Source organism: Mesoplodon densirostris, chromosome 2, assembly GCF_025265405.1.
Source record: "Mesoplodon densirostris isolate mMesDen1 chromosome 2, mMesDen1 primary haplotype, whole genome shotgun sequence".
In the NCBI taxonomy this organism is placed as follows: domain Eukaryota; kingdom Metazoa; phylum Chordata; class Mammalia; order Artiodactyla; family Ziphiidae; genus Mesoplodon; species Mesoplodon densirostris.
In genome coordinates, this window is record NC_082662.1 from 141,291,289 (window position 1) to 141,343,385 (window position 52,097).

At 37.6% G+C, this 52,097-nt stretch overlaps 1 protein-coding gene and 1 pseudogene across 1 annotated transcript; both read right to left on the reverse strand.

Annotated features, from left to right (window-relative positions):
- Positions 1–4,975: 4,975 nt before the first annotated feature.
- On the reverse strand, positions 4,976–47,927 carry LOC132476362 (C4b-binding protein alpha chain-like). Its single transcript, XM_060078266.1, is given in 12 exon segments — positions 4,976–5,182; positions 5,729–5,904; positions 6,927–7,097; positions 14,750–14,938; positions 16,041–16,241; positions 17,876–18,058; positions 24,502–24,696; positions 24,868–24,953; positions 37,598–37,697; positions 38,392–38,577; positions 39,552–39,706; positions 47,896–47,927. Coding segments are annotated over 12 exon segments (1,881 nt in total).
- LOC132483170 (nicotinamide/nicotinic acid mononucleotide adenylyltransferase 1-like) lies at positions 12,809–13,608 on the reverse strand (annotated as a pseudogene).
- Positions 47,928–52,097: the final 4,170 nt, after the last annotated feature.

Sequence of the window (52,097 nt, forward strand, 5' to 3'; positions counted from 1 at the left end):
AAACTTCCAGAGTAGGGGGGAGAAAATCAGGTCAGAAGTCAGGATGTCCTCTGACTTCTCAATAGCTGTACTGGAAGTAATAAGACAATGGAGAGATCCCTTTAAAATGAGAGGGAAAATTATTTTTAACCCAGCCTTCTACACACAGCCAAACTATCAATCAAGTGTGAAAATGAAGACAGTTTCAAACATGCCAAGACCCAAATTTTTACTTCCTATGCATCATTTCTCGGGCAGTTCCCAAAGGATGGGCTTTAGTAAAGTGAAAATTCAAGGAAGAGGAAAACATGGATCCACGAACCAGAGAAAGTAACAAAACTGAGTCTGCAGGTGTGAGAGCATCCACCATGTGCTGAAGTGTGTAGCAGACCATTAAGCATCCTGTCCATGTCACTAGGGCCCTACCACTTCAGCACAGTCTGGACAACTTCCAGATGCCAGTTCTGCTTCCTTTTGCCTAGGCTTTTCCAGAAGTATTTAAAGCCACTCTGATTTTCGCTTAGCAGGAAAAATGGATGTAAGTAACACCTCCCAGAAGCAGCTCTCAATTAACAACTGATGGAAGTTGGTATCAATACCCCAACTCCCTCACCTTTGGGTGATTATCCTGAGGTGTGAGTTCAACATCTTTACCAGTTTCCTCTGGTGTTAGGCTCCTGTAATCTTAACTGGCTTGATAACATACTTTTATTGGCTGTCTTTCCCTCCCTGTCTCACTGCCCTGCTCATCTCCTGGTGTTTCCTGCATCTTCCAAACAAACTACTTACACTTTAATTCTTGTTTCAGGGTCTGCTCCTGGTGGAACCTAAACTAAGGCCAAGTGGGAGAGTGGAGGGCTCTGAGAGAGGGTCTATTGGGATTAGAAGGGAGTTGATAAGCACCTGATGTCTCTGAACATTGGAACAATCTTGGTAGACTGAAAAACCTCTTGGAGCATTTAGGAGGAATTGGAAATAGGAAATGTAGAAAACTAAGCAAGCAAGCAGACAACTTCACTAAAAAGGGCACTATCAACTCAGGACAGAACAAAAGAAAGTTGTAAAGAGAGGAATATGCTCACAGAACACTACTTCATTTAGTTCAGTCACACAACGTGTAACTGAAATTGTGCAATAACTACACGGGGAGAAGGAAGAAATGCAGATGATTAAATTAGAAGATGATTGAATCTTTGTTTGTATTCAATAGACAAATGGACAATTCATTAAAAAGTAGAAAAAACAAGTTAGGTAAAAATATAGTGATAAATACCAGGAAAAAAAATGTTACAAGAAGTGACAGGGCTTCCCTGGTGGCGCAGTGGTTGGGAGTCCGCCTGCCGATGCAGGGGACACGGGTTCGTGCCCCGGTCCGGGAAGATCCCACATGCCGAGGAGCAGCTAAGCCCGTGAGCCATGGCCGCTGAGCCTGTGCGTCCGGAGCCTGTGCTCCACAACGGGAGAGGCCACAACAGTGAGAGGCCCGCGTAACGCAAAAAAAAAAAAAAAAGTTTCACTTGTAATGTGGTTTACAATTTATAATTTTATATAATTTATAATTTTATATAATTTATAGCTTTAATTTAAATTTATAATTATAATTTTATATAAAAATTAAAACTTTAAGTGTGAAATTTAAAATGAAAAAAGAAAAATGTAATGGAGTTGCACTGTTTATACCCACCTTTATTGTTTCAATATTTGTTTATGTGTACACGCATTTATTTTAGATATTTTGAGAGGCATTTAAATAAAAGAATAAAGTAAAGAATGGAGAAATAATTCATATCAGTGTGAATTATAGTCTCTGTACTCCTCCTTTATACTCACAGAGAATGGCAAGGAAGGAAACATAAAGGATTGACATTTAAAAACCTCAACTATTTCTGCTTTACAGCTAAAGAATGAAGCTTGAGGTAGAATTCTTTATCTGAGCACATAAATAATACCAAAATATAAGCATACTTAGCTATTCAATTCTAATCCACTAATAAAATGATGTGGAAGTAAGAATCAGATAGTAGAAATCTTAATTTCATTTATTAAAATGAGAAAAATTATTCTTTTCCAACCTATCCCAATATCCAAACCAATTTCTCTGTATCAGTAAAACATTCTTAAGCACAGCAACAAAAATCTACCAAGGATTTCTATGTATATAATATATTTAAAAACATCAACTATCTTTATCTAATAATCAGTGAACTCATTGGTGAGTACAATTGCAAGCAGTGTTCAATGATACTATACAGTATGAAATAGAAATTACGTTTTTATTCAATTGTAGAGAAGATATGTACTATAGTAAAAAAAAATGAAATAATGTGATATAAATAATAAATGATATAAATTATAATGAAATAGGAAATTAATTCAATCAGCACATAACAAAATAAAATAAATAAGCAAAGACATGGTTTTCAAGTTATTACAGTACTTAATGAATGAAGGCTTTTCTGAGTGAGGTTTGTTGGCAAAGGAGGGAGATGGGAGCATATAATCACTCCTGCTGGTGGGAGAAGATGAGTGAGAATTAGTAAAAGCCAGTGAGTGAAACAACAATTGCCAGATATTTATCCACATCTAATCCCAAGGAACTGGCCAGCGTCTTCTCCTCCAGTCCTCACTGATGCTGGAAGTAGAGAGAACCATTGCAGGAAGACACAGACATAAACAGAATGGACATCTCTTTGGGTTTCCTTTGCTTGCAATTATACAGCTCCTGCTAACATGAGACTATGCTGGCAACTCAATTTTTTTTCAAATAAATACATCTGCCCTACCGCCTCCTCATAAGGCAATGGCAGTTATTTTTACATATGTTCTAAACTTTAAATTTTTGGTATAAAATATCCAGGTCCCTTTTCTTCCTCTCACACAAACCCTCAATGAGCACCAAATTGAACAAGTTTCTCTCTTGCAGATTCTTCTAATAAAGCTTTCTTAAGCCTTCTCATCTCACTCACATTCCTAACAGAATATTCCACTTTCTTAGATCATATTTTTGATGATGAATGTGAAGATAATTATAATACACAAGGTATTTGGACAATGAGAGCAGATGATGATGCAATCCTATTCACAAAGTGTCTGAAGAACCCCTGAGGCTCATACTACATCCTCACATCCCAAACCAAAAAAAGGAGGAATAATATTTGTTACAGGGGATTGGTGAATTTTAACTGTTTTGTAGTCAGTGTGAGCAAATATCTGATTTGTTAGAATTCATATAACAAGAAATACCAGAATTGGAAAAGAGCCCAATGGAGGATGAAGAACTAAACTGCTCACTGTGAAAAAATGAAGGGAATTGTGTTAAGGGCTACAAAATCCAACTGTTGCAGGAGTCTAATAAAGGCAAATGAGAGATTTGAGTAGGGAAAAAAGCATAGAGTGGAACAACATGTCCACAGAGAAAAAGCAACTGGAGAAGACATCATCTGTGCTCTCCCCACATCCCTGCTCTGGAGGTTCCCACAAGCGTCCCCACAGAGCCATTGGCTACCCGTGTGTCTCTGCCTTGATGCCTTATTGCCGGCCCCACCGGCCCGCAGTGGGGTCAGATGTGATTGGGCGTCAGTGCTGCTAGAGCAAGTCTTTACCAATGAGAGGAGGTTACTGTTGAATAAATACCCCAGCTCATTCTCCTTAGAAAGACAACTTGGAATTGTGTTCCCCATGCTCCCAGAAGGCAGTCAGCATGACTGAGCTTCTGCTTGCAACAGCAATGACCTCTTGAGGCTGTCCTCACTCCCCCATCTTACTACCCAACTCAATCATAGTGCTTTCTGGGGCGCCTCCCAAGGAAAGTAGTTCCCCACTTGTCTCAGGAGAAACCCAAAATAAACATCAACCAAAAGAAATTCTGAGTAAAAGGACCAGACAAATGGCTTTTAAGACCATGGTTATGGTAACTCACTTAGCAGTATTTCTATATGAAGATGAATGAGCATATTATACATAGAGTGAAATACAGTATTGGAATTAAAAAATAGTGAATAAAAAAAGACCATGGACAGCTACCTTCTATATTAAGTAGGTTACTATAACAATTCAAACCTATCTAAGGTTTAGTGAAAGCCTGATACACACCCTTGTCTCATTGGAGTATATTTGGGGGAATTAAACTAAAGAGGTCACTGTTCCCCCATAGAGTTCTGTGTATAAAGGAGATAGAACAACCAAAGGAACTGAGATATGAATGAGAGAGAGATTTTAGAGGATGCAAGTGTTGGAGGAAGTCTCCGAACACCCCAAGACATAAATGTGATTAATATGGGGTTTCTCCTCATGTGGGGGGTAGTTGCTTGAGCCATTTTACTTTCTATTAAAGAAAATAAGGACCATATCAGAACAAGAACTTGGGAGCACAAAGGTGGCTGCCAGGTGGGCTTCCACTCATCAGGCTTTCAGAGTCTGTTCCTGAGGATGGAATCAGGAGATCAGACACAGACATGAATCCCCTTCTTACAAGCCAAAAGCCAAAAGGGAGCATTAGTGAGGCAGAGGTCAAGTGCATGGGGGTTTAGAAAAGGGCGTGACTGCTTCAAATGGGGGACAACAGACAAGCCTTTTGGGGTGTGTTGATGTTTAATCTAAATACTGAACACCTGAGTGACTTGTACATGTGAACTGTGGAGTAAAGGCAATCCAGGGAAATGTATCGGTGTGAACCCACGTTCATATGCCCAAGGTCCCTACAGTAAAATAAATATATCAACTTTATGTATGGGTTTTTTCATAGACCTCATTTCACAGAGTCCTAATGACCACGAAGACAAAATACTGTTGGATATGTAAATTTTTTAATTGATAAAATGTGTACTCTGTGTCCAGAAAAGCAAAAACATGAATCAGAAAATGATCAATAATTCTACAGTCTCAAAGCACTAAATATTAACCAATTATCCTTTCTAGATAATTATTACCACAATTGATGGTGTAAAAGAGATGGTAAGGGTGACTAACTGAAGTCATCCATATTGGATTTAAGGCATCAAGGCACATTTTCCTCCTCTTCGTGGGAAACATTACAGTGAACACTCTGAGTGGCTTGCTTTGCCTCATCTTTCTGAAGCTCCAGTTTTTGAATCTCCAGGTACAGCTTATACACCTCCAGGGCCAATCTCACCTCCTCTGGGGTTGGGAGACACTGCATGAGTTTCTTGCCTTTGACCACATGCTCACAGCCTTCAGGGTACTCCTAAAGGAGAAATATGTGATGAGTGTGCTTAAAAGGCTTCTCTTCCAATTGTTAGGGGGCATAGTTCATGCTGACAAAGGCAGGACTACAGATTCAGGACCAAGACCCACCCAGAACTGGTGGATGAGCAGGAAAACAAGAAAACACCTTGGACCCCACCATCGTCTTCCTCAGAGGACTATAACTCTGCTCTGAGACAGCCTTCCAGAAAGCCTCTGTGGGAACAGAGACTATTTCTGCTGACCATTCAGAAATGGGACAACAGTATACCATATCCCCTAGAAAAGTAAAGTTAAGGAGTCCGTACTCCCAGGTATCTGAGACCCTCCACTCCAAAGGGGCTCCGTTTTCCCTGTTCTCAAGTGAGAGCAGGAAAACTTGCCACTCTTTTCTGACCAGAGGGCTTCAAGGCAAAATTGAGAGTTCCTTTGCATGAATGAATCTTGACAAGTCAAATGTCACCTTTACTGGCAGGACAGTGCCTTGAGGAAGACACCCATTTTAGGGTTTGATAGATTGTAAACTTCCTTGAATTGTGCCACTTACCCACTCACACTTGGGCACCTCCGGGTACCATGTTCTGTTTTCTGAACAAGTGATACTTTGGGAACCAACCAAACCATAGCCAGAGTCACACTGGACAGTGACATTTTCAGGTTCAACATATCTATCCTTATCCACAGATAACCTTCCATGTTCTATCTCTGGTTTCAGACACAAAGCTGAAATGGAAACATAATTTTAAGCAATCTATAGATCTAAGAAAAAGATATGAGTCTACGGTACTAAGAATGAACTATATTGAAGTGCTGCTAATTGTTTTACCTTTTCTTTCATCTTAAGAACAAAAATAATTTTCATTAACATACTTATTGAGCATTGGCTACGTATTAGACTTGGGCTAGTACTTTATGTGATTATCTTATTTAAGTCTCACTATTTTATCTAGGAGAAAGTGAGATATAGAAAAGTTAAGTAACTTGCCCAAGGACATAACAATTTTAAATAGCATGACAGAATATAAAAAGGGCATGTGACCCCAAATCCTCATCTATCAAATCAACTATCTCTCATATCTTGATCCCTGTAAGATGCTGGATACAAAATTTTCCAACTCGCCTATTATCCTCCTGTGTGCAATGGAGACAATGGTGGCAAATAATCCCTGCAGTTGTTGATGACAAAGTGATATTAAACTTGTGTGCATGTAACCATCAGACCCGATCTTGACCCCTCTTGCCCCCACACAGCTGGCACACTAGGAGTCCCCCACCCACAACATGCCTACATCCTGGGCTAGTGGTGCCCTGCACTGGCTCTGATGGAAATACCTGTGACCTCACCACGATGCTTGCAATTATCCCATGGGAGTCGACATTCATGCTAGACCAACTTTCCATGACAATTTTGCTATGGGCCACAACTACACTCAGATAAGATGTACCACCCGTAGAATATTTCTGGAAGTATACAAGAAACAAAGAATAGGGGCTGCCTCACAGAGGCTGAATTTTGCACCTGGGAGAAAGAAGTAGGGGAGATTAATGTTTCTGTTGTGCCCTCTGTACTTTCTGCTTTGGGTACCATCAGAATATAGTAAGTATTTTAAATACATCAAATTGAATCAAATATTTTTTTTGCTGCCTCTGGCAGAGAAGAAACTGTGCTCTCAAGCCTTTCAGGACAGCCGCCCCCCCCCCCCCCCCGCCCCACCCAACAAAGCTGAAGAGGGAGCTGGAGTTACCTTTACATTGAGGGGCTGCAGGTGACCAGCCTGAAGAAGTGCAGGAGAGTTTGTTCCTTCCAACCAGGGTGTACCCTTCATCACATTCATAGGTAGCAGCACCACTTATAAATCCAAGGAATAAATTTAGTTTATGATGTCCGTGGGCAATGACAGGAGGAGAATTGCAATCTTGATGGGAGACATAAAAGTCAAAGAGGGTCAGCGTGTCGAATGCTTATATCAACACTTCCCAGAATCTGTGTGGTTGGTAGGAGGCTTCCCTCTGTCCTTCTCTCTTCTCTGCCCATCTGCTCACAGAGCCAAACCCAGGACCTATGCTGCCCTTCTGTAGGCCTGAGGCTGGGGAACCTTAGAAAGGCTCCAATGGAATGACAAGCACTTAAGATTTGTTTCATTTTATTGACAATTCACTAAACTTGACACTATTTAGGAGCCATTTTGGCATGAAGGCTGAATTCGGCCCGAAGTCTCATGGTACTAGTGGTGCACTCCACTGATTTCAGGCTAAATGCAGAGATGTACACCTGAGAGAGACTGTAAAGATGCGAAGCAAATCCATAATCTCTGACTCATTGCTCCAATCAAACCTGTCCATCCAAACCCCCAAGAATATACTTACTGTCTTCTAAAATGTTTTATAAAAGAGCTCATAGAAAGAATAAAAAAGGTGGCTTGCAGGTTGGAATAATAGACGTGGCATGGTGCTGAGTACCTCTTTGAAAGGGAATGCTGTCAGGATCCACAAACAGTGCGTGAGAAATTTAAATCAAACAGGCCATCAGGAAAGTCAGGTACAATATTAAACGGACAGGCTATAGTATCTACAAGTACTATCCTAAGATGCCTCCTTGAGGCATAGAAAACATGATGCTGACAACGAGATTCAAATGCTGGAGTTGCCATGGCACGTGGTAGAAAGAGAGATTAAGTGACTCAGAAAAGAGAGCATGCTGGAGTGGATGTACCACACACATGCTGGAAACCCCTCCAAATGATTATGTTCCCCGGGAAAGCCTGGACGATACAGGTACCAAGGTCAGAAGGAATATCCTAACAAGAAGAGCACCCATATCAAAGGCCAGGGCTGATGATGTGAAGAACATTAAAGAACAAGTTTCACTCTTAGCAATTGGAGTCTGAGAGGTGCTTATATGCTTCAGAAGCTAAGTAAATGTAATCATCATAATGAGTGGCAAGCTAGAGAGACAACCAGAGGTGCCTAAGAGTTAGGAATATGGTTAATAGAACATGGCATTCATAAGGGTGAAAATAGACGAGCAGCCAACCAGATACTACTCAGTTTGTACCATCGAAAGAAATTAAGGATGGATGATCAGGAGGCTGTTGGCATTTGGTTCAATAAAAAGTTACAATCCCTTGTTCAGTTTCTGGACCTGTGCCAGTTGTCAGGTCTGGAGATCATCGACTAAAGAAAAAAGACAGTTTCCAGAAGTAAAGATACTACAACACCTTGGGAAGTATACACAGTAATGAGTGCCCCAGTCTTCTAAGAGGACCTATGTCTATTTACATAGGTAACTGTGCACAGGTGAGAGGTGCACAGTAATCCAAGGATTATTGAGCATAGAGCTTGTGTTGACATGGATACCTGGAAACATCATGGCCCCCCTATTAAGCCATTTGGTGGCCTTTTCCATTATCTTTGAAAGTATAAACAGGATAGACAAAATGGGTCATTGGTACAACCTCCACATTGGTCCTTGGCCTATGGGGTTAGAGCTGTCTAATCCAAGAAGGCCAAGGACAAGACATTGATACTACTTATACCCTCCCCCTGGAGGCAAAGAAGGTAAGTTTTTTAAAATATCATGTACCAAAGGGTAGGGAAGAAGGAGGAATTTGTGCCACTCTTAAAGAACTAAAGATGCAGGAGGGGTCATCATATCCCCATGTACTTCACCAGTCTGTCTACTACAAAACTCAGGATTCTGGAGAATTCCAGTAGACTACTGAAAACCCAACAGCATTTTAGCCCCTATTGCAGCCACTGTACCAGATGTGGTATCTTTGCTAGAGCAGATTAATATGTCTTCGAGTACGTGAGGCCACTGATTCAGCAGAGACCTTCTTTTCCACCCCAGAAAAGAGGGTCACAAACAGTTTGCATACACATGGAAGGTTCAAGATCAAATATCTGCATTTTAAGACCTTGGCTATGATAACTCACCTGTCCCTGTCATAATAGAGTCTGAAGATATCATGACCATGTGGACATCCACAGAATATCATATTGATACAGAACATCAATGGCATCATGTTAATTCTACTGAATAAGCAAGAAGTAGATGGCATGATGATGTTCCAGAATATGGAAGGTAGAGAAGGAAGAAAAGAAGTAAGCTCAGAAAGGCAGGTTCACTAGATGTGGGCAGGTTTTATACTGTAGGTAAAGGCATATGGACTAGAAGAAAGAGAAGAAAAAAGAATTTTTAAAAATAAATAAATAAATAAAAAGAAATAAAAGGTAATAATTGAACTGTCTAGCTTATCTTTTAGATGTGGGCTATTTTCATTGCTTCAGAAAAAAGAAGGAAACCAGGAAGTTCAAAAGAATGGGAACAAACAGTGGGGGAAAAAGAGAAAGTTGGACTGAGGGGGCAGTATTTTTTAACAAACTTATCCACACTAAAAATCATTCAGGGTATATGAACTTTTTTACCTAATGTGGGGTTTTTTTTGTTTGTTTTGTTTCATTTTTCCAACTGAATGAGGCTGTAGTAAAGGACTTTCACTGCACGTTCATTTGTTGCGTTCAAAGTATACAAACAATGTTAAGGGTTAAAAAGTACAACGCATAAAAAACATCAGCATCAAACAAAACACCAGCTTTACACATTTCCTAAATTCTAAATTTACATTATAAAAGCAAATTATGAAAAAGGCATGGGAGGGAGTAAACAATGGCATACTTCCTCTTTCTCAATGGAAGTCACAACAGTTACTACTATTTATCACCCTGTGAAGTTCATTGTTCTAATTTCCATTATCCAAAGAGGGAGCCCGTCCTTAAGGATACTCAAAACCCTGTTATGCTGTGGTATTAGCAGCACCCTTGATACTGGGACAAAAGCCAAGCAGTTTGTTCTATGTTCAAATTGTTGATCCATAAACAGCACAATAATAGGGTCATTTCACTATTACCAGGTTTCCTGGGAGGGTGCCCACATGCCTCAACCAGTGGGTTCCGAGATCAATATACTCACAGCTGATCAGGGTATAGGAACTTCTAGGTAAAAAGGCAGAATAAGAGATTCTAGCATTGGAGCCTTTCTGCAGTTCACACACACTTCAGATGAACTAAGAGTCGATTTCCAAGAGAAGGAATCAAACTTAAATTTGATCATTTCATCTGCTTCTAGATTGTTCTTTAGTACTGCTCCAACTCTTAACCTCCAAAAAGCTATGGGAAGAATGACACTCATCTCTAAGATCTGATTTTCTATCCTTTCATTCATTTAGCAGATAGAGACTGAAACCTACTGGGTGCCGGGCTTTTCACCCCCTCCCTGTCTTTAAGAAGTCAGCAATTGGCTTTAGTGAGAATATGTCAAGAGCTATAGAATTTGCACCAGCTTTATTTAACATTCCCCTTTTTAAAACTGTGGATTCAGGGCTTCCCTGGTGGCGCAGTGGTTGGGAGTCTGCCTGCCAATGCAGGGAACACAGGTTTGTGCCCTGTTCAGGGAAGATCCCACATGCCGCGGAGCGGCTGGGCCCCTGGGCCATGGCCGCTTGGCCTGCGTGTCCGGAGCCTGTGCTCCGCAACGGGAGAGGCCGCAGCGGTGAGAGGCCCGCATACCGCAAAAACAAACAAACAAACAAAACACTGTGGATTCAGATCTGACTATACGACTGCACAGTTATAAGTTTTTTTTTTTCTTCTGCATGAAATTGAGCAGGACCCTGTAGGGCTCCTGGGTATAGAAGCCTTTCTGTACCCCATTTCTTGTAGGGAACAGACCTTCAATCTCCATGACCTTCCCTGAGTTCCAAAGGGCAGATTGGAACAGGTGCTAATCCGAGAAGGGAAGGGATGCAAAGACAAGGGAGTGGCAGCCTTCCTCAGGGTCCTGGTCTGCCTCATGGCATACACATAACAATGTCCTTAAACTCTTTAAGATGTCAGCATTCTTAATACCAGAGAAAGACCACCTGAGGCTACATTAAAGGAACCTGAGAAACTCATCAAGATTACCTGAGACCAGATTAGAGGAGTGGAGGCCCTGCACACACCCTAATTTTATCAGCAAACCCACCCTTGAACCATTGCTATAAAACTCCTCATCAAATCCTCCTGGGTTGGGACACACAATTTTGAGAGGTACGAGTCTGCTGTGCCCCCCTTTGCCTGGCAAAGCAATAAAGCTATTCTTTTCTCCAAGATTCTATTTGACACTGGTACACAGAGGCTGAGCTTTCGGCATCATGCAGAGTTATAAGTCCTTCAACTAGAATGGTGTAGATATGGAATACAAATTGCAAAAAGGGAAATTATTCTATTTTCATTAGAAATTTAACCATAGTCCTATTTCTATCACAGAATGATTTTCATGAACTATAAAACTGGTCTATAAAAAGCTATTTCTGGTCTTTTTGCTTTACCCATTGATAAAACTTTCACAAAATTTTAATCAGTAGCAAACCATATAGCAAGCTTGTGTTTTTAACATGAAGCTGTGAATTTAATTATTATTTGAGAATTCTACTTTGTGAAAGTCTGTACAAAAGAACAAGGAGAGAAAAGTATAAGAAAACAGACCCTTTTTCTGCTTAAATTCACAAATGGCAGATTTACAGTGGGTTGGGATAGAAACAGTGGGCTTTATAAGAACTCAGAGTTTTAGAATGAGATCACAGAGTTCTTCCACAATCCATTCATCAGTGCCAAAAAACCTGAGCTGAAGAAACTGCTAGGCTGACCCAGTGTGGCATTTTTAATGATTATTAAGCTATCAGTAAAGGCTAAGAGCATTCATACTTCATAAAATTCTTGAATGAGATCTCTCATTCTCTGCTCCAGGTAGCATGATGTCATCTCTGAAGCTGTTCCTGAAGATAAAAAGATGACAGATGGCCAGGGCTAGAACATGAGCCACAGTGGGATGTTAAGAGAATGTATATTGTTATACAGAGTAAGGCAGAGGCTCACTGCTTCTGCTGGGCATCAGAAACACCTGGGTACCTTTCTAAGCATTCAAGGGCTTGGACCCGTCTCCCTGCATCCAAAGGTGATGCTCCAGTGTGTCTGCAGTGTGTCTTGGCAAAGCTTAATTTGTCTTGAGATATATGCCAGAAAGAACGAATTATTGACATAAGGTTTCTGCCAGGCACATTCACATCCTGTTTTTTCCATAGCTGGAGAAGAGATGACTAGTCAGTGGTGCAGTTTGCAAGATCACTACTATAATAATTACTTCTTTAGCCACTCTGGATGAAGACTGCCCAGAAATAGGCATGCATAAACTGTTAGTTCTCTTCATGACTAAAGTTAGGATTTTAAATGAACTCTTGCTTTTCACACTTCGTTTCTCTTATGTAGTAAAGCCAAGATGCCCTTTTTGACTTACTTTTGTAGTTAGTTTGATTGAATGGTCTTCTGGTTTTAGTGTTGCTAACCTCTTGTTTTACAGATAAAGGGATTTGTACATTCTTAAAAAACAAACAAAAGACCATATTGAAACCATACATCTTGGCAACTTCTGATAAAAAGATAAACCTGATTTTAATTTACCACTGTTTCTTACCAAACTGTTAAGCTTTTGTTTATGAAAAGGGATCACAATTCCTTTCCCTAGTTACTAACCAGGGTGTTTCAAATTCCTAAAAGGGAAGTCCAAGATATCATGTTGTAGAATTTCTTATGAGTTAACTTCTGCAGTGCTTTCATGCAAATGAGCCAGGATAATCCCAACATTCCTCTCCACTCCCAGAGCTACATAATTATGCTTTCAGTATATTCTTGGACAAGATCTGGTATCAAATAGCAAATGCTCTGGTACCAAGCAGTGAAGGGCTGGCCAGATCTTGTTGTTCTGATGCTTCCATATCACATGAGATTCATCGATGAATTTCTGAACATCTTTTCCAGCCCAAGTAATATATATGAGCCTGTAGTCTCCTGCAACTTTGGTGATATCCTCACTCTTCCAGAGATTGGCAACACCAAAGGACTCCAATAAATCTGCCCCACATAGCAACTTTACCTTGGGCACAACATTTGTTTCTGGCTCTAAGGATTTTTTTTTTTTTTTTTTACTAAAATCTTGTCTTTGTTCAGTCCACTTCCTCTTCTATCCAGGCCTTTCCAGCATAGGTGAGTCCTGCTGTTGATCACAGCTACTAGCTGCCAGGGTCTCTTGATGGTGTCTTAGCACCTTAGCAGTCTATCCAATAGTTCTGAAGACTTTTCCATGTATCACCTTTCACCCATTTTGAGTTCTTAGTGGCAAGTTCTGGCATAACTCAGTGATGGGGAGAGATGAGTCTTTTCTTCTTATATGTATCACCAATAGGAGAAATTATGCCTTTGACAATTCTAATTTTCCTCTTCCATTCATGCAGTCCTTGGCCAGCTCAAACAACCCGAAGTGCATGTTGATTATAGGATTAAAAAACCACAAGCAAGGAGAAGCACTTCTGTCTTCTCTGAATATTCCATGTTAAGAGTTTGAAGTTGTTGATCTAAAAGGAAAGCTCCGACACCTTCCTTGTTTTTACAAAGGAAATTCTGCAAATCTGAGGCGTTTTGCAAGGTAGGCTATTGGAACCATTCCAACTTGTTTGTCAACAGTCTTCTCTAAGCTGGGCTGTAGCAGTGGTTTCACATCTGAACTGTTACTCTGTTCCCAAGGCTAGAGGCAAATTTACTGAAGTTTTTTTCATTTCACAGAGAGACTGAAAGAATGAAAACTTTCTGCTCCACACTTGAATATGACCTTGCCTCAGGGACTGTTGTATTTGACCCTCACAGACTCAACCATCTTGGAACCCGTATGCTTGACACAAAAAAGCGTCCTGGGCTGATTCTCCTAGAGACCAGTTTCTCAGGGGCTCCAGGTGAGGGCTTACCATGTCCTCAGGACCAACCAGCCCATGTCTCTTTTACCTAATTTGAAACCTTCCCTTAATAATCTCCATCATTTTGAATGTTCATACCAGCATTATTTACAGTAGCCAAGATACAGAAGCAACCTAAGTGTCAATCAACAGATGAGTGGAAAAAGATGTGTATCTATATCTATGTTATATATATATATATATATATATATATATATATATATATATGAATATTAATCAGGCATAAAAAGGAATGAGGTTTTGCCATTTGCAACAACCTGGATGGACCTGGAGAGTAGTATGCTTAGTGAAATAAGTCAAACAGAGAAAGACAAATACTCTATGTTATCACTTATATGTGGAATCTAAAAAATAAAATGAATGAATATAACAAAACAAACAGATTCACAAATATAGAGAACAAACTAGTGGTTGTCAGTGGGGGGAAGGAAGTTAGGAGGGGCAAGATAGGGGTAGGGGATTAAAAGGTACAAACTACTATGTATAAAATAAATAAGCTACAAGGATATATAGTACAACACAGGGAATATAGCCAATTTTTATAAGTGGAACATAACCTTCCAACATTGTGAATCACTATGCTGTATGCCTGACTTATATAATATTGTACATCAACTACACTTTAATTAAAAAATAACAACTACACTTTAATTAAAAAATAACAATCTCCATCATTTTGATGTGAAAAACTTCTAAAATAACATGCTTCCATAAGCTCTTACCTGGGTAACATTCTGGTGTTTTGGGACTCCACGTGCCATCTGCTGTGCATCTAGCCTGAGATGTATATTTATTATGACATGTATATGAAACCTCATCTCCATAGAAATAGGTACAGCTATTGTCAATGCCGCTTTTTCTCGGTTGAGTGATTCTGCCATTGTTCAGTTCTGGTGTTGGGCAACAAACCTCTAAAAAAAAGAAGGCTAATGGCTAGTAAAATCACCAAGAGGAGGCTCCTATGGCTAAAAGTCTAATTTCTACCTTTAGAAGATCTCACCACTGAAGAGAGATTGGGAAAGCAGAGGCACTTTAAGTCTGCTCTCCCTGGCCCTGATTTGCTAAAGTACTCCAACTCATTTGTTTCCAATTCAGTTGTTTCCAATACTTTGTTATTTAAGTGGTGGCAATAATTTTTACTAAATTTTTACTAAATATATTTTAATTTAGTGATAGAAATCTTTCATTCTATGTCCTCAAAATAAGTCTGAATGACTGCAATAGAACTTTAAGTCCTAATGTGAAATGACTAATCTTTCAATAAGTGGATTACTATTTTTCATTATTTGTGCATTTCACATATTTTTCAAATTCCAGTCTACAGAATAAAGTTCCCTGTATCCTGGGCCTCAGTGTCTTTACCTCTAAAATGGCAAGAGTCTGATAGATGTGTAGAAAAATGCATGTTGTCAATTCCATTGAGGCCCATAAAATTGCATCCATATATCTTTCAGCCCCTCACTTACTCCCAAGTGAGACTAGAGAAGGTCTCCTTTCTATCCTACTGAGGCAAAAGCACTGGGTCAGGGGTCAGAGTCTGTCTTCTAGAGGCAGGTCTTTCAGCCCACAGTCTCATAGCTCAAGAGACATGAGACACAAGTCACCTTGCAGCTGCTTGAGTTCATGACTGTTTCACAGACTTTCCTTCTGTCAAGCACCCCATAGTCTACATTGGGGAGGAAAGGGCTGTGACGTAGGTCTGACTTGGGCGGTGGTGGAGCTGTATTCTCCATTCTACCTTTACCAGTAATGAAGCTCATACTTAATCTTCATAACATTTGACTTCTGTGTTTTGTCTCATTTGATTCTGAACCAGGATAAGATTATAATTTCTCAGCTCCTCAAGCTCCAAAACCTTTATGGTCCTTTCTGGCAATAATTGTTCACTATTGTGTTCAATTAGTATAATTATAAATTTATGTTGAGGAAAAAAATTATATTCATTTAAGATGGAAAATCCTAGCACATACTGGATATTTAATATACAAAAAGATTTAAAAAAAAGAAACTCACTCTCACATTGTATGTATGGGGTCCACTCCAAATTTCTCTGACAAGTCACAGTCATGGGCCCATCTGCCTTGGGTTTATAGCCAGAAAGGCAGAAGTACCTCAGTACAGTCCCAATATCATACACTTCCTCTTCTGTTGGCTTCAGGTAGCCATATTGTCCCCAGATGGCATGAGGGATGTATGGTAAGCCAGCACAGCCATCTGCCCATAAAGGAAGAACAAAGGAAAAGGACACTGTTACTAGGGATGCAACAGTGATCAATGAGCCTGTCCTATCAAAGGGTGTCATGTGCTCATTCAGCCAGGAACCAGCCTGCCATAGCTGATGAATCAGCCACACCAGAAAACACACATGGACATGTACCCAAATGTGCAAGGCACCAGAGAGGTTCTTACTAAAGGCACTAACAAGTGGTTTCTGTGTGTTGTGCCAACTATTCAAAATATGAATTCTTCTTCCTCTTCATTTTACTTCAGAAAGTTTAGTATCTGAATTGAAGCATTGGGCTTGCTAGGTGGATATGACTGGAGAAATGTTGCAGACAAATAAATCTAACTCTCTTGTTTCCTGGCTGATAGGAGAAAATAAACAAGAGTCATTCCCCTTATCCAGATGGCACCAGAAACTTTATCATTTAAAGGTTTGGCAAGAACAAACCAAGCACGAAGTGCCTTCTGAGCCTAAACCTTGTAACTTGTCCTTTTAACTCTTTGCTGATGCTACTGGTTCACAATATGGAAATGTAATAGAAACATCTGTCAAGTTGGATGTTTATTTTTATCTTCAAGGGTAAGGGTCTTTTTTAAGTTTTATTAAGACACAAGTCACATAACATAAAATTCACCCATTTAAAATACACTATCCAATGGTTTTTACTATATCCACAGAGTTGTGCAACCATCACCCCTATCCAATTTTAGGATATTTTTATCAACCCAAAAAGAAACTGTGTACTCATTAGGAGTCACCTCCTAGTCTTGCCTCCTCCCAGGCCCTGGAAACCACTAAAATTCTTTCTCTCTCAATGGATTTGCCTATTCTGGACATTTCAAATAACCTCTGTGAATGGATTTCTCCTCCTTAAAATGAGGATAATAATAGTGCCCACAATTCTGGACAGAATTCATTGAATTAATTCTTGTTATGTACTTAGACTAGCACCAAGTTATCACTGTTATCATTAAGATAATTTTTAACAGGGAACTCTACTTAATGCACTGTGGTGACCTGAATGGAAGGGAAGTCCAAAAGGGAGAGGATATATATACATGTATGGCTAATTCATTTTGCTCTGCAGTAGAAACTAACACAAGACTGTAAAGCAACTGTACTCCAATAAAAATTAATTTTAAAAAAAGATAATTTTTAGTGATCCACATGAGTTTATAATTTCAGAGTTTGAGAATCATAGTTAGTCCATACAATACTTTTGTGCAAGTTAGAAAAAGGCATTTTTCCCTCAGGACACTTTACTGTATATCTTTTAAAACAATCACCATAATATAATGATTTTTGCTAGAACAAAGCAATTTTCTATCAACTGCAAGAAAATTATTGAAATAAACATACTAATCCACAATGTCTACAATGCTACATCTCTCTTTAGGGTTGTAGTGTGCACAACTGCATGTGGCAGCCTTTTGTGATGTTATATGGCCTTGCACAGTGTACTGTAATCATTCTTTTTTCCAACAAGAAAAAAATAGAGGGATTGATCTAAATTTAAATTTTTACTGTGATTCAAATGGGCTTAGGCATATAAGTATGTTCCCATCAATATTTCTGGATATCTTTAGATGCCAGACATTGAAACTCTTTCATGGCCCATACTTACTGAGTTCACAAATGGGAGGAGGAGGATGCCAGCTGTTATCAGCTCCACAATGGATTAAGTTGTTGCCCTTGAGACGATAACCTTTATCACAGTCAAATACAATAGACTGTTTATAAGTATAGATGGGTCCAAATCCAGAGATTATTTTTCCATCTTTAACCACTGGCTGAGGACAAGTGATTTCTAAAAACTCAAAAGAAAAGACAAATGGGTTATATATGTATATATATATATATATATATATATATATATATATATATCCTGTCAGTCCTGCCACTTTAATTCCTCTAGGATTCCTCAATTTCTCTCCAGGCCCACTGCCATGGCAACAGTTGAAGGAGCTTCACTACTTAGCAAGATATTTGCAATAGGTACCTATAGGTTAAGTTTTGTCCCAATTCAAATTTTTGTCCATTCTGCAGCCAGAGTTATCTTTCTAACATTCAGCACATTTTGGTTAAAGCCTTTCAATGCCTGCCTTTCACCTTCATTCTGAACTCATGAGAATTCTTCAGGCATTTTAAACAGTTTGCAGTATCATGCTTGCTTATCCCCAATTTGACTGTGTCCTGTGCTGAGTCAGAATAGTAAGTAATACTGTGTGGGTGCTTAGTAGCAAAGGAAGATGCCTTAGATTAGCAAACTAACAATGCCACAGTATTTCTTCTTGCTCAATTACTGTTTGCTTTGTCCTGTTGAACTTCCAGTGTTTAATAGGTTTTCCTTGCTCTGTAGGCATACGTGGTTGACATGAAAAGTGCTAACCAGTATTTCCAGTTCTGCTTCCTGCACAGACAAAAGGTGATATTCCTCAGTTCCCTTAGGATGAGTAGCATCTACACATTATTAGTTTTGGATAAAAGGCTGAAATGCAAAATGATATGTGGTCATTTCCAGGAAAAAAGCTCTTAAAGCCAGGGGACAATTTGATTTTCTCTCTTCCTCTACTAAAGAGATTGTGAAAGCACATTTTGATATCATAAGATTGAAGCAATCTGGATTGCTGAGATGGTTGCTAAACTAACACCTAAACTATAGCTGCCCTAGAGAGTTTCCTGGACATGCAGCAAAATCAATATGAATGAGAATCAACTTTTACTTTGCTGCTGGGACACGCTTACCCCAAGCCCATACCCATTCCAGCTCCAGCCATCCCCCCAGGATGGTTCTTGGGCAGAGCACCCTGGGACCCCCTCCCACATGCACCCATTCCAGCTCCAACTGTAGCACAAAGGCAGACCCAATGCAGTGAGTGCCAGGGTCCCCCAGCCCATGCTCATTCTGTTTTGCCTAATTCATAGACACAAACAAGGAAAGTCAAACAAAATGAAGAGACAGAGGAATATGTTCCCAGTGAAGGAATAAAATAAAACCCTATTTTTAAAAACCCTAGTGAAACAGAGATAAGTAATTTACCCAATAAAGAGTAAAAAATAATAATTATAAAGATGCTCACTGAACTCAGGAGAAGAGCGAAGGAACACAGAGAGAACTTTAACACAGAGTTAAAAAAATATTTAAAAGAACCAATTAGAGCTGAAGAGTACAATGAATAAAATAAAATACACTAGAAGGAATCAATAGCAGGTTAGGTGGTACAGAAGGATGGATAAGTGATCTGAAAGACAGAATAGTAGAAATCACCCAATCAGAACAACAAAAAGAAAAAAATAATTAATGAGGCTAGTTTAAGATGCATCTAGTGTAACATCAAGGAAACTAACATTTTCATTAATGGAGAATAGAGAAGATAAAGGGAGAGAAAATTTGTTTGAAGAAATAGTGGCTAAAAATTTCTCTAACCTGGGGAAGGAAACAGATGTCCAGGTCCAGGAAGTACATAGAGCCCCAAGCAAGATAAACCAAAAGAGATCCACACCAAGACATTATCATAATTAAAATGGCAAAAGTTAAAGATAAAGAATTTTAAAGACAGCAAGAGAAAAACAACGTGTCATGTACAAGAGAACCCCTCATAAGTTTACCAGATAATTTTTTAGCAGAAATTCTGCAGGCCAGAAGGGAGTGGCAAGATGTATTTAAGGTGCTGAAAGGAAAAAAACTTACAACCAAGAATAGTTTACCCAGCAAGGGAATCACAATTGAAGGAGAGATAAAGAGTTTTACAGACAAGTAAAAACAAGAGGAGTTCATCACCACTAAACCAGGCTTACAAGAAATGTTAAAGGGTCTTTTGTAAGTAGAAAAGAAAAGGTCATAACTAGAAATAAGAAAATATATGAAAGAAAAAAATCTCACTGGTAAAGGCAAATACATAGTAAAGGCAGTGGATCTGCCACTTAAAATAGTAGTGTAAAAGGTAAAAGACAAACGTAGCAAAATCAACTATAACTCTAATAAGTAGTTTAAGGGATAAACAAAATAAAAAGTTGTAAACTCTAATGTGAAAAATGTAGAATGGGGGGGCAGTAACAATGTAGTGCTCTTAGAATTCATTTGAACTTAAGTGACGGTCAATTTAAAATAAACAGATATATATCAGTTTATTTTATATATATATATATATATATATATATATATATATATATATATATATATAGACATCATGGTAACAACAAACCAGAAACCTGCAATAGTTATGCAAAAATTAAAGAGAAAGGAACCCAAACACGTAACACTAGAGAAAATCATCAAACCACAAGGGAAAAGACTAAGACAAGAAGAAAGGAACAAAAAAGAACTACCAAAACAAAACAGAAAACAATTAACAAAATAGCAGCAAGTACATTCATATCAATAATCACTTTAAATGTAAATGGACTAAATGGACCAATTAAAAGACATAGGTGGCTGAATGGATAAAAAAATTTTAAAAGGCCCTTTTATATACTGCCTAAAATAGTTTCACTCTAGAGCTAAACATACACAGACTGAAGGTGAAGGGATGGAAAAAGATACTCCATGCAAATGAAAACAAGAGGAAAGCTGGGATAGCAATACTCATATCAGAACAAAGAGACTTTAAAACAAATAATATAACAAAAGACAAAGTAGGACATTACTTAATAATAAAGGGTCAATCTAAGAAGAGGATAAAACATTTAGAGATATCAATGCACCCAACATAGAAACACCTAAATACAATATATTAAACAAATGTTCACAAGCACAAAGGGAGAAATTGACAGTAACACAATAACAGTGGGGGATTTTAATCTCCCACTTGCATCAATGGATAGACCATCAAGACAGAACATTAATAAGGAAATATTGACCTTAAATGACATATTAGATCAGATAGTTTTAATAGATATATATAAAACATTCTATCTAAAAACTGCAGAATACACATTCTCAAGTGCATATAGAACATTCTCCAGAATAGATCACATATTTGGCCACAATGCAAGTTTCCATAAATTTAAGAAGATTGAGTTCTCTTTTCCAAGCACAATGATATGAAATTAGCAGTCAATTATAAGAAGAAAAAATGGAAAAATATAAACATGTGGAGGCTAAACAACCTGATACTAAACAACCAATCAGTCAATGAAGAAAGCAAAAAGAAAATCAAAAAATACATTGAGAGAAATAAAAATAGAAACACAACTTTCCAAAATCTATGGGTTGCAGCAAAAGCAGTTATAAGAGGGAAGTTCATAGCAATATAGGTCTACATCAAGAAACAAGAATAGGGGTTTCCCTGGTGGCTCAGTGGTTGAGAGTACGCCTGCCAATGCAGGGGACACGGGTTCATGCCCCAGTCCGGGAAGATCCCACATGCCGCAGAGTGGCTAAGCCCATGAGCCATGGCCGCTGAGCCTGCGCATCTGGAGCCTGTGCTCCACAACGGGAGAGGCCACAACAGTGAGAGGCCCGCGTACTGCAAAAAAAAGAAAGAAAGAAAGAAAGAAAGAAACAAGAATAATCTGAAATAAATGATCAAACTTTACACCCTAAAGACCCAAAAGAATTAGAAGAAAAAACAAACCCTAAAATTAGTAGGAGAAATGAAATAATAAAAATCACAGTGAAAGTAAATAAAATAATGACTAAAAAAATAGGAAAAAGCAATGAAACTGAGTGCTGGTTCTTTGAAATGCTAAACAAAATTGATAAATCTTTACCCAGTTTCCTCAGAAAAAGAAGAGAGATGGCTCAAACAAACTCAGAAGTAAAAGAGAAGTTACAACTGATATCACAGGCCATATATGACAAACCCATAGCTAATATCAAAATCAATCATTAAAAGATGAAAGCTTTTTCTCAAAGATCAAGAATAAGACAAGGATGCCCCCTCTCACTACTTTTATTAACCATAGTATTGGAAGTCCCAGCCACAGCAATCAGACAAGAAAAAGAAATAAAAGGAATCCAAATTGGAAGGGAAGAAGTAAAACTGTCACTATTTGCCAGTGCCATGATACTATACATAGAAAACCTAAAGACTCCACAAAAAAAACTGTCAGAATTAAGAGATGCATTCATTAATGTTGCAGGATACAAATTTAATATACAGAAATTTGTTTAATTTCTATACACTAATAGCAGACTATCAGAAAGAGAAATTAAGAAAACAATCCCATTTACAACTGCATCAAAATGAATAAAATATTTAGGACTAAATTTAACCAAGGAAGTGAAAGCCTGTACTCTGAAAACTACAAGACATTGATAAAATATATTGAAGACAACACCAGAAAATGGAAACATATAATGTGTTCATAGATTGGAAGAATTAATATTGTTAAAATGTCCATACTACCCAAAGCAATCTACAGATTTAATGCAATCCCTATCAAAATACCCATGGCATTTATCACAGAACTAGAAGAAATAATCCTAAAATCTGTATGGAACTACAAAAGACCTCAAATAGCCAAAGCAATCTTGATAAAGAAGAACAAAGCAAGAGTTATCATGTTCACTGATTTGAAACTATACTGTAAAATTTTAGTAATCAAAACAGTATGGTACTGGAACAAAAACAGACACACAGATCAATGGAACAAAACAGAGAGCCCAGAAATAAACCCTTATATGGTCAATTATTCTAGGATAAAGGAGGCAAGAGCATACAGTGGGGAAAAGACAGACTCTTCAGTAAATAGTGTTGGGAAAACTGGACAGCTACATGCAAAAGAATGGAACTAGACCACTTTTTTACACCATATACAAAAATAACTTCAAAATGGATTAAATATTTAAATGTAATACCTGAAACTATAAAACTCCTAGAAGAAAACATAGTCAGTGACCTCTTTAACATCAGAGTTATCAGTATTTTTTTAGTTGGATCTGTCTCCTCAGGCATGGGCAACAAAAGCAAAAAAAAAAAAGGACTGCATCAAACCAAAAAGCTTTCACACAGCAAATGAAACCAACAGCAAAACAAAAACACAACCTACTGAATGGGAGAAGATATTTGAAAATGATATGTCTAATAAGGGGTTAATGTCTAAAATCCATAAAGAACTCATACAAATCAATACAAAAAATCTGATTAAAAAATGGACAGAGGACATGAATAGACATTTTTTTCAAAGAAGACATACAGATAGCCAACAGGCACATTAAAAGATGTTCAACATCACTAATCACCAGGGAAATGCAAATCAAAACCACAATGAGATACCACCTCACATGTGTCACAATGGCTATTATCAAAAAGACAAGAAATAAAAACTGTTGCCAAGGATGTGGATATAGAAAGAACACTTGTGCACCATTGATGGGAATGTAAATTGGTATAGTCACTATGGAAAACAGTATGGAGTGTCCTCAAAAAATTAAAAATAGGACTACCATACAATCCAGGAATTCCATTCTTTACTATTTATCTGGAGAAAACAAAAACACTAGTTTGAAAAGATATGTGTGACCCCAATGTTCATTGAAGCATTATTTACAATAGCCAAGATATGGAAGCAACCATAGTGTCCATCAGTAGATGTATGGATGAAGAAGATGTGCCATATATATATATATATATACCATAAAAAAAGAATAAAATCTTGCCATTTGCAATAACATGGATGGACTTAGAGGGTATTAGGCTAAGTGAAATTTCAGGCAGAGAAAGACAAATAGATGATTTCAATTATGTGTGGAATCTAAAACAAAACAAACAGTAAACAGAAACAGACTAATAGATACAGAGAACAAATCGGTGGTCACCACAAGGAAGGGAAGTGGCAGGGGGGAAGGGGGTGCAGAGCAAAATAGATGAAGGGAATTAAGGGGTACAAACTTTCAGCTATAAAATAAATACATCTCATGATGTAACATACAGCATAAAGAATATAGTCAATAATATTGTAATAGTGTAAGGTGACAGATGGTAACCAGATTTGTGGTGATCATTTTGTACTGTATAAAAATATCAAATCACCATGTAGTATACCTGAAACTAATATAATATTGTGAGTCAATTATATTGATACTTTAATTTAAAAAAAACTTTTACTTCACAAAGCCAATGAGATATCAGTGTTATTTATTACCACATACTGGTACCTCATGAATAAGCATCAGTTTACCAAAAAAATGACTGCATCATTGCAATAATTAGTTTGACTTTGAATCATTTCACTTCCCCCAATATATTTATCTTCCTTTTTCTTTTAAACAAAAAATTCAAACCAAAATTCACCATTATGACTTACTTTTACAAGTAGGAGGGCTTGGATTCCAGACACCTATTGTCTTATTTTCCAGTCTGCAAGAAATGGAGGCTGTGCCTAACATTGAGAAGTCAGGGTCACAGCTGTAGGTGACAGAAGAGCCATAAGTGTAGAAGTCTTCATCTCCACCATTGTGCTTCCCATTGCTGATGGCTGGAGGAGGCTCACACTTGGCAACTGAGATGAGTGAGTGAAGAGGAAGAAATAATTAGGGAAAGCATCCTTACAAATCTAACATTCATGATGCAAATTCTAATGAAGGGTATAAGAAGCAGCAAAGATGCACAGGAGTTTTATTACATAACATGGTTTAGGTTTAGAGGCAAGTCAAAAAAAGTCTTTACTTACTTTCACAAATGGGGAGAGGATCACTCCAGCCAACTCCTTTATCTTGGATCTCACAAAAACTAGTGGCTGAGCCAATTAAGATATACCTGAGTAAGATAGGATCAAAGATTTTAATGGAATTCTTCCTACTATAAATTAAGTTGAATAAAGGAGTCTGAACAAATGGATTTTTTACTCAATATTAAAAATGAAGAAATAATGTTTTTTCAGGTAACATTTCCTATTGAGAACTCCATTTTGTAAAATTTTACCACTGCAATGAGATGTGTGTGCTCACTTGTTCTTTTATTCTGTAATCTATTATTGGACGCTGACTAGATATCAGGCATGGAGTTCATTCAGAGCTCAAGCAGGACAATGTAGAGTAAAAGACTCATTTGAGTGTGTTCTGCAATTTTCTTTGGATGAGTGTACCAGCCAGATTACTGGCCCCAAACTCTCTTGCCCTCTGCTTTGCCACCTCCTGACGTCCAGATGCTTGCCCTCTCTCATACGCCATTAACTCCCGCTTCATGACTCCCCATTTCTATGGCTCTTGACAAGTCCTAAGCTTTCTTCAGTTTGTTTTACTACCCCATATGAATTATGGTAACAGAAAAAAAAAAAGCATCAGTAGTACAATTTCAAATTGTACTATTATCAAGGAATAAACCTATGATGTGACAGAACACTAACATAAATGTTACCTTCAGCAATCTAAGAGGTCCTGAAATTTATTTACCAATAACTTTTTAATGATAATTTAATAGTCATTTTAATAAGGTAAGCTACAATAAGAATTAAGCATTTCTTTATCTTGAAATTTCTTAAAAATGTAATTTTTCTAACCTAGCCAGGAAACCAAGTGAAAAGTGTTGTTTTTGGTTATTCCAATAGGAACACTTTGGTGTTCCAACAGGATGTTAGTTCTGAATCTTCTCACTTTCCCTCTTGGGAGCCATACACAGTAAGGGAAACAGGATAAACATGAGAAGATCAAACAAAATGAAACAGTAATATCAAAAAATGGAGAAAAAATGTTAGATATAGATGACAAGTATAGGAGAATCAACATATACTTAATTAGACAACCTGAAGAAGGAACACAAAACAGAACAAAATAGCTATCTTTAGATATATTTCTGGTAAACATTACAGAAATAAAATAATATTTTAATCTACATTTTAAAATTGTACATCATATAGCAAAGAAAAATTGAACCAAATTGTCCATATCAAAACAACTAAGAGTTGGATTACCAGATTTCAAAGATAAAGAATATCTTTGGACAGCCAAGCAAAGACTAAGTCACATATAAGAGTAAAAATCCCAGAGTTCTCTAAAGCAACATCCTCCAGAAAAACAGACACAACATTATCTATAAGATATTCAAGAAAAGAAAGTATGAGCCAAGGACGATACAGCCACATTATCTTTTAAGTAGCAAAGCCTCAGACAGTATTTAAAACTGCAATAATTCAACAGTAATTTTCACTCAAAGACTTTTCCTTGGAATCACCAGAGGACAAACTATAGCCAACCAAGAGATTACAGGAGAAGCTAGCAAAAACAAAAGCAAAAAACAACTGATAGTGAGTACTGAGCATGCAGATCTAAGACAAAAAGGTGTGGTTAAGAGTGACTGAATGAAATATAAATGTTATATGCTCTGACAAGCTGAGATGATATAACTAACAAAAATAGGAGATCCACCAGAGGACAGACAGCAGAAGCAAGAAGAACTACAATCCTGCAGCCTGTGGAACAAAAACCACATTCACAGAAAGATAGACAAGATGAAAAGGCAGAGGGCTATGTACCAGATGAAGGAACAAGATAAAACCCCAGAAAAACAACTAAATGAAGTGGAGATTGGCAACCTTCCAGAAAAAGAATTCAGAATAATGATAGTGAAGATGATCCAGGACCTCGGAAAAACAATGGAGGCAAAGATTAAGAAGATGCAAGAAGTGTTTAACAAAGACCTAGAAGGATTAAAGAACAAACAAACAGAGATGAACAATACAATAACTGAAATGAAAACTACACTAGAAGGAATCAATAGCAGAATAACTGAGGCAGAAGAATGGATATGTGACCTGGAAGACAGAATGGTGGAATTCACTGCTGCGGAACAGAATAAAGAAAAAAGAATGAAAAGAAATGAAGATAGCCTAAGAGACCTCTGGGACAACATTAAATGCAACAACATTCGCATTATAGGGGTCCCAGAAGGAGAAGAGAGAGAAAAAGGACCTGAGAAAATATTTGAAGAGATTATAGTCGAAAAGTTCCTTAACATGGGAAAGGAAATAGCCACCCAAGTCCAGGAAGCACAGAGAGTCCCATACAGGATAAACCCAAGGATAAACATGCTGAGACACATAGTAATCAAATTGGCAAAAATTAAAGACAAAGAAAAATTATTGAAAGCAGCAAGGGAAAAATGACAAATAACATACAAGGGAACTCCTATAAGGTTAACAGCTGATTTCTCAAAAGAAACTCTACAAGCCAGAAGGGAGTGGCATGATATACTTAAAGTGATGAAAGGGAAGAACTTACAACCAAGATTACTCTACCAGGCAAGGATCTCATTCAGATTCGATGGAGAAATCAAAAGCTTTACAGACAAGCAAAAGCTAAGAGAATTCAGCACCACCAAACCATCTCTACAACAAATGCTAAAGGAACTTCTCTAAGTGGGAAACACAGAGACGAAAAGGACCTACAAAGAGTTAGTTTGATCTGTTTAGGATTACACAGTTTGTGTTAGAAACAGAAGTGTAGTTTACTGATTTAAATTTAAATGCTTCTTCCATTCAGTCCTTCTGTATTGCCAAAGCTGGCACATTCTTCACTATGTCAATATAGCTTATCTTTACTCATTTAAAAACCAGCACATATATCTATATGAGATATAGATATATAGATACGTGGATATAGATATCACTCTTTGTCCAAATATATATTAAAAACCTTTTCATCTTAAAAGAATGAAACACCTACAAAATTGTGGTTTCATTGCAGATGCATGAAATGCAGGATATTAAAATTCTTTTAATGTAGGATACTTTTTAACCACACTCATTTTTTCTCTTCTTTCTCTATAATTGTTTATTTCCCTTACTATGTATATTTAAGCATTGCTTCTGAATAATCCTAAGAGATTATGGGAAACTAAGATAGGATGTAACTTTCAATTTTATCCATTTGAGTCCTTCCAATCCCAAAGGTCATTTTAAGCCTATTTACTATTTAATATAAAATTACTTGGCTTTCTCAATGCAAAGTGATTGTTGGGTTTAATTTTAATATATAAGCAATTTAGGCCATTTCATCTTGGTAGTATATCTTGAGAACAAAAAGTCATGATGTATTCATGGAGTAAGAGTCTAGAGTTACAGCCTTGTTGTTGCAGTCTGCAATCACTATGTTTAGAATAACCTCTGTGTGCAAAAAAAAAAAAAAAATCTTTAAGTCACAGGTCCTGAGTTGGGGGGAGTATAGTTGTGGTAGGATGAAATGGAAATAGTCCATATGGTTTCTGCTCTCATAGAACTTTCTAAGTGATTTCACAGTTGGTCTAGTGCCCTTTAGTATCTTTCCTTAATAAGTAAATGCCTATAAATAAAATGGATAATTGTAAAAAAAAAAAAAAGGATATGAGGGAGAGAGTGGAAAAAAAACCACACTCACTGATTGCCTCATCTGTAAGTGCTGGAAGTAAAATCAACCTATAGACATATATAAGTACTTAACATTAATGTTGAATACAAAGTAAACACTAAGATAATACAAATGACATAAATTTACTGGTAGAAAAGACAGAGGGGTGGGGAGGGAAGGAGAGAGTACAAGATAAGTTTACTGTTACTTATAACAAGGAACAAGTTTAAAAATAAAGATAGAAATAAAGAAGGTATTTAAAGGTATATATAATTATATAAAGGTATATAATAATTATATACAGGTAACCACTAGAATCAAATTTTGAACTCTCCTAAATATATATATATATATATATATATATATATATAAAACTGCACATATATACATATAGTATAAAATATGAAATAATATGAGAAAATTAAACCTATAGGTATCACTAATATCAATAAATGTAATTGGACTTGTCTCCTTTTGAAAGAAAAAGACCTTTTAGTTGCAACAAAATTCGACTCTATGTTGTATACAGGAGACAAATCTAAAAGTACCTCAGATAGGTTAAAAACAAAAGGAGGGGCAAAGTTATATAAAGCAAATGCAAACAAAAAGAAAATAAGGGATACTGGTTTTAATATCCTATAAACTGGACATCAGAATCAACATCCTTAAATTACACAAAATGGGCATATTATGGTGTTAAAGATTTTGATTTGCAGTGAAGAGCTATAAATATTTATGTACCAAAATATGTAGTAGCAATTTTAACAAAAAAAATACATGGGACATAAGAAAAGTATGCTATTATTTATCAAGAATTTTTGTAATATTAAATAATTATGAAATTAGTTTACTTTAATTCTTATCTTTAAGCTTGAGATATATAAAGGAAAGCATAATTAAAGATTCAAAAGAGCTAATAAATAAAGTATACCTGCTATGTATATATCAAAGTCTGTATACTAATAGTAAACAATGTAACTTCATTTCAAGTACCTATGGAATATCAATTAAAATTTATTATATATTATGAAGTACATAATATTCTAAAACATAGAAACCTTAACAAATTCTAAAAAGTAGAAATAATACAAGTAATATTCTCTGTTAGTCCGGAAGTCTTAGTAACCAATGGAGGAATGCTTCTACCACAGCAAAAGTTCCATTAAACTAAGGTTGCTCAATTTAGCAAATAACCAGGATGCCTAGTTAAACATGAATTTCAGGTAAACAATAAACATTTTTTAGTATAAGCATGCCCCAAGTATTGCATGGGACATACTTGCACTAGAATTAAACCAGGAATCCTGTATTTTATCTGGCAAATTACCTGGCAAATTAAACTTGAAGTTGGGTCTCATCAAGTCTGGGTCCTCAAGCAAATGAATAAACAGACAAAGAAGGGTGTTACTTTCCTGACTGAGGTGATTAATCCTGATTAGCCATGGGAAATTGGGTTGCTTAAAAGCAACAATGGTGATGATGTATACGTCTGGAAAGCAGGGAGATTTCCTGGGCACATTTTTGTATTATTTTCATGCCCTCTAATTAAAGTCAATGAAAACTATAACAACCCAATACAAGCAGGACTGCTAATGGCCCAGACCCTTCAAGAATAAAAGTTCAGGTGATCCCATTACGCAAGGAACCACGATCAAATGAAGTGGTTGCTGAGGGTAAAGTGGATATGGAATGAGTAATAGAAGCAGGTAGTTATAAATACTAACTACAACCACATGACCAGTTGCAGAAATAAGGACCATAATAGTTATAAACATTTCTTTCTTATTTTCATATGAATAGATTTGGTCTAAATTAAATTTTTTTCTCTTTATTTTTTTCATCCCTCTACCATCTAAACAAGATGTGTTAATAGTAGTTTAGCTTATATCTCAGTATTTAAATTACAGGATATCAAAGGGGAGGTATGACTTTGCTTAAAGAGGATTGTCTTTGGGGGAGAGAGTTAGCATGTTTTCAGTTTTATGAGGTATAGTTGCATTATGTAAGTTGGAAGCATAATTTTGCTATTGCTTTTATCTGGAAGTTAAGCTAAGTATGGTTAAAACAAGTGCATATAAATACCAAATTTGACAAGGGATGGACCCTGGTAGATTCAAATTATGTCAACTTAACTAAGCAGAAATTACATTTTCCAGAATTTTCTTCCATGCATAGCGCCAAGTTAGTGTTGTCCATAAGAGACGATGGAAATGAATTAATAGCCAAGTTCTGTATATGCTTGAAAGGTCAGAGCAGAGCACAAGACGTGACTGCAGTTCACACATATTGTTGCTTCTCTGTGTTATCACCTTATTGGCATTGGGCACAGCCAGGACTACAGCAAACCCAGCTCCTGGAGGATGTCCTCCTTCATGTACTCCAACTTCTGATCCAAGTACATTAGCACTGTGGGGAAGGGCAACAACTTCTACAAGACCTTCCAATCTTTGAAGCTGAAGGCTAAGAGGCAGTGAAAGAACAATGTGAACCCCAGTCTATACTCATGGGTATGCTCTAATCCATACTGTGACTTCCAGTCTATACTCCACTCAACCATGAGGGTCCCATTTTGGTTTTGCATCTCTCACTTCACATCCACCTTCCCTTTTTGACTACCTGCCCTGCTGACCTCAGGCCACGTTAGCAAACGTAGAAGAAACAGTCTCCTGTACACTGCTTCACCAGCTGCCAGTACTCTATCAAGTCAGATTCCTGTAGTAAATCCCTTATTTTATATTTATGTATATATAACCCTAACCCTAACCCTAACCCTAACCCTAACTGGATGTTTTTTTAATATATGTATATATATGAAACATAGATATGATATTATTTATATTTATATTTCTCTGAATGCGTCCTGACTAATATAACTAACTGATATAAATAGACAAGAAAAAGAAATTAAAATAAAAGAAACATAAAAAATGGAAAGTAAGAGGTAAAATAATCACTATTTACAGAGGATATGATTGGAAACTGGGTAATCCCAAGAGAATTCAACTGCAAGACTATTATGAATAATAAAAGAATTGAGAAAGTTAGCTTAGATATCAAGTTAACATGCAGAAATCAATAGTATATATATATATATATATATATATATATATATATATATATATATATATAAATATATATAATGTTAGAATATTTAATGGAAGAAAAGACCCAATTTAAAATAGCAAAAATAAAATGCCTAGGTTTAAACACTTCAAGAAATGCAAGATCTGTATTAAGATAATGTTGAAACATTCTTGAAGAAACAAGAGAAAAACACTAAAATGAATGGGGCAGAACATGCCACCCCAAAATAGGCCACTTTGGCATCAGGATTATTTTCAGCTAAAGACACCTGAAAATCAGCAGATGCAAGGAGAGGTTTCTGACCTCCCCTTTTCTTCCTGAAAGCAGATCAAACTCCCATGTGAAAGATGCCTTTTCTATACCAGGAGGAAAGAACATTTTTATCACCAGAGGTGGAGTATTGATTTCACAGAGAAATCTGTACTGAAGGCCTTGTTAAAAATAATGCTTATCTCCCTTTAGCCTCCCTATATATTTTGGTACTTTTCCACAATTACTATTCTTTCATCAATCTAATATATAAGCACTTAGGCCTAACCACTTTGAGGTTCTTCATTTTCCTGTGAAGGCTTCCATGTACATATATAAGTAAGATTGATATACTTTTCTCCTATTAATCTATGTCAACCTAATTCTCAAGCCTAGCCAGAGACCCTAAGAGGCTAAGGGGAAAGGTTTCCCTTCCCCACAGTAACATATTCTTGTCTAGGGAGACTCAACATTAAAAAAAAAATCTATTCTCCTAAAATTAAGTTAAAAGCTAATGCAACACTGATTTTTTTTTCTTTTTTTAATTTAATTTAATTTATATTTTATACAGCAGGTTCTTATTAGTTATCAATTTTATACATATTAGTGTACATATGTCAATCCTAATCTCCCAATTCCTCACACTATGACCACCCCCCACCAGTTTCCCCCCTTGGTATCCTTACGTTTGTTCTCTACATCTGTGTCTCTATTTCTGCCTTGCAAACCAGTTCATCTATACCATTTTTCTAGGTTCCACATATATGCATTAATATGCAATATTAGTTTTTCTCTTTCTGACTTATTTCACTCTGTATGACAGTCTCTAGGTCCATCCACGCCTCTACAAATGACCCACTTTTGTTCCTTTTTTTGGCTGAGTAATATTCCACTGTGTATATGTACCACATCTTCTTTATCCATTCATCTGTTGATGGGCATTTAGGTTGCTTTCATGACCTGGCTATTGTAAATAGTGCTGCAATGAACACTGGGGTGCATATGTCTTTTTGAATTATGGTATTCTCTGGGTATATGCCCAGTAGTGGAATTGCTGGATCATATGGTAATTCTATTTTTAGTTTTTTATGGAAGCTCCATAATGTTCTCCATAGTGGCTGTATCAATTTACATTCCCACCAACAGTGAAAGAGGGTTCCCTTTTCTCCACACCATCTCCAGCATTTCTTGTTGGCAGATTTTCTCATGATGCCCATTCTAACTGGTGTGAGGTGATACTTCATTGTAGTTTTGATTTGTATTTCTCTAATAATTAGTGATGCTGAGCAGCTTTTCATGTGCTTCTTGGCCATCTGTAGGTCTTATTTGGAGAAATGACCATTTACGTCTTCTACCACTTTTTTTATTGGGTTGTTTGTTATTTTAATATTGAGCTGCATGAGCTGTTTATATACTTTGGAGATTAATCCTTTGTCTGTTGATTCGTTTGTAAATATTTTCTCTCATTCTGAGGGTTGTCTTTTTGTCTTGTTTATGGTTTCCTTTGCTGTGCAAAAGCTTTGAAGTTTCATTAAGTCCCATTTGTTTATTTTTGTTTTTATTTCCATTACTCTAGGAGGTGGATCAAAAAAGATCTTGCTGTGATTTATGTCAAAGAGTGTTCTTCCTACGTTTTCCTATAAGAGTTTTATAGTGTCTGGTCCCACATTTAGGTCTCAAATCCATTTTGAGTTTATTTTTGTGTATGGTGTTAGGGAGTGTTCTAATTTCATTCTTTTACATGTAGCTGTCCAGTTTTCCCAGCACCACTTACTGAAGAGACTGTCTTTTCTCCATTGTACATCTTTGCCTCCTTTGTCATAGATTAGTTGACCATGGGTGCATGGGTTTACCTCTGGGCTTTCTATCCTGTTCCTTTGATCTATATTTCTGCTTTTGTGCCAGTACCATATTGTCTTGATTACTCTAGCTTTGTAGTATAGTCTGAAGTCAGGGAGTCTTATTCCTCCACCTCCATTTTTTTCCCTCAAGATTGCTTTGGCTGCTCGGGGTCTTTTGTGTCTCCATCCAAATTTTAAGATTTTTTGTTCTAATTCTGTAAAAAATGCCATTGGTAATTTGATAGGGATTGCATTGAATCTGTAGATTGCTTTGGGTAGTACAGTCATTTTCACAATATTTATTCTTCCAATCCAAGAACATGGTATATCTCTCCATCTGTTGGTATCATCTTTAATTTCTTTCATCAGTGTCTTACAGTTTTCTGCATACAGGTCTTTTGTCTCCCTAGGTAGGTTTATTCCTAGGTATTTTATTCTTTTTGTTGCAATGGTAAATGGGATTTTTTCCTTAATTTCTCTTTCTGATTTTTCATCACTAGTGTATAGGAATGCAAGAGATTACTGTGCATTAATTTTGTATCTTGCAACCTTACCAAATTCATTGATTAGCTCTAGAAGTTTTCTGGTGGCATCTTTAGGATTCTCTATGTATAGTACCATATAATCTGCAAACAGTGGCAGTTTTACTTCTTCTTTTCCAATTTGTATTTCTTTTTCTTCTGTGGTTGCCGTGGCTAGGACTTCCAAATCTATGCTGAATAATAGTGGCGAGAGTGGACATCCTTGTCTTATTTCTGATCTTTGAGGAAATGCTTTCAGTTTTTCACCACTGAGAATGATATTTGCTGTGGGTTTGTCATATATGGCCTTTATTATGTTGAGGTAGATTCCCTCTATGCCCACTTTCTGGAGAGTTTTTATCATAAATGGGTGTTAAATTTTGTCAAAAGCTTTTTCTGCATCTATTGAGATGATCATATGGTTTTTGTTCTTTAGTTTGTTAATATGGTGTATCACATTGATTGATTTTCATATATTGAAGAATCCTTGTATTCCTGGGATAAATCCCACTTGATCATGGTGTATGATCCTTTTAATGTGCTGTTGGATTCTGTTTGCTAGTATCTTGTTGAGGATTTTTGCATCTATATTCATCAGTGACATTGGTTTGTAATTTTCTTTTTTGTAGTATCTTTGTCTGGTTTTGGTATCAGGGTGATGGTGGCCTCATAGAATGAGTTTGGGAGTGTTCCTTCCTCTGCAGTTTTTTGGAAGAGTTTGAGAAGGATGGATGTTAGCTCTTTTCTAAATGTTTGATAAATTCACCTGTGAAACCATCTGGTCCTGTACTTTTTTGTTTCTTGTAAGATTTTTAATCATAGTTTCAATTTCAGTGCTTGTGATTGGTCTGTTCATATTTTCTATTTCTTCCTGTTTCAGCCTTGGAAGGTTATACCTTTCTAAGAATTTGTCCATTTCTTCCAGGTCGTCCATTTTATTGGCATAGATTTGCTTGTAGTAGCCTCTTAGGATGCTTTGTATTTCTGTGGTGTCTGTTGTAACTTCTCCTTTTTCATTTCTAATTTTATTGATTTGAGTCCTCTCCCTCTTTTTCTTGATGAGCCTGGCTAATGGTTTATCAATTCTGTTTATCTTCACAAAGAACCAGCTTTTAGTTTTATTGATCCTTGCTATTTTTTTCTTTGTTCTATTTCATTTTTTCTACTCTGATCTTTATGATTTCTTTTCTTCTGCTAATTTTGGGTTTTGTTTGTTCTTCTTTCTCTAGTTCCTTCAGGTGTAACATTAGATTGTTTATTTGAGATTTTTCTTGTTTCTTGATGTAGGCTTGTATTGCTATAAACTTCCCTCTTAGAGCTGCTTTTGCTGCATTCCACAGGTTTTGGATCATCATTTTTTTTTTTTTTTTTTTTTTTTTTTTTTTTTGCTGTACGCGGGCCTCTCACTGCTGTGGCCTCTCCCATTGCGGAGCACAGGCTCCGGACACACAGGCTCCGCGGCCATGGCTCGCGGGCCCAGCCGCTCCGCGGCATGTGGGATCTTCCGGGATCGGGGCACGAACCCGTGTCCCCTGCATCGGCAGGCGGACTCTCAACCACTGCGCCACCAGGGAAGCCCGGATCATCATTTTTTCATTGTAATTTGTCTCTAGGTATTTTTTGATTTCCTCTTTAATTTCTTCAGTGATCTCTTGTTTATTTAGCAACGTATTGTTTAGCCTCCATGTCCAACACTGATTTTTAAATATGCCTAACTTTAAAGTTCACATAGAAAAATAAACAAACACATATTGTCAGGAAAATCCTAGAAAAGAAAGGTAATAAGATAGGACTACCCATATTATTATTAAAGCATATTATAAAACATCAGTAAGTAGATGACTGTGAGATGTGTATATTAATATATAGGCAAAACAATGGCATTGAATAGAAAGTCCAGAAATAAACACAGATATATATAAGAATTTCATATAGTATCAAAAAACACTCTCATATCATTAAATTGAAGATGGACTTTTTATTTTTATTTATTTTTTAACTGTGCTTTGTTTTTAATTATTTTTTTAACCTTTTATTTATTTATTTATTTTTTAATTAGTTTCTGCTTTATAACAAAGTGAATCAGTCATACGAAGATGGACTTTTTAATAAATAATGTATGGATAACAGGAAAGCCATATGGAAAAATACAGACTGGGACATGTACCTCATACTGTATACTCTATAATGACTCCAAATGGATCAAAGCTTTAAATATTAAAAAATATGTAAACATAGAATGTAGTAGAAGAAATCTAGGCAAATAGTTCAAAATCTTGTATTTGGGAAGGCCTTTTAAATTATGACCTAAAATTCAGAAGCCTTTTAAAAAGGAAGACTGATAAATTTGACAACATAAAAAATTTCTCCTCAAGAAAAAACATACTAAAGCCAAGTCAAAAGAAAAATAATATACTTGGGGGAAAAGTTGCAGTTCATATCAGAAACAAGGTCTAAACTCTAATACACATAGATTCATGTGAATAGGTGTATGTATATATCTTAGAAATTAAGAATAAAATGGTCAACAGGTTAATAGAAAAAATAGGCAAAGTACATGCCAAGTAATTCACAAATATTTATTCACAATAAGTGTAAACATCTCTTGAAAATATTAAAATATGCTCAATTTTACTCAGAATAAGTGAAGTATACATTTAAACCATAGTAAGATTTCATTGTTACCTCTAAAATAGGAAAATTTTCAAAATTTTTACAAGGTTTGAAAGTTTGACAGCACACTTAGTTGCAAAGGTTATGGAGAGACAGACATTTGTATACTCTGCAAAACCATGTAACTCCTACAGAGAGCAATTTGCAAATAACTTTCAAATTTTCAAATATATGTATTCTTTGACCCAGGAATCCCACCTTGGGAATTTACCATACAGATATAACTTATATGTACAAGGTTATGTATTAGAGCATAGTTTAGAACAGCAAAAGATTGGAAATATTCATGGATCCATCAAAGAGATTACTAATCCATGATACATCACACAATAAAATGCTATGCAGTTGTAAAAGGGAATTAATGAGAGACCTCTCTATGCACAAACATAGAGCTATCTCCTGTTTATATTGGTAAGTAAAAAATAAAGCAAGATTCAAAACTACTTTTGTTATTGGAAAGGTGCAAAATAAAAATATATACTAATTTCTTAGCTTGTATATGTAAAAGTAAACACTGAAAAGGTACATAAGAAGCCAGTAAAGGTGGGTCCCTGTTTAAGGATGGAAAGGAATGGTGCAATGGCAATGGAATGGAAGTGAGAATTCTCAGTGTATATCTTTTTATATCTTTTTTTAAAATATATGAATGCATTAGCTATTTTTAAAAATTAATTTAAAAGAAAAGTATTGTCTCTAGCTTGCCTCTCACTCACCCTTCTGAACAGCTGAATTCTATTTGTGATCCAAAAGAGTAATCTGTCTTAGCTGTCACTTGCCCGTTAAGTAATTCTCCCATGTTTCCACATCGTTTCTCTGAGAGAAAAATTAAAATGATGATTAGTGATTCCATGTACTCATGGATATGGCATTAGAAAAGAGAGCTGATGGATCACTGTGGTAATGAAGTCTATGGCCCAGGATTTAACACACTGACCAGGGAGCTAAGCTCCATTCTACATCTCCAGCATGTACTTTGAACTTAAGCCACTCAACATGGATGTCCTTGGTCACAAAGAAACAAAAATGTATAGATTGTGTGTGTATACCCCTACAACTGGAAAAACATCACAGAATTTATTCTCAACTAAGTGAATCACAGCATCTTCTTCCAAACACAGCATATATTTGGGGTGAGGTTTCTTTGAAAACTGCATTGCCATTTTCTAGCAACATAACTTTTTATGATTTTATAGAGTGAATCTAATTTTCAATGTACTAAAATTGAATTTGTAGTTCACTTCCAAAAAAAATTTCTTACTGAATATATTGTAAAGGATAGACATTTTCCAATGCAACTAGGTGGCTCCTAATTTTTTTGTTTTATTCATTTGTTTGTTTATGTTTTTCAAAAAGTGGCGCACATGTGTACATTGAAATCAGTAACTGACAAACCGAATTGTTTCTTAGTGACCAAAGACACTCATTTGCATTCATAAAGCTTAGTTCCTGAGATAAATTTGCAAAGAAGTAAAAAGCACAAATAAGAAAAATAAATGTTCATACTTACTGACACAGAAGTCCCTGTATTTCCAACTGCCTGTTGAGTCACAGGTAAGACCGTGACTTCTTGAAGTTGTCCTACTGTAGCCAGGGCGGCAGCTGTATTTCAGAGTAGTTCCAGTTTCGAACTCTGTCTCATTCAACTCATTTATTGGAGAAGCAAATTGTAAATAAGGGGGAGGACCACAATTGCCTGGACACCAAAATGACAAAACACCAAAATTATAGCTTGGGACACAGCATCTTAAAATTTCAGTAGCATTACTTTAGAGCAGGAACCATTCTTTTCTCCTCTAATCAAGAAAAATAGTAACTGCTATTATCCCCACTGTTCAGTGAATCCAGTAATTAGTAATACATGTTTGTTGATTAATGACAATGATACTGGTAAAAGCCATAAATTTTTCACCCCTTCTCTCCTGTAAATGAGGTGATTTAACTTAAAAGGATGGCAGACATGATTTCATCAGCCTATCAGTTTCCTCATATCTGCTGACTCAGATATATCCATGCAAATCCAGAAGTCCTACAATTTCCTTCAACAGAAACATTATTTCATTAATAATAACATTATGTAACATAGGTTGACTCAGGGAACAGAAACTGGGTGGCTGGGAGAAGGATGAGAATAACATTTCTCACTTGTACTCTTTTGTACCCTTTGGATTTTGAGTGATCTGAAGGGAGACGTATAGAGCCCTTGAAGCATAAAAATCTTTATCCTGCTTTGCCTGCAAGAATGAAATATAGGGCTGATTTACCTTTCAGGAGCCGCAGTAGAATAATATACTTCCCCTGTCCATTCTGGATAAACCCACAGACAGTGAAGATTGTTTAGTCAGGCTGACAGATAATACAGATTTGTTTCAAGTCTTGGTTGGGGACAAATAGTTTTGGAAATTCCTGGAGAAGAAATTCTAAGGGAAAATGTCTATAAAATGGACTCTTTTATGGGTAAAGCAAATTCCCCCTATATTCTAAATAATTCCAAATCACCTTAAGTTCAGAATTCCAAATAAATTCCAAACTTCTGATCAAATAAACCCTTTGTTGCTGAAGCTGGATTTCTGCTAAAAGCTTAATCAGCTCTTCGCTAGTCTTGAAAGTGAATGAGTAGATGATCTTGAATGTTTGTTGACAATCTGAACTTGTCTCCCTATTACTCACCAAGAACAGTAGCCAACAGAGCAGCAACCAGGGTCACTTGGAACAGAATTGGATCAGAGACTCTCCAGGGCCCAGAGAAAGGCCAAGATGCCATTGTCCCCTTTCTGTGAAGGATCATAATTGGAGCTCTCTGTTGCTTCGCTGACACTTTTCTGCTGAAAGAACTCAATTTAATAAACAATCATTGAATTCCTACTTGTCATAAAGCACTAGGATCAATACTATGGGATCCATGTCTTGAAGAAATTACAGCCTAGAGTGAAAGAAAATATAGGTGCACAAATGTTACAACACAAAACAGTGGGTGTTAACCTCTGCAGAAGCACTCTGCTCTTAAGAGAGATTAATTCCAAGTGGAGAGATGGGAGGTGGCTGAATCTGAGTCAGGTATGCTGTAGATGTTAGAAAATGGATGCAGGGCAAATTGGGGGAGCAGTATGTAACACTACAATTTGGCTGGAAAGTAAGGTGTTGGAGATGGTTGTTAAGTAGGAGGGCAGCTCATAGGTGTGTCTGAATGGGTTGTAAGGGCCAAGGTTAGGAACTTATGGACACTATTCTTTGGGGAGTAAAGAGCCATTGTTTGTTGTTTAGATTTTGGTTTTGGTTTATTTGTTTTTAATATGTCCTTAGAGTGACACATTATTGTGCTTTAAGATCACTAGAGTGGATGCATACATAATAGATTGAAGTGAACAGAGAGGAGAAATGGAGAGGTTGATTAAGAAGACAATTGTGATTGGCCAGGTGAGCCACAGAGATGATCTGACTAAGGAAACAGCAGAGGAGTTAGAGAAAAGGAAACAAATGTAAAACAAAACAAAACAGGACTTCCCTGGTGGCACTGTGGTTAAGAATCCTCCTGCCAATGCAGGGGACACGGACTTGATCCCTGGTCCGGGAAGATCCCACATGCCACGGAGCAACTAAGCCCGTGCATCACAACTAATGAGCCCGTGCTCTAGAGCCTGCGAGCCTTAACTACTGAGCCCGTGTGCCACAACTACTGAAGCCCGTGTGCCTAGAGACCATGCTCAACAACAAGAGAAGCCACCGCAATGAGAAGCCCGCACACCACAAGGAAGAGTAGCCCCCACTTGCCGCAATTAGAGAAAGCCCACACGCAGCAACAAAGACCAAATGCAGCCAAAAATAAATATTTAAAAATTAAAATAATAATAATAATAGTTCAAAAAAAAATTTTTTAAGCAGAAAATGATACGATAGAGAAAAAGAGTTGGATCATCATGTATAACATTGGGAGTTCCTCATGACAACTGTCAACCAAGGCAATAAACCAAGCAATTTGCAGTTTTGGAAAAAAAATCGTTTTATCTATAGATATAGATATATGTAGATACATATAGATATATAAATAAAAATAAAAATATATGTGACAAATATACTTTCATTACTTAATCAGACTATTTAAAGACATATTTAAAGCAAAATCATGAAGGATGTTTTTCTCTTAACCACACTCCTGTTCCCGTTGGAAATAAACAGTATACCTTAAATTTACATTAGAAATAGTCTTTGTCCTCAAAGGAATATATGAAGTTAAGACCCAATGAAATACTAAATTTCATCTTTTATTCTGATATTTCTGTTAGATCCACACGATTCTTACGCTCCACATGTGTCCATAATTCATACTAACTGCATATCCATTTAGATAAAGGGAATCCCCTCAATATTTCCCTTAAAGATGTTTCTGTCCCAAACTGAGGGGAAAAAAGTTCATAGTGGCCCTTCTCACTATGTGGAGGGCCCCAACTTCTTCATTGAGCAAGGACTCATCTAAACTTATCTTTCCAAAACTCAGTTCTGACATTCAGTCCTCCACCTGCTGTCAGTTGTGGGCAACTCCACCCCACGTTACATCCTATCCCATGAGCTCTGGACATGGCCACTAGAACAATTCCACCAAAAAATAAGTTTAACCTGTTCAACAATTTATCAAATACGTTGGTTACTAAAAATATGTTTGCAGAATTTGTACTGAATGAATTGAGAAGAGCCAGGACCAGGGTTCTGAGCCCCTTTCTTTCTTGTTTCCCTCTCTCTGTTTTCCTAATACCTCCATCCTGATCTCTAGTCTCTACTCCTTCTGCGCTAGCAGTCTGATGAGACTGGAGACAGTTGCAGGTAACAAAAATACTGAAAATGCTCCTTCAAAGAACATATTCATTCGCTATGTTCAAAAAGAATATTTATAATCATTGAATGTATTCAAAATGAATATATCTTAGAAAAACATTAAGTAAATTGATAATGTGATAAATTCAGCAGACTGATTTCAGTGAACTGATCCTTCAGAAATGGGCATTGGAAACCAAACTGGTTTCCAATGACTAACTTTCTAGTTATAATCCAGCTGGTCCGGACACCCTGCATCCCTGACATTTCCAAACACTTTCTTACCTCCTACCCCTGCCCGTATCATCTTCCCTCTCACACTTTCCTCTTTAATTCCTACTTATTCTAGCAGTCCCTTCTCCAATGTCCCCTCCTATCCTCCAGACCAATCTCCAACTTCCAATTACAATTGAGTGTTTATAACTCTGATTCTGACTTGGCTTAACTGACATCTGAAGTCTGTCTTCCCCACTGGACCATAAGCTCCTTGAAGTCAGAAGGTGAGCTCTTAATCATGCCTTACATGGTATCTAGCACTGTGCCTTATTCAAAGTGCTCAATAAATGTTTGTTGAATTTACACTCAAAAGCACCTAGTGCTAAAATATGTTTTAAAGAAAAATAACACTGTTCCATATCTACTCTTACAGTGTTTGCTGTGTCAAGGTCAGATTTTAGCTGATTTTTAAAAAAGGTACATCTTGGGCTTCCCTGGTGGCGCAGTGGTTGAGAGTCCGCCTGCCGATGCAGGGGACATGGGTTCATGCCCCAGTCCGGGATGATCCCACATGCCACGGAGCGGCTGGGCCCATGAGCCATGGCCGCTGAGCCTGCGTGTCCAGAGCCCGCCTGTGCTCCGCAACGGGAGAGGCCACAACAGTGAGAGGCCCGCGTACCGCAAAAAAAAAAAAAAAAAAAAAAGGCACATCTTAATAAGAACAGACCCTAGCGATTTTACTCTTGGCTGTTCCCCATCCTTAACCCGAAGTTATCATATCATCAACCATAAAACATAGGATAGTAAGGAGGGAAGGAGGGAAACACCACAGTTTATGACAGGAGCTAAAATGCAGCCACACATACAGACCCTACCCTGCGGTGAGGGATTTACATCATGCAGTCTTGTAACAGGGCCACAGACACAGTGCTGGGGACACAGCAGGATAGTATGTGGCCAGACCCTGGGCATGGAATCAGACCCAGGCCATGCAGGTTCAAACCTGGGAACAACATGGGAACTGTGTACCCATGGGCAAGATACTCAGCCCTCTAAGCTCCTCTAAGCTTCAATTTCCTTTTTCATAAAATAAAAATAACTACACATGTCTCCCAGAATTGATGAGAGGGCTTGGTTTGGTGCATGGACAGCACATAGCAAATATTCATGAGAAACGTTAAGGAAAAGGGTGACAGAGCTGGTGTTGGAACGTGATTCTGACAGAATGGAACTCCTAGAGTCAAAACATCATCATGATAATGATATAAAATTACAATGGCTGCAATTCCAGGGGACTTTAGCTAAGCCCTGGTGAAGAGGAAAACACGCTGGACTTGGGCCAGAAGTCTTGGTCAGGTCTTCACTGTGGCCCGTGATAACAGTGAAACCCAGTGCCACACCCAGAGCAGCAAAGCTGGCACCCACGGGGGGTCCATCCTGGGCTTCTTCTTCCCTCACCAGGATGTCTTCCTGGAAGGAACTCATCCACCCCATGACTTTGACCATCATCCATGAATCACTCACAGACCTCTGGGCCCCGTTGTCTCCTGTAAGTGCAGAAACATACATGTTCCATAAACTCAATTGTTAATAAAAAATCTTACTCTGGGGCTTCCCTGGTGGCGCAGTGGTTGAGAGTCTGCCTGCCGATTCAGGGGACACGGGTTCGTGCCCTGGTCCGGGAAGTGCCGCGGAGCGGCTGGGCCCATGAGCCATAGCCACTGAGCCTGCGCGTCCGGAACCTGTGCTCCGCAACGGGAGAGGCCACAATGGTGAGAGCCCCGCGTACCGCAAAAAAAAAAAAAAAAATCTTACTCTGCCCTATTACTTACCACATGTCAATTTTGAGCCATTCAGGCCTGCCTCCTTTACTCTTGTTGATAATTAGAAAATTCCTGTGCTGAGCCTCATGACTGTGGATCTTTCTAAAAGTCGGTGAAAGAAATCTCAGAAAATAAGAAGGAATTATTTTCTCTTCCCCTGAAGCTACAGAAAAGCAGATATCTACATCATAAAATTCACCTGAAAATGTTATATCTAACAAAGGAGATGGTTTCTTTGCCACTTGAGCATAGTCTTCAACCCTGGAAAAGTCTATAATTCCGACAGGTTATCTTAGCAAATTATTTTTTGTCTTGGATAATATTTAAATTAACTATTCTGCTTTTGAAAGTTATAAATACTTGTGAGTTTTCTTTGCAAATCCAAAAATAAATTGTTACACTTTCTTCTTCACTTGAAATCCTGAATGTAAATTAAAACTTTTGACAGTTGGATTTCTTTTTTTTTTTTAATTTCAGCTTTATTGAGACATACTTAAATTGTAAGATACTTAATTGTAAGATACTTAAAGTGTACATCATGGTGATTTGACAAGCATACACATTATGAAAGGATTTCCCCCTGCTCCCCCATCTAATTAATTAACACATCCATCACATCACATATTTATCTTTTTCCCCCAGTTTCATTAAAAAATAATTGGCATACATCATTGCATAGGTTTAAGTTGTACAGCATGAAGATTTGATTTACACATATTGTGAAATGATTACCATAATAGGTACAGCTAACATCCATCTTCTCATATAGATACAATAAAAAGAAAACAAAGAGGACTTCCGTCGTGGTTCAGCATTTAAGACTTCTCCTTCCATTGCAGGGGATGTGGGTTCGTGCCCTGGTTGAGGAACTAAGATACCACATGCCCCAGGGCAACCACCCGGAGCCCGAGCACGACAGCTAGAGAGCCCACGTGCTGCAACTACTGAGCCCACACGCCACAACAAAGATCCCCCGTGCAGCAACTAAGACCCGATGCAGTCAAATAAATAAATAAATATATATTTTAAAAATGTAGTAACACTTAAAATTTAAAAAAAGAAAACAAAGAAAATAAAAGGGAGAAATTTTTCCTTGTGATGAGAACTCTTATGATTAATTCTCAACAACTTTCCTATATATCATGCAGCAGTGTTAGCTGTAGTCATCATGCTGTACATTGCATGCCTAGCACTTATTTATCTGATAACTGGAAGTTTGTACCTTTTGACCACATTCTTCCAATTCCTCCCCCCACCCCACCCCCACCCTCCACCTCTGGTAACCACAAGTCTTCTATAAATTTGTTTTGGGTTTTTTGTTGTTGTTGTTTGTTTGTTTTAGATTCCACATAGAAGCATATCTTTTATTTTTTTTTCTGGAAATAACGTTTAAGTTCTACTCTCTTAGCAAATGTCAATTGTACAATACAGTGCTATCACCATGTTTAACATTAAATCCTCAAACCTTCTTCATCTTATAGCTGAAAGCTTATATCCCTTTACCAACCTCTCCATGTTTCTCCCACCCCCCAGTTCCTGGCAACCACTTCCTAGATTTCTTATTTAAGCAAAAACCAAACCAAACCAAAACAAAACCCTTTTTCAAAATTTGTTATAATATGACTCAAGGTTCAGCTCAGTATTTCCAGCTGCTTCATTTGTATCTCCCAGGCACCTTGAATCCAACATATTCTAAACTAAACACACTATCTTCCTTTCAACACTGCTTCACCTTTGCTTTCTGTCTCAGCTAAGGTAATAATCACCACCCAATCTCCCAGACTAGAAACCTGAGTCATCCTAGCCTCCTCTCGCTTGCCACCTTTCCATATTCAGAGTCACCAAGTCTTGTCACATTGGCTGTAGCAACACTAGAATCTGTCATTCTCTCTTATACCCACTTCCATAGTCCTGGTTTATGTTCTCCTAGTTCCTTTCACCCCACCCTACACCACAACAAAAGCCTTCAACAACTGTAAGCCACCTTCCATGTTGATGCTGTTATATTCCTAAAATGCAATTTACTTAAAAATATCCATGGTCCCCAATTCTCTAGGTCCCCACAGCTCTCCCAACTCTCCCTCTACTTCTGCTCACTTAAAACATTGTGCTTCAACCACATGCAAGTGCTTATCTTTCCCAAAACATACCCTGGAACTTTCTAAACACCTTCAAGCATTATCGTATGATGTCTCTTGAGCATGAATACTCTTACCTCCAGCCTCCCCGTGATACACTATCCAGATCAAATGTCACCTCCTTGGTGAAGAATTGCCCAACCCTCTCCTCAGGAAATATCAGTCTCTGCTATGCTTCCCTAATACTTTGCTGATACCTTCATTGTAACACCACACTGTATTATAACTATTCACTTTTGCCTCTTGCAGTAGATTATAGGTCCCTTGGAGACAAAGAAGGTGTTTATTCAGCCTTCCACTTTCTAACCCAATATTAACTGGCATAATAATAGTTATCCAATAAATGTGAAATAAATGAAATTTAATTTTGTTTTATCTTCAGAATGAGAATGACTAAATACCTACTGAGGACCAAATGAAATAATGTGTAGGAAGTTCTTTATAAATTTTGAAGAGATGATTCAGTGATTTGACTTCCCTTACTAGTTCTCAGGATGTGTGGTGGCTCAGTGGGCCAGGTGTAGCATTTACAGTTCATCATCATGACCCACTGTGGTCCCTCAGCAGAGCCTGCACAGGACTCAGCAAACCACAGAGTATGGAGATGGAGCCTAGAACTTGTGAGCTGAGGAGACCTGAATTTGAGTTCCAGCAATACCAGTCAATTTCTGTGATCTTGAAGAAGCTACATCAGCTCCTCAGATCTCAGTTTCTCATCCTTAAAATGATGACATTAAACTTGGATTATCTTTCTATTCCCTACAAACCCTAAAATTCTGTAATTGCCCACTGAAAATCTAAGACTTCCCTAGCAAATGCCCTCATATTTCAATGACATCATCACCTTTTAAATTCCTATAGAAATGAAACCAGCTCAAGAACTATAGTCACCATGGAGGGTCTCTTATGAAAAATACCATTGGCACTTGCCAAGGCAGTACAATTTGAGAGGCTCTGGGAAAATCCTCAGCCTCCAAATTTCTCCTCCCATTAGAGATTACTTTTTAAGTCAATGTATTTATTTTATCTAAACTCCCTTTTTAAAAATTCAGATACTTCTGGAAAGAAATAATTTTTCTCCAATCTCAGGTGGAGTGTCTCCTGACTTACACCTGCACTCTCAATCACATAACTTTCAGACTCCAGAAAGAACTTACTTCCAAAAAATTCTCTTCTTTCTTAGAATTTCTTTGTCTCTCTATCAGCTCCTTCCTTCTGTACCCATATTATATTCAAATGTATCTCTAAACTTAATACAAACCTTCTTTGATGCTTCTTCCTCTTCTGGATACTCTACTTTGTATTCTCCTTTACTACTACATTTAGGGACAGAACAGGAGTCAGCAAAGACAAGGGTGGTTGAAGAATTAAAGCTAAAACCAGAGAAGTACTACGTCTTGCCCAACCAAGGGAGAAGGGAATTTCAAGAAGTAAAGTTAATCAACATTGCCAGATTTAAAAAGTGAGGGAGAGAAAGGAGATGAGGACCATAAAGGCTTCTAGCTTCAGAAACTAACTGGAGGCTGACCAATATCCTCCTTATGATTAAATCTAAAGATCTTTGCTATCAGTGGTAGAGGAGACATGGAGGGGTTAATAAAATCTGTAAAGGAAATTGCACCAATTTTCAGAATGTAGACTCTGAAAACCAGGTCTCTGGTGACTCCCTTTGGGACATCTGGCTTACATCCTGCCTCAGCTGCCCTAGGTGGAGAGGTAGCAAAGGATTAACAAACAAACACACTCAACTTTTAGATGCAATAATAAGAGCAACTTCTTACTTCTTTTTTGCTTCAGTGTATTTTATTAGCATGCATTATTATTCCCCCATTTATAATAGAAAATTGAGGCTCAGTAGGGGTTAAAAGTACTTTCCAAGTCACACTGTCCCCTAATGCAGTACTCCTGAAAAGATTTCTATTGAAAACACCCCCAAGTTTGGTCTCTGCATTATCCTTCTAATCTTGTATTCCTTAAAGGGCCAAACTACCAGCCTTTCCCCCAAGGTGCCCTGGATACTCCACTGACCTTCAAGTAGCCAAGGAAGAAGACTCTGTCATCGTGCCTTGGGTAGTTTGTAAATGAGGAAAACTGCTTTGATCTATAATAGGCTTAGTTCCTCCCCATATAAGAGTTTACCAGAACACCCTGAAGCTGGCTAGTAATTGCTCCACCAAAAAGTCCCTGAATTCCACCCATGTGGTTGGCTGTTCAGGGACGGCCAAATAGAAATGGATGGGCAGAGACTCCCTACTGGCTCAGTGAATGATTAACAGCATAAGTAAAGCAACCGTGTTTATCTAATCGCCTTCCTATTCACTAGCCCTCTTTCTTGATAACATGTCGCAATTGTTTACTTTCTCCTCTGCCAACCATTTCCCCTAAGTGGAAATGTAATATAAATTTGATGCCAGAATTCTTTTTTTTTCTTTTTATAAACAAAAGAAGGTTATACAAGATGCAAACCAGCTGGCCTGGAAAACTTAGATACTGCAGGGTTCAGACTAGGTCCACAAAAACGATCCACTTTCTGTGATTCTAGGTCCATCAGGCTTTCCTTGGGTTCAGGGACAGATGACCTTCCCCTGTACTGGTCTCCATCTCACTCCAAGAAAGTACAGAGGGTGAAGAGTTCCGGCAATATGCTGAGTTGCTTGGCACATGATCAGTACTCCAGAAGTGCATGACCTCCAGAAGTTGGTCTATCACTGAGTGCTGCTCAGAAGGATGCAACAAAGGGCCAGCCATGTTTGTTATCACATGTGGTCCTAAGAAGGACCACAAACCCTGACATTATCCAATTAAGCTCTTAATCCTCAGGATTAAGGTTTGTGTGCTCAGGGGACTGCTACTAAAGAGCAATTCTTCCTGACCACTTCACCTTTTCTGTAATAAACACCAAAAGTCCTATAAAGTTTTCAGAAAAGGAATTGAACTACAGTAGAAGTTTTGACAAAAGATAGGAGATTTGAACAGGGCTTTGAATGAAAAGTGGAAATTATTAGATGAAAATAAGAACGATACTAGAGGTAAAGAGAACATAGACGAGGAATTCCCTGGCGGTCCAGAGGTTAGGACTCGGTGCTTTCACTGCTGGGCCCAGGTTTGAGCTCTGGTCAGAGAACTAAGACCCTGCAAGCCATGCGGTGGGGCCCCCCCAAAAAAAAACAAAAGAGAGAGAGAGAGAAGCATTTAAGCATGGACCAAGTCACAAAGGTGAGGCTGATTTGCTGATTTTTGATTTGACAAGAATGAGTATAAAAGAGGATACAAAACTATGCAGTCTTGAGAACGAAGTTGGAGGAAATACAACCTTTAAAGCTGGGTCTTCAAATACCATTTCTCAATCAGCTGGAATCCTTTTCTTTACTTGCCATAGTGGCTGTTCCAAATTTTTCTCTCCAGGTCACCAAATTGTCTTACTCTCAGCAGATGATCTTGCCTCCTACTTTACTAAGAAATCATTCCACGTTAGCTTCTATCTGCCTCAAATTGTCTTCTCTATTCACTTCTGTTTCAGAAGCGGTTTCTTTTCTTTCCTTCCTTATTTTCAATGTATCTTCCATCCTGAAATATTCCCTCAGTCTTGTCAAAACCTCAAATTCAAGTTTTCTTCTGTTGTGAGATGTTGAACTTCTCAAAAGAATCTCCTATGTTTCCTGCCTACTTTTTCTCTATAATCATCCCCCCCACCTCCCATTGTGGTCTTCAATCTGGCTTCCTCCCGCCTTTACTGACACACCTCTGTGAGGTGTGCCCTTGTCTCCAAATCCAAAATTTCTTTAACTCATCACTTATGACTTCTCGGCAGCCTCTAATGTTGCGGATCATCTCCTTTCTGAAACTCTCTTCTCCTTTGGCTCCCATTACCCTAAACATTCCTGATTTTCCTATCTTACTAATTGCTCTTTTTTCATTGTTATTACCTGTCTTCCTACTTTTCAACCCTAAATATAGATAAATCCCAAGTTTTTCCTTTTAAAAATGTTTCTCTTTACATCTTTTTATCTTACCTGTTCTCATGGCTTTAACTATTCCCTATAAGAGGACTACCCCATAACTACTTCTTTATCTCTCATTACTCTCCTAAGCCCAGGCTTACACTTTTCATTGCACCTTTACACTCAACAAAGGAGAACTTCTCATTTCCTGCCCAGAAACTTTACCTTCTGACTCCAAGATTAATCCAGGCTTCCTGGAATAGAATTTCAGCCTCACCTTTAAACACTACCTCTCCCTCATCCTCCAATGTTCAATCAGTTAACAAGTTGTTTTGATCTTGCAATGTCTCTCAAATCTGCTGTCTCTTTTCTATTTCTAATGTCATCAAACCAGTTCAGGTCATCATTGTCTCTCCGGTGGATCTATTGCCATAGACCTCTCATTGGTTTCTCTGTCTCGGTTCTTTTCCTACTACACCTGTCCTACATACTGTTGTGAGAGAAATCTATGTTCTGTCCTTATCACTTCCTTGCTTGAAAGTTTTCCATCTCTACTCACTGCCTACAAAATAAAGCCTAAATTCTCTAACTTGCCCTTTAAAAGCCTCCATAAACTGGCTTTTTTTTAAACATCTTTATTGGAGTATAATTGCTTTACAATGGTGTGTTAGTTTCTGCTTTATAACAAAGTGAATCAGTTATACATATACATATGTTCCCATATCTCTTCCCTCTTGTGTTTCCCTCCCTCCCACCCGCCCTAACCCACCCCTTTAGGTGGTCACAAAGCACCGAGCTGATCTCCCTGTACTATGTGGCTGCTTCCCACTAGCTATCTATTTTACATTTGGTAGTGTATATATGTCCATGCCACTCTCTCACTTTGTCACAGCTTACACTTTAATGTATCTTTCCAACCTCCTCTATCATCATTTCCCATGCTTTATCCAGGTAATCCAGGCTATGTGGATTACCCCAAACATGCTCCATCCCTTCTGCCTCTTTGCAGCGCCTTTTAAAAAAAAATAATATTGGGCTTCCCTGGTGGCACAGTGGTTGAGAGTCCACCTGCTGATGCAGGGGACACGGGTTCGTGCCCTGGTCCGGGAAGATCCCACATGCCGTGGAGTGGCTAGGCCCATGAGCCATGGCCGCTGAGCCTGTGTGTCCGGAGCCTGTGCTCCAGAACGGGAGAGGCCACAACAGTGTGAGGCCCACATACCGCAAAAAAAAAAAAAAAAAAAAAGAATAATAATAATAATATTAAAAACTCAATTTAAAACATGAAAGAATTTGAAGAGAATTTCATCATTCTAAGACAACTGTTTTCATCTGTGCCTATTATTGCCTGGTCCTTCTCTACAAGAATGAAGGTTTTACATAAATGAAATTATAAGTACTTGTTCTTCTGTACTCTATTTTTCCTTAAGATTATGCTTTTAAAAATGGTTCTGAAGAACCTAGGGGCAGAACAGGAATAAAGATGCAGACATAGAGAATGGACTTGAGGGCACAGGGAGAGGGAAGAGTAAGCTGAGATGAAGTGAGAGAGTGGCATTGACATATATACACTACCAAATGTAAAATAGATAACTAGTGGGAAGCAGCCGCACAGCACAGAGAGATCAGCTTGGTGCTTTGTGACCAACTAGACGGGTGGGATAGGGAGGGTGGGAGGGAGACACAAGAGGGAGGGCATATGGGGATATATGTATATGTATAGCTGATTCATTTTGTTATACAGAATAAAATAACACGGATATATGTATATGTATAGCTGATTCATTTTGTTATACAGAATAAAATAACACAACAATGTAAAGCAATTATACTCTAATAAAGATGTTTTTAAAAAAAGATTATGTTTTTAGAGCAGAAACAAGAACTACAATCCTGCCACCTGTGGAACAAAAACCACATTCACAGAAAGATAGACAAAATGAAAAGGCAGAGGACTATGTACCAGATGAAGGAACAAGATAAAACCCCAGAAAAATAACTAAATGAAGTGGAGATAGGCAGCCTATCTGCTAGAAAAAGAATTCAGAATAATGATAGTGAAGGTGATCCAGGACCTTGGAAAAAGAACAGAGGCAAAGATTGAGAAGATGCAAGAAATGTTCAACAAAGACCTAGAAGAATTAAAGAACAAACACCTAGAAGAATTAAAGAACAAACAAACAGAGATGAACAATACAATAACTGAAATGAAAAATACACTAGCAGGAATCAACAGCAGATTAACTGAGGCAGAAGAATGGATATGTGACCTGGAAGACAGAATGGTGG